Source organism: Haliotis rubra, unplaced genomic scaffold (assembly GCF_003918875.1).
Source record: "Haliotis rubra isolate DU_JTF1 unplaced genomic scaffold, ASM391887v1 Scf676, whole genome shotgun sequence".
Taxonomy (NCBI): Eukaryota; Metazoa; Mollusca; class Gastropoda; order Lepetellida; family Haliotidae; genus Haliotis; species Haliotis rubra.
In genome coordinates, this window is record NW_025767386.1 from 406,056 (window position 1) to 461,001 (window position 54,946).

At 40.9% G+C, this 54,946-nt stretch overlaps 1 protein-coding gene across 10 annotated transcripts; it reads left to right on the plus strand.

Moving 5' to 3' along the window:
- The first annotated feature begins 26,858 nt into the window (after positions 1-26,858).
- Positions 26,859-49,052, plus strand: LOC124257837. 10 transcript variants are annotated; one of them, XM_046691980.1, is made up of 12 exons: positions 26,859-27,022; positions 27,625-27,657; positions 27,974-28,100; positions 30,857-30,970; positions 36,627-36,692; positions 36,870-36,902; positions 37,421-37,871; positions 38,540-38,587; positions 39,920-39,967; positions 40,238-40,285; positions 43,404-43,432; positions 48,373-49,052. In XM_046691980.1, exons 2-12 carry the CDS (start codon positions 27,625-27,627, stop codon positions 48,402-48,404), a joined length of 1,029 nt encoding a protein of 342 aa, XP_046547936.1. In that variant the 5' UTR covers positions 26,859-27,022; the 3' UTR covers positions 48,405-49,052. The 10 variants fall into 10 exon arrangements, with proteins under 10 accessions (XP_046547936.1, XP_046547931.1, XP_046547930.1 ...); XM_046691975.1 differs by lacking the exons at positions 39,920-39,967; positions 48,373-49,052 and adding an exon at positions 45,741-46,215; XM_046691974.1 differs by lacking the exons at positions 38,540-38,587; positions 48,373-49,052 and adding an exon at positions 45,741-46,212.
- The last annotated feature ends 5,894 nt before the right edge of the window (positions 49,053-54,946 follow it).

Here is a 54,946-nt window from a genome sequence, read left to right on the forward strand (position 1 = left end):
TCCCACAGATTAAGCAGTGGGTGTACACGAAGGAACCTGCAACACTGGACGAAGTTCGTCACCAGGCACAGCTGGCCGTACAGTCACAGGCCCCCGGCACAGCAGAGGTCGTCTTGGTCCAACAAGTTGAACAACTAACGAACTTGGTGGCCACGCTGATTACAACAAATAAGGCCTGTGCTGTACAGTCAGCAATCCCTTCAACCAGCCCACAGCAGCAAGAGCCCCGGGACCACCACCAACAGCAACAACAACACCCATACCAACAACCACCACCGCTGCCACCACAACCACAGCAGCAGTACCAACCACCACCTCCACAGCAGTATCAACCAACACCACCACCACAACAGTACCAACCACCACCACTGCCACCACAGCAGTACCACCCAGCGCCACAGCAGTATCCAGCTTCAGCTCCCCCCTCTACAGCCATACAGCACAGCGCAGAAACACCCACAACCCTTCCCTTACCAGCCTGGCTCCAGCAAAAGACGACTGTCAACACCACAGAACCTTCGAGGCAGATGTCGTTGATGTGGTGAGTTTTTTTCGGTTCCCTCACAATTGCCCTCACAGAAACACAATATGCAATTACTGCGGTTAAACAGGTCACCATGCTAAATGTGGTCTGCGTGCATACTATGCTCAAGGTAGGCGGTCACAATAGGGACTCGCGCCTGATTCTCAGCATTCTGGGGTCAGGCAAGAGTCTGATTTTGTATCTCTTGTGGCACCCTTGACAAAGAACACTGTTCATGTCAAGGTGAAACAAGTCAGAACATTAGCTCTTGTTGACACAGGTGCCTCAGTTAGCTGTGTCAGCATGGGTTACTTATGCAAGATAGGTATTAAACCCTTTCATTTAGGCCCACCTCACCTCACTGAAATCATTGGTGTAGGAGGTGAAAAACACTCGGTGCTAGGTTCTATCTCTCTTGACATCAACATAGGTCACATCTATCTCTCTCAAACCTTTCATGTCTTCCATAACCTACATCACTCATTCATCTTAGGCATTGACTTCCTTGAGTCCAACAAAGTCACCATAGACCTGCCCTCAAAGTGCTTACACGTACACGAAGGTCTTGTGTCTGTCTCTCTGGCATCAATCAATGTAGGTTATGTAAGGCCATACAAATCAGTTGTCATTCCTCCACACTCTCAAGCTGACATTCCCATCAAAATTTCTCATTGTCAACAAGGTCAGGTTTTTCTCTTGGAACCCGTCCCAACACTAAATGACATGCAGCTCAAGGTGCCAAATGTCTCATTACAAACCATCCCAAATCAGTTTGCATGAGATTACTTAATGCAAGTGACAGCCATGTCACACTGTTTTCTAAAACTGTCATTGCTGTTGCCTCAGAGATTGACCCTACATCTGTCCTTGACCTCCCTGACACGTCTGATTCTGACTCTCCTTCTACAAGTGCTAACGCAACACATTCACAAGACATTGAAATTGATCTCAGCGATGCTGATCTCACACAGAAACAACAACAACATTTACATGCATTTCTACAATCACAAAGGCCAATTTTTTGCCACAGATTTGTCAGACTTAGGACACACTCACTTACATCATCACAAAATAGATACAGGTGATGCCAGACCCATTAGACTCCTTTTTACAGACAAAATGCAGCCATTAGGAAAGAATGCTCTAGACAAGTACAAGAAATGTTAGAAGCTAATATCATTCAGCCTAGTTCTTCTGAGTGGCAGTCTCCTGTTGTCATGGTTAAAAAACGTGACTCTTCTTACCGTTTTGCCGTAGATTATAGACGCCTCAATGCAGTTACCAAGCCCATATTTTTTCCTCTACCACGTTTCGAAGATGTCGTTGATGCTGTAGGCGATAGCCATGCCAAAATTTTTAGTGTCCTTGACTGTGCTAGTGGCTTTTGGCAAATACCACTTCACCCCAAAACAAAACACAAATCAGCATTCATTACACCTGATGGTGTGTTTGAATGGAATCGCCTCCCCTTTGGTCTCAAAAATGCCCCAATGGCTTTTCAGCAAACAATTTCAGAGGCACTAAAAGAAATGAATTGGCGTTACATATTGATATATGTTGATGACATCATAATATTTTCCAAAACCTTTTCGGAACATCTGAGTCACCTCAAGGCAGTATTTCAAAAGATCAGAGAAGCAGGCCTCACTCTAGAACCCAGCAAGTGTAAATTCGCCACAAAACAAGTCACCTATTTAGGTCATATCTTCAGCAAAGATGGCATCCATGTTGATCCTTCAAAAATAGATTCGGTCACACACATCCCACCTCCTAAAAATGTCCATGATGTGCGCCATTTCTTGGGCTTGGCATCATATTATCGCAAATTTGTGGCCAACTTTTCTGGTATAGCCTCCCCACTGTTTAACCTTCTGAAAAAGGTGTGTCATTTGAATGGTCTGACTATTGTCAGCAGGCATTTGAAAAGCTGAAACATGCTCTTACAACTGCACCTATCCTTGCATACCCTGACCAAACAAAGCCCTTCATACTCACAACTGATGCATCACAAACTGCAATAGGGTACATTTTAGGCCAACTTGATTCACAGGGCAGAGAACGAGTAATCTGTTATGGCGGTCGCTCTCTCCACACTACTGAAAAAAATTGGGGAATCACACATTTAGAATGTCTAGCCGTCCTAGAGGGTATCAAAAATTTCAGGGTGTATCTTGCCAATGGTTCATTCTCTGTCTACACAGACCACAAGGCTCTTACTTGGCTAAAGAAAACGAAACATGACTCTGGTCGGCTTAGTAGATGGTCCCTGATGCTGCAAGAATATGATTTTGAGATTATACACAGACCAGGCAAATCTAACACAAATGCAGATGCCCTATCTCGCATTGCACATGCAGAACAGGTACATGAACCCAACACTGAAGACATACCTTCCCCACTCATTTCAACAAAACCAATCTCTTCACCATGCCAATATGCACAGGTAGCTGCCACTGCTTCCTCCCCACTCTTACCCACTCCAACTTCACATACCACACCCCAGTCAAGCAACCCCATCAAGCAAGTGTCATTTCCAAACCCCGAGAGCAACATGAGGTCTAGGTCTACAACCTCGACTGCCCCTTCTCAACATTATGCTCATTCCAATGCAGGCAACATGAGGTCTACACCCTCGACTGCCTCCACTCACCATTCTACCAATTCCAATGCAGGCAACATGAGGTCTACACCCTTGACTGCCTCCACTCGCCATTCTACCAATTTAAATGCAGGCAACATGAGGCCTACACCCTCGACTGCCTCCACTCGCAGTTCTACAACTTTCAATGCAGGCAACATGAGGTCTACACCCTCGACTGCCTCCACTCGCAATTCTTCCCATTTCAATGCAGGCATCATGAGGTCTACACCCTTGACTGCTTCCAATCGCAATTCTTCCCATTTCAATGCAGGCAACATGAGGTCTACACCCTCGACTGCCTCCACTCGCCATTCTACCAATTTCAATGCAGGCAACATGAGGTCTACACCCTCGACTGCCTCCACTCGCAATTCTTCCCATTTCAATGCAGGCAACATGAGGTCTACACCTTCGACTGCCTCCACTCGCAATTCTTCCCATTTCAATGCAGGCAACATGAGGTCTACACCCTCGACTGCCTCCACTCGCAATTCTTCCCATTTCAATGCAGGCAACATGAGGTCTACACCCTCGACTGCCTCCATTCGTCATTCTACCAATTTCAATGCAGGCAACATGAGATCTACACCCTCGACCGCCTCCACTCGCAATTCTTCCCATTTCAATGCAGGCAACATGAGGTCTTCATCCTCGACTGCCTCCACCCACCATTCTACCAATTCCAATGCAGGCAATATGAGGCCTACACCCTCTACTGCCTCCACGCGCCCATATGCACATTCTACCGCGGGCAACACGAGCTCTACACGCTCAAATGCCCCCTCTCATCCACATGCTCATTCACAACCAGGCAACGTAAGGTCTACACCCTCGATAGCCTTATTCCACAAACATCAACAGGGTCGACAATTCTTGTCTCGTCCCTCCAGTCAACTAGTGTCTACATGTTCAGACAAATCATCTCTTTCCTCTCAAGAGACCATTCTACAGCACACTCATCATGCCAAGTCCAAAACTACTTCACATTCAAATACTGACAATCCACGACTTCATTCACACAATGTTTCTACAGAAGGCACCTGCATAGATGACGTGTCATCCTCTATATCTGTAGACTTTGTCTACAAATCAGGTCCTACCCCCCCCCCTGGTCCTATGGTTTTCACTATAGGCAGTGATCTAGACGATGAAGGCTTGGCAGAAAAACAACGTAAGTCATCGGACCTCCGTCCAATCATTGACTTCATTGAGAAAGGTGAAATTCCTTCCACCTATACAGATGCTCAAGTAAAGGGTCTTGCAGGCCTTTCCCAGGAGTATGACATTCGTGACGGTATTTTGTACCATTTCTATCATGCCAAGCATAGAGGTCAGAAAACAACCGCCCTCCCATGGTCACACAGCTAGTTGTCCCCATTTGCTGTCGCAAAGAGCTTCTTTTGCTTACCATGATTCCAAAGCTGGTGGTTGCCACTTTGGACGAGACGCCACACGTCAAACAATACTCACTAAGTATTATTGGCCAGGCCTATACCAGGATATTGAGAATTATATCAAGTCCTGTGATGACTGTCAACGCTCCAAAAGAAGGACAAATGCCAAGCCAGCACCAATGGTGCCTATGTCTATTGAGGACACATTCTCTCGTGTCCATGTTGACATCCTCGGTCCACTACCTGAGACTAAAGAAGGCTACAAATATGTTTTCCTTGCCGTTGATTCCTTCTCTCGCTGGACTGAAGGTTTCCCAATGCGCACTCAAGAAGCAACTGAGGTTGCATCAATCCTGTTTAATGAGGTGTTTTCACGATTTGGTGCTCCTCGTACACTTCTTACTGACTGAGGTAGGCAGTTCACGTCCATGTTGGTAAATGCCCTCTGTGAACTCTTGGATATCAAACACTATTACACGTCATCCTATCACCCCCAAACCAATGGCATGTGTGAGCGGAGGAATAGTGTAATAGAACAGGCTCTCCGAACATATGCTGACCCTGATCAAACCAACTGGGCCAAACTCATTCCATGTGTAATGATGGCCATGCGCAATGTACCTTGTCAATCTACTGGGTATTCGCCACACTACCTTCTGTTTGGGAAGGAAATGAATCTCCCTTTTGACACTACCTTGCTGCCCAAATCTACTCTTGGCAAGGATGCACAGGGTCATCTGCAAGATCTCTTAACAAACCTAAGTGTGGCTAAATCACTTGCAAAGGACAACATGTCTGCTGCACAGGACAAAAGCAAGGGTCTTCAGGATATCAGAGCCAAGGAACCTTCCTACTCTGTTGGCGATCAGGTTCTAATGACTGATCCCACAGTCAAAACCTGCCTTTCACCCAAACTATCAAAGAAATGGATAGGGCCTTACAGAATCATTCGCATTGGTCTAAACCACACATACAAACTCATGAATGCAAGCACAAACAAGGAACATAAATCATTCATACATGCCAACAGACTCAAGCCTTATACACCTCCCACTCCTCGTATGCAAGTGTCACAACCCACCCAGCATCTGGCAACACCTACTCAGTCAACATCCTCTCAGCCTGACAATGCACATAGACAAGGCTCACAAACAGCTACTCCAACTCCGTCAACATCCTCACAGCAAGACAATCCTATCACAACACAGCACATGTCAGGCAAAGAACCAGATAATTAACCAGACAACACACACCCATCATCTTCCCAACAAGATGATCAACTGTATGCAGTATAACGCATTCACAAAGCCAAAAAGCGATCAGGAGAAACCCATTACTTAATTGAATGGGAAGGTTACCCACAGCGTACCTGGGAACCAGCCTCTAACCTTAGTCCTGAAATGATAAGTGATTACCACACTTACAGAACCCGATCAGGTCACAGACGAAAACGGAAACCCAGATATTTTGCAAAATCACAGGTCATGACCTTCCATGGTATTCCTCCTGACAACATGTCATCTTCGGTCAAGGTAGATGAGCTCTGGCCAACCCTTACAGGTAATCATATGACCTTGTGTTTTATAAGTGCTACGCTGTGAAATGTTGCGGCCACAACTTTCCTGCATTATGGTCATCCCATCTGACTTGCCCCTTGGTTTCTTGTTTTGTCTTAGGTCCCTCATGGGGAGTCACCATCCTTTCGTTACTGCTGATATCTGTGCTTCCTGTCTCGACTGTCCCTTTGCCAGCAATTCTCATCTTTGACTTTTACACACAACATTCTCAACATAACAACTGTCTACCTCGAACTCACTTCTGGTCCTGAGTGTGTCACTATTGCCTATTTCTTTTCGCTCACACCGTGTCTTTCCTACTTGCACATCCAACCGCCTTATGTTCAAAGAAAAGGTTCATCTCTCATGATATCTCTTTCCCACTCTCACACTCCACTCCTGATTTAAATGTCACCAATAAACTTACCGACCGTTCACTCAACATCCCCAGATCAATCTCGGTCTCCTATTTCACTTCCCGCAAATTACGCAAACTCTTTCAGCAACCGTTTACCGCATATATTTTACTAGTCCACCATGGGTATTTTCAAGTTTTGGAACCAACTGGCATGGTCTTTTAAAGGTCTTTTAAAGGGCAAATTGTTAGGGAACGCTAAAAACTCCCTCATCATTCAACCTGTCTCAATTATATATTATGTATCTTTTCACCTTTTTCAGGTTCCTTTTGACTTGTCCATCTTTTTAAATTGTCCCTGATTTCTTCTACTGCAGTGTGTATTTGTATTTCAGGTCAAATAATTGTATTTCAATCCTTGTACCATAATTTTTTTAAACGTACCAACCCTATGTCCATCCTATTTTTTGTTTTGATCATTGTGTATACGTTTGTCAAACGCTATCATGCGCACCTCTTTGATTCTCATTGTACACCTCGGTATTTGTAACCCTTTCCTGTTTTTGTAAAAGCTTTTCAGGACAAAAGCTCCACGACGCATAGGGGTATTATTACAGTGCATATATTTCTTCATACATTTTTATATTTTTCACAAATTAGGCCACTCCTTCGTCGCCTCATACAACAAGCTAACAGCGGATACATTGCCTCTAGTATTGTACATCATTTGCTTGATAACGGTGTTAGTAGCTACACCGAAACGTCGCTCACTTTATATTAAAGAAGTTGTATATCCATAGAACTCTCCTCGTTGTTTAAGCTAACAGCGGTCACATATACCAATTCACACAGCTTTTCTCTTCACATGGAAATTTGCTTAACAGCCAAGGTATCATTTCATGACGGATAAAAATAAAGTATAGGTATTGATCACAACTATTACAGTGCATATATTTCTTCATACATTTTTATATTTTTCACAAATTATTCCTAACAAAGAAAATTCGTATACGTGCAAGTCGCAGTGCATAGTGTGTCTTGTTTATAGCCCCGCATGTCAAGCGCAGTAGTAGGCAATTAGCAAACGCGTCCATGCCAACCTTAAACTAATTAAACAAAGATGAAGCTAGCGAGCTGTTCTTCTCAGGTACATCCCTTGGTCAAGCACAGATAAGTAGTTCCATCCCAGCAGGAGCATATCTACCACCAACTAAGTCGTAATCGAAAATCAACTTTTGTTGAACAAGATCGAGATTACCATCATGCCATCCTCTTTGTCCTGTCGTAAATGCCATGGTCAAGCGCTGACAGATATGTTGTTAAGCAGCTGGCGCAAGCTGACCGTGGCTACACCATAAAGAAAAATCAAACCTTGTTAGGTAATCATCTTCTTACCACCTACCTCGTGTAGTAAACCTTGTCAGCATAGGGTAGATAACGCATATGGAAACTTCAACTTTATAGAAACTTGATAATGACAAACGAGTAGAGCTGTGGGGTATAAAATCCTGGGTTCTTCCATCTCAGGCACACTTGCTTGAATAAACCCAGGATCTCACAGCTCTGCCTCCTTTCTTGTTTCAAGGTAAGAAACATTTAAACTTTATTATTGTTTATGTTTAACTTGTTATTTCTTTGTAATTATCGTCTAGAAAATGTTCGAGTTAGGTTAGAAACATTCCTACAACATTGAAGCACTTTTTCATTGCAAATGCTAGTTCTAGATAACCGATTAATTATTAGGCACTATCCAGGGATATTTATTTATGCACATTGCGTCGTGGGCTCCTCAAGTTTATGTTTTTCATGTACAAACGAATATTTCTTTTCTATGTTTCGACACATATGTGTGTATTCCTAGTCTTTGTCTTGTTTTATTCATTTGCGTGTTAGATCTGTATATGCAGGTTAGATTCCCGTTCAGTAGCCTAGATTCTAGTAGCTTAGTCACAAAAACAGTTCCGAGAGTTTATACAATCATTTCCAGCAAAGACGAAGTTTTATGTATTTTACTGTAGTCCGCCGATCAAATGATAGTCGTGTAGATTTACCTCAGATACGCGCTCACATGATAGGTATAACAGCCAACATTTGTGTTTTGATATTTTACCAACACTATAAGAATTTGAATAATGATGTATTAAACGTTCCGTTCCGCGTGCAGTTGTATACCGCACAGAACAGTTTATACGCGAATCACATTACCGTAATCAGTAGAAAATGGTATTGTCTACTCTTCATATTACCAGAAAATATACATTCGAATCCGTGTAGTTTGCAATTACAGTCTTCGTTCCGTATTGGTTTAGCTCCGTAATTTAAGAAATACGCGTAGCCAATAACAACAGCGCCATCCTGGTACATTATTACATATTCATTTAACTAAGTTACTCTCTTGTTTTGTAAAGCACAAAAATGTAGCACTACAGCATTACATATATTCTATGTCATGGCTTAACTCCGTATATGTCGAAATTACACGTTGCCAATAGCAACATCACCGTCGAAATACATTTACTGTAGTCACCCATATAATTCAGGATGGGACAAAGTAGTAGTACTCTAACTAAACCTAGGCCTTCTGTCTCACATATTTACATCACTTTCTAGTTCCACTTACCGTATCTACCGAAATTATTGTATTGAGAAAATAAATGTTAACATTACAGTTAGAATGCGTACAGTCAATACCGGAGTTAAATGGTATATGTCAAATCTGAGCACTTCGCGCCGTTTACCGTATTTGCTCAAGGCATGTATGTTGATAACGGAAATTACTTACACAAGTCATAAATCGTTACCGTAGCTGATGCATTAAGCGTGACATACCGTAATAACAGTAAATTCCTGCCGTAGTCAATACACTAAGCGCAACATACCGTAATAGTCATAAATTCCTACCGTAGTTAACGCCATAGGCACTACATACCGTAATTGTCATAAATCGGTACCGTAGTTAACGCATTAGGCGCGACATAACATAATAGTCATAAATCCGCACAACAGTTAATGGACTAGGCACTACATGCTGTAATTAAACTGTTGGGCGCTCCACTCAGTACTTGTTCTTTGCAATTGTTGTTGATGATTAATTTATCCGTCACGTTATGTTATTTATCAGTACCGTAGTTACTCAAGAAAATGTTGTATTATTTGTATTATGTTTCTGTAAGCAGTTACCGTACATACCCTGTTGTACCACACATTGCTTATATTACCGGACTTAGATATAAACTGTATTAGGATATCATTGATTTCTATTTCTATTATTGTATGTCATGATTATGTATGAACTGATGTATTTTGAATGTCATGCAAGACACTTGCTTGTATAAACCCTGGATCTCACAGCTCTGCCTCCTTTCTTGTTTCAAGGTTTCAAGGTTTGCTCCCTATAGCTAATTCCCCAAATCGAGGCCTGACAGCACCTTTAGCACACCTAACGTTAAAGGTCTTCCTAACGGACACAAAAAGAAAAGCTGTCTTAATTGGTGGAGACGTTCGATCCTCGATGCCTGGAGCCAACCCTGAAAACTACAAGAGGAGACTGAGAGGCTTCCGCACACCTGAGTCCCCTCTAGCAACACCCCCTCCACAGTTCGACACAACATCACGCCTGACGACACCATCACCCCCTTTATCAACGTACGAGACAAGGTCAGACATCACATCACAGTCCTTTGCCAGCTCGTCTGATAACTCCCGGCAACATCCCACAGCAATAGCTCAAGTACACCTCCCTAAGTACAATTGACAGCAGGATGCTGAAAGTTGGTGGGCAGATTTTGCCAACTTCAACATCCTCCATGGACACTCTGACTACAGATCCTGTAGAATTCTGCCCTTCTACTTGGACGGGGTTGCAAAGGTGTGGTTTCAAGACCTACCTGAAACCACACAACTGGACATGCAGTCGTTGAAGGCAGCCTTCCATCAACGTTTCCGACGATCCTCGGCCTTTGACATGGGCCTTCTACACATGGCACAGAAAGAGCACAAAAAGGTAGAAGATTTCATCACCAGGGTGCAATCATCCACGTTGCACTCCACCTTGCCTCAATCGGTGATAGTGGCCATTGCAATCAATGGGCTACTCCCACAGATTAAGCAGTGGGTGTACACGAAGGAACCTGCAACACTGGACGAGGTTCGTCACCAGGCACAGCTGGCCGTACAGTCACAGGCCCCCAGCACAGCAGAGGTCGTCTTGGTCCAACAAGTTGAACAACTAACGAACTTGGTGGCCACGCTGATTACAACAAATAAGGCCTGTGCTGTACAGTCAGCAATCCCTTCAACCAGCCCACAGCAGCAAGAGCCCCGGGACCACCACCAACAGCAACAACAACACCCATACCAACAACCACCACCGCTGCCACCACAACCACAGCAGCAGTACCAACCACCACCTCCACAGCAGTATCAACCAACACCACCACCACAACAGTACCAACCACCACCACTGCCACCACAGCAGTACCACCCAGCGCCACAGCAGTATCCAGCTTCAGCTCCCCCTCTACAGCCATACAGCACAGCGCAGAAACACCCACAACCCTTCCCTTACCAGCCTGGCTCCAGCAAAAGACGACTGTCAACACCACAGAACCTTCGAGGCAGATGTCGTGGATGTGGTGAGTTTTTTCGGTTCCCTCACAATTGCCCTCACAGAAACACAATATGCAATTACTGCGGTTAAACAGGTCACCATGCTAAATGTGGTCTGCGTGCATACTATGCTCAAGGTAGGCGGTCACAATAGGGACTCGCGCCTGATTCTCAGCATTCTGGGGTCAGGCAAGAGTCTGATTTTGTATCTCTTGTGGCACCCTTGACAAAGAACACTGTTCATGTCAAGGTGAAACAAGTCAGAACATTAGCTCTTGTTGACACAGGTGCCTCAGTTAGCTGTGTCAGCATGGGTTACTTACGCAAGATGGGTATTAAACCCTTTCATTTAGGCCCACCTCACCTCACTGAAATCATTGGTGTAGGAGGTGAAAAACACTCGGTGCTAGGTTCTATCTCTCTTGACATCAACATAGGTCACATCTATCTCTCTCAAACCTTTCATGTCTTCCATAACCTACATCACTCATTCATCTTAGGCATTGACTTCCTTGAGTCCAACAAAGTCACCATAGACCTGCCCTCAAAGTGCTTACACGTACACGAAGGTCTTGTGTCTGTCTCTCTGGCATCAATCAATGTAGGTTATGTAAGGCCATACAAATCAGTTGTCATTCCTCCACACTCTCAAGCTGACATTCCCATCAAAATTTCTCATTGTCAACAAGGTCAGGTTTTTCTCTTGGAACCCGTCCCAACACTAAATGACATGCAGCTCCAAGGTGCCAAATGTCTCATTACAAACCATCCCAAATCAGTTTGCATGAGATTACTTAATGCAAGTGACAGCCATGTCACACTGTTTTCTAAAACTGTCATTGCTGTTGCCTCAGAGATTGACCCTACATCTGTCCTTGACCTCCCTGACACGTCTGATTCTGACTCTCCTTCTACAAGTGCTAACGCAACACATTCACAAGACATTGAAATTGATCTCAGCGATGCTGATCTCACACAGAAACAACAACAACATTTACATGCATTTCTACAATCACAAAGGCCAATTTTTGCCACAGATTTGTCAGACTTAGGACACACTCACTTACATCATCACAAAATAGATACAGGTGATGCCAGACCCATTAGACTCCCTTTTTACAGACAAAATGCAGCCATTAGGAAAGAATGCTCTAGACAAGTACAAGAAATGTTAGAAGCTAATATCATTCAGCCTAGTTCTTCTGAGTGGCAGTCTCCTGTTGTCATGGTTAAAAAAACGTGACTCTTCTTACCGTTTTGCCGTAGATTATAGACGCCTCAATGCAGTTACCAAGCCCATATTTTTTCCTCTACCACGTTTCGAAGATGTCGTTGATGCTGTAGGCGATAGCCATGCCAAAATTTTTAGTGTCCTTGACTGTGCTAGTGGCTTTTGGCAAATACCACTTCACCCCAAAACAAAACACAAATCAGCATTCATTACACCTGATGGTGTGTTTGAATGGAATCGCCTCCCCTTTGGTCTCAAAAAATGCCCCAATGGCTTTTCAGCAAACAATTTCAGAGGCACTAAAAGAAATGAATTGGCGTTACATATTGATATATGTTGATGACATCATAATATTTTCCAAAACCTTTTCGGAACATCTGAGTCACCTCAAGGCAGTATTTCAAAAGATCAGAGAAGCAGGCCTCACTCTAGAACCCAGCAAGTGTAAATTCGCCACAAAACAAGTCACCTATTTAGGTCATATCTTCAGCAAAGATGGCATCCATGTTGATCCTTCAAAAATAGATTCGGTCACACACATCCCACCTCCTAAAAATGTCCATGATGTGCGCCATTTCTTGGGCTTGGCATCATATTATCGCAAATTTGTGGCCAACTTTTCTGGTATAGCCTCCCCACTGACCATTGTCAGCAGGCATTTGAAAAGCTGAAACATGCTCTTACAACTGCATCTATCCTTGCATACCCTGACCAAACAAAGCCCTTCATACTCACAACTGATGCATCACAAACTGCAATAGGGTACATTTTAGGCCAACTTGATTCACAGGGCAGAGAACGAGTAATCTGTTATGGTGGTCGCTCTCTCCACACTACTGAAAAGAATTGGGGAATCACACATTTAGAATGCCTAGCCGTCCTAGAGGGTATCAAACACTTCAGGGTGTATGTTGCCAATGGTTCATTTTCTGTCTACACAGACCACAAGGCTCTTACTTGGCTAAAGAAAACGAAACATGACTCTGGTCGGCTTAGTAGATGGTCCCTGATGCTGCAAGAATATGATTTTGAGATTATACACAGACCAGGCAAATCTAACACAAATGCAGATGCCCTATCTCGCATTGTACATGCAGAACAGGTACATGAACCCAACACTGAAGAAATGCCTTCCCCACCCATTTCAACAAAACCAATCTGTTCACCATGCCAATATGCACAGCTAGCTGCCACTGCTTCCTCCCCACTCTTACCCACTCCAACTTCACATACCACATCCCAGTGAAGCAAACCCATCAAGCAAGTGTCATTTCCACATCCCGAGAGCAACATGAGGTCTACAACCTCGACTGCCTCCTCTCAACATTATGCTCATTCCAATGCAGGCATCATGAGGTCTACACCCTCGACCGCCTCCACTCGCAATTCTTCCCATTTCTATGCAGGCAACATGAAGTCTACACCCTCCACTCGCAATTCTTCACACTGCAATGCAGGCAACATGAAGTCTACACCCTCGACTGCCTCCACCCGCAATTCTACCAATTCCAATGCAGGCAACATGAGGCCTACACCCTCGACTGCCTCCACCCGCCATTCTACCAATTCCAATGCAGGCAACATGAGGTCTACACCCTCGACTGCCTCCACCCGCCATTCTACCAATTCCAATGCAGGCAACATGAGGCCTACACCTTCGACTGCCTCCACGCGCCCATATGCACATTCGGCCTCAGGCAACACGAGCTCTACACGCTCAAATGCCCCCTCTCATCCACATGCTCTTTCAAAACCAGGCAACATGAGGTCTGCACCCTCGAAAGCCATCGTACAAACATCAACAAGGTCGACAATTCATGTCTCGTCCCTCCAGTCAACTAGTGTCTACATGTTCAGACAAATCATCTCTGTCCTCTCAAGACACCATTATACAGCACACTCATCACGCCATCACACTCAAGTCCAAAACTACATCACATTCAAATACTGACAATCCACGACTTCATTCACACAATGTTTCTACAGAAGACACCTGCATAGATGACGTGTCATCCTCTATATCTGTAGACTTTGTCTACAAATCAGGTCCAACCCCCCCTGGTCCTATGGTTTTCACTATAGGCACTAATCTAGACGATGAAGGCTTGGCAGAAAAACAACGTAAGTCTTTGGACCTTCGTGCAATCATTGACTACATTGAGAAAGGTGAAATTCCTTCCACCTATACAGATGCTCAAGTGAAGGGTCTTGCAGGCCTTTCCCAAGAGTATGACATTCGTGACGGTATTTTGTACCATTTCTATCATGTCAAGCATAGAGGTCAGAAAAACAACCGCCCTCCCATGGTCACACAGCTAGCTGTCCCCATTTGCTGTCGCAAAGAGCTTCTTTTTGCTTACCATGATTCCAAAGCTGGTGGTTGCCACTTTGGACGAGACGCCACACGTCAAACAATACTCACTAAGTATTATTGGCCAGGCCTATACCAGGATATTGAGAATTATATCCTGTGATGATTGTCAACGCTCCAAAAGAAGGACAATTGCCAAGCCAGCACCAATGGTGCCTATGCCTATTGAGGACACATTCTCTCGTGTCCATGTTGACATCCTTGGTCCACTACCTGAGACTAAAGAAGGCTACAAATATGTTCTCCTTGCCGTTGATTCCTTCTCTCGCTGGACTGAAGGTTTCCCAATGCGCACCCAAGAAGCAACTGAGGTTGCATCAATCCTGTTTAATGAGGTGTTTTCACGATTTGGTGCCCCTCGTACACTTCTTACTGACTGAGGTAGGCAGTTCACGTCCAAGTTGGTAAATGCCCTCTGTGAACTCTTGGATATCAAGCACTATTACACTTCGTCCTATCACCCCCAAACCAATGGCATGTGTGAGCGGAGGAATAGTGTAATAGAACAGGCTCTCCGAACATATGCTGACCCTGATCAAACCAACTGGGCCAAACTCATTCCATGTGTAATGATGGCCATGCGCAATGTACCTTGTCAATCTACTGGGTATTCGCCACACTACCTTCTGTTTGGGAAGGAAATGAATCTCCCTTTTGACACTACCTTGCTGCCCAAATCTACTCTTGGCAAGGATGCACAGGGTCATCTCCAAGACCTCTTGACAAACCTAAGTGTGGCTAAATCACTTGCAAAGGACAACATGTCTGCTGCACAGGACAAAAGCAAGGGTCTTCAGGATATCAGAGCCAAGGAACCTTCCTACTCTGTTGGCGATCAGGTTCTAATGACTGATCCCACAATCAAAACCGGCCTTTCACCCAAACTATCAAAGAAATGGATAGGGCCTTACAAAATCATTCGCATTGGTCTAAACCACACATACAAACTCATGAATGCAAGCACAAATAAGGAACATAAATCATATATACATGCCAACAGACTCAAGCCTTATACACCTCCCACTCCTCGTATGCAAGTGTCACAACCCACCCAGCATCTGGCAACACCTACTCAGTCAACATCCTCCCAGCCTGACAATGCACATAGACAAGGCTCACTAACAGCTACTCCAACTCCGTCAACATCCTCACAGCAAGACAATCCTATCACAACACAGCACATGTCAAGCCAAGACCCAGATAATGAACCAGACAACACACACTCATCATCTTCCCAACAAGATGATCAACTGTATGCGGTAAAACGCATTCACAAAGCCAAAAAGCGATCAGGAGAAACCCATTACTTAATTGAATGAGAAGGTTACCCACAGCGTACCTGGGAACCAGCCTCTAACCTTAGTCCTGAAATGATAAGTGATTACCACACTTACAGAACCCGATCGGGCAACAGACGAAAACGGAAGCACAAATATTTTGCAAAATCATAGGTCATGACCTTCCATGGTATTCCTCCTGACAACATGTCATCTTCGGTCAAGGTAGATGAGCTCTGACCAACCCTTACAGGTAATCATATGACCTTGTGTTTTATAAGTGCTACGCTGTGAAATGTTGCGGCCACAACTTTCCTGCATTATGGTCATCCCATCTGACTTGTCCCTTGGTTTCTTTTTGTCGTAGGTCCATCATGGGGAGCCACTATCCTATCGTTACTGCTGCTATTTGTGAATCCTGCCCTGGCTGAAAAACCGATCCAGCGACTAAATTATTGGGTACTGTTTAAGCCATCAACCCCTGTCCATTTTGCAACCGAATATTGGCTCCACACATATGAGATTAGGCTACCATCTAACCAAACCATCCCTTCCTTGTCAACATGCCCCATTTCAAATGCTACATGCCTTCTCATCCAACAAATTCAAACACACCTTCTTTCTCTGCAAACCAAATGTATCTCACAGCTCAACACAACGCGTACACAGATCAAACAGTTGATTCCAGAATCAAAATTGAAATCTCCTTCCAGGTCCAAAGGGGCACTTTTAAGCTTTGTTGGGGCCTTTTCTAAGACTCTGTTTGGCACCGCCAGTACAGGCGATGTCAACATCCTTGCACAGCACATTAACACACTCACAAAACATGAAATGAATGTTATCAATACACTTCGACAGCACTCCCAACACCTCTCTTCTTTCATGCAACTCATTGACAAACGGTTCACAAATGCATTGCAAGGTATCAAAGCCAACCATGACACCATGCAATATGTTACACGAACCATTAACAGAAATACCAAATCTCTCCAAGCAACGTTCGTTTTACTTTCTACTCTCCTTTCTGAACAAATACGACATGCTTATGATATTGGGCATCAATTGGATCAACTAAAATCAGGCATTTTAGATTTAGTTCAAGGTCGTCTGTCACCACTTCTTCTTTCCCCTGAAGTCTTAAAACAAACAATCCATCATCTATCGCATCTCCTATCTGAAAAGTACAGAGGATTCCACCTTCTACAAACTGATCCGTCTTTTTATTATGCACATGCCCAATTCTTATATGCTAGAACCAAACTAAACATCTATGTGTTTATCAAATTTCCCATTTCTTTTATCAGCAAGTCTTTTAATCTCTACAAAATTCTTTCACTCCCTGTACCTGTCAATCAAACATCCTCTCGCTCTACTCAGTTTCTGGACCTCCCATCATGTTTTGCTATCTCATTTGATTCTCGGCACTATGCTACCCTTGATACTTCTCAGCTATCATCTTGCACAGGTCGGTCACTTCTTCACTGTCCCTTTCGCTTTCCTCTTCAAGCTTCGAACAATCCATCGTGTGAAATTGCTCTCTTCCAAGATAGCAGAAGTGATATCAAATCCATGTGCAATTTTAGATACATAACCCAGCCACAACCATCGCAACTTATTCCCGTTGATTCTTCCCATGTCCTGGTCTACCAAATACCCTTTCTCTCGCTAACATGCCCAGGTCATCGTCGTATGGTACCTGGCTGCACCTTCTGTGTTCTGGGCACTCCCTGTTCTTGAACGCTTTCCATGGAAACACTCTATTATCCTGCAGCTTTTGGCACCTGTCACAACACATCTGAAAAGCTGACACGTTTGCACCCTGTAAACCTTGCTCTCCTACAACATTTCTTTGATCTTTCAACCCTTGCTACCATTGCAGGTGACACTAATTTCAAGAAGGCAATCCAAATTCAAATTCCGGATTTTCATATCTATTCCCAGAAAATTTCCAAAATACTTGCTCAAGATAAGAATACCCATTTAAGTCTCAGACGAATTGCTGAGCGGGCGAAAAATGATCAGACCATCTTCCAGAATCTAGCGGAACCCCTCCTAGATGGTCAGATTGCTGTCCCTAGCTCCTGGCCCGACATAAATACGACTATTGTCCTCATCGGCACCAGTATATTGGTCCTCTCTATCTGTTTGGTCATCTGGATGTTCTTCAAACTACGCACTCTGTCGGCAGCACTTGTTTTAATGTCCCACGCTGCTCCTGTCAAATCTGCTTTACTTCCAAACTTTAACTACAATGCCTACACATCTACTACCATTAATCCCTCTGATCTTGTAATCACTACTTAAACTGACTACCATGTCTCCATTCTGTTAGGGATCCTGACTGTCCTCCTGACAGCACTTCTCATCTTTGTCTTTTACACACAATATTCTCGACCTAACAACTGTCTATTCCTAGAACTCACTACTGGTCCTGATTGTGTGACTATTCCATGTTTTCCACTCACACTGTGTCCTTCCTACTGGCGCATCCAACCTCCTTCTATAATAGAAAATCTTCAACTCTCAGGATATTTCTTTCCCACTCTCACACTCCACTGGCCAGTTTTCCATGTCACCAATAAACTGACCGACCGTTCACTCAACATCCCCAGATCAATCTCGGTCTCCTATTTCACTTCCCGCAAATTACGCAAACTCTTTCAGCAACCGTTTACCGCATATATTTTACTAGTCCACCATGGGTATTTTCAAGTTTTGGAACCAACTGGCATGGTCTTTTAAAGGTCTTTTAAAGGGCAAATTGTTAGGGAACACTAAAAACTCCCTCATCATTCAATCTGTCTCAATTATATACTATGTATCTTTTCATCTTTTTCAGGTTCATTTTGACTTGTCCATCTTTTTAAATTGTCCCTGATTTCGTCTACTGCAGTGTGCATTTGTATTTCAGGTCAAATAATTGTATTTCAATCCTTGTACCATAATATTTTTAAACGTACCAGCCTTATGTCCATCCCATTTTTTGTTTTGATCATTGTGTATACGTTTGTCAAACGCTATCATGCGCACCTCTTTGATTCTCATTGTACACCCACGATATTTGTAACCCTTTCCTGTTTTTGTAAAAGCTTTTGAGGACAAAAGCTCCACGACCCATAGGGGTATTATTGCAGTGCATATATTTTTTCATACATTTTTATATTTTTCACAAATTATTCATAACAAAGAAAATTCGTATATGTGCAAGTCGCAGTGCATATTGTGTCTTGTTTATAGCCCCGCATGTCAAGCGCAGTAGTAGGCAATTAGCAAACGCATCCACGCCAACCTTAAACTAATTAATCAAAGATGAAGCTAGCGAGCTGTGTCGGCTCCGGCCTTTCTTCTCGGGTACATCCCTTGGTCAAGCACAGATAAGTAGTCCCATCACAGCAGGAGCATGTCTACAACCAACTTAGTCGTAATCGAAAATCAACTTTTGTTGAACAAGATCGAGATTACCATCATGCCATCATCTTTGTCCTGTCGTAAATGCCATGGTCAAGCGCTGACAGATATGTTGTTAAGCAGCTGGTGCCAGCTGACCGTAGCTACACCATAAAGAAAATCAAACCTTGCTAGGTAATCATCTTCTTACCACCTACCTCGTGTAGTAAACCTTGTCAGCATAGGGTAGATAACGCATATGGAAACTTCAACTTTATAGAAACTTGATAATGACAAACGAGTAGAGCTGTGGGGTATAAAATCCTGGGTTCTTCCATCTCAGGCACACTTGCTTGAATAAACCCTGGATCTCACAGCTCTGCCTCCTTTCTTGTTTCAAGGTAAGAAACATTTAAACTTTATTATTGTTTATGTTTAACTTGTTATTTCTTTGTAATTATCGTCTAGAAAATGTTCGAGTTAGGTTAGAAACATTCCTACAACATTGAAGCACTGTTTCATTGCAAATGCTATTTCTAGATAACCGATTAATTATTAGGCACTATCCAGGGATATTTATTTATGCACATTGCGTCGTGGGCTCCTCAAGTTTATGTTTTTCATGTACAAACGGATATTTCTTTTCTATGTTTCGACACATATGTGTGTATTCCTAGTCTTTGTCTTGTTTTATTCATTTGCGTGTTAGATCTGTATATGCAGGTTAGATTCCCGTTCAGTAGCCTAGATTCTAGTAGCTTAGTCACAAAAACAGTTCCGAGAGTTTATACAATCATTTCCAGCAAAGACGAAGTTTTATGTATTTTACTGTAGTCCGCCGATCAAATGATAGTCGTGTAGATTTACCTCAGATACGCGCTCACATGATAGGTATAACAGCCAACATTTGTGTTTTGATATTTCACCAACACTATAAGAATTTGAATAATGATGTATTAAACGTTCCGTTCCGCGTGCAGTTGTATACCGTACAGAACAGTTTATACGCGAATCACATTACCGTAATCAGTAGAAAATGGTATTGTCTACTCTTCATATTACCAGAAAATATACATTCGAATCCGTGTAGTTTGCAATTACAGTCTTCGTTCCGTATTGGTTTAGCTCCGTAATTTAAGAAAATACGCGTAACCAATAACAACAGCGCCGTCCTGGTACATTATTACATATTCATTTAACTAAGTTACTGTCTTGTTTTGTAAAGCACAAAAATGTTGCACTACAGCATTACATATATTTTATGTCATGGCTTAACTCCGTATATGTCGAAATCACACGTTGCCAATAGCAACATCACCGTTGAAATACATTTACTGTAGTCACCCATATAATTCAGGATGGGACAAAGTAGTAGTACTCTAACTAAAACTAGGCCTTCTGTCTCACATATTTACATCACTCTCTAGTTCCACTTACCGTATCTACCGAAATTATTGTATTGAGAAAATAAATGTTAACATTACAGTTAGAATGCGTACAGTCAATACCGGAGTAAAATGGTATATGTCAAATCTGAGCACTTCGCGCCGTTTACCGTATTTGCTCAAGGCATGTATGTTGATAACGGAAATTACTTACACAAGTCATAAATCGTTACCGTAGCTGATGCATTAAGCGCGACATACCGTAATAATAGTAAAGTCCTGCCGTAGTCAATACACTAAGCGCAACATACCGTAATAGTCATAAATTCCTACCGTAGTTAACGCCATAGGCACTACATACCGTAATTGTCATAAATCGGTACCGTAGTTAACGCATTAGGCGCGACATAACATAATAGTCATAAATCCGCACAACAGTTAATGGACTAGGCACTACATGCTGTAATTAAACTGTTGGGCGCTCCACTCAGTACTTGTTCTTTGCAATTGTTGTTGATGATTAATTTATCCGTCACGTTGTGTTATTTATCAGTACCGTAGTTACTCAAGAAAATGTTGTATTATTTAATTATGTTTCTGTAAGCAGTTACCGTACATACCCTGTTGTACCACACATTGCTTATATTACCGGACTTAGATATAAACTGTATTAGGATATCATTGATTACTATTTCTATTATTGTATGTCATTATTATGTATGAACTGATGTATTTTGAATGTCATGCAAGACACTTGCTTGAATAAACCCTGGATCTCACAGCTCGGCCTCCTTTCTTGTTTCAAGGTTTCAAGGCTTGCTCCCTATAGCTAATTCCCCAAATCGAGGCCTGACAGCACCTTTAGCACACCTAGCGCTAAAGGTCGTCCTAACGGACACAAAAAGAAAAGCTGTCTTAATACGTAGATTTCAAACGTTGTTCATTGGGTAATACAGTCATTTTGTGTGGTGCCCCATCCCCTGGGATCCTCTATAAGGTCACACAGTATATCCTGGATTCCCTCGATCCCACTGATGAATGTAAAACCATGAATCGTTTATTGGATTGTCACGAGATGGCATCATTTTAATTCCTGTACAAACTTCACCTGTCCAGTGTGTTCCTTGGTATCATGTACACCGACCTTCTCTGGGGTCGCAGAGTCTGACCACACGTTGAGGTCAGACAGTTCCTCGTGCTGACGACAGAGGATTGGTATCCATTGATGCCATTGTCCAAGTGACATTGTACATACTTCACTAACTGTATACACAGTGTGTTCATGCCTGGAACACGAGTTCTAATGACAAGAGTCTGACGGATTGTTCAATTAAGCTGTTAAATTTTGATACTTGTAATCCTGAATTCCCATTGGTACTTTGATGAAATATATTTATCATTATCTAATAATTCCAAAATTGTCCAAGGTTGCTGCCTGGTCTTAGTGTGAACAAGCAATCAACGACTGACAGAGAAGGAAATTACATACATTGTTACACTGAAACATGTCAGTCTTTTTCGTTAATATATACACAATATATACCCGTGCTTGTCGTAGGAGTCGTCAGACTCGCTGATGCATCTCATGGTATCCAGTTTCGTAGATCGATGCTCATAATATTGGAGTATCTGTTTATTTACAGACCGCCTCCATATAGCTAGGGTATTGCCGAGTGCTGCGCTAAACACCAAGGAAAGAAACAAGCAAGCCTACAGTCAAAGTTTACACAGGAAACCATATTCAAACACGTGAATAATAACATGTTCATTGTAATCATGCATTCTGATTGGTTGAATTGGTCACGTGTTATTGGATTCATTTCCCAAGGAATGTCAAAATCATATGCCACCCCTATCGACGCTACTTCCACCACGTTTCTCGGAGTATCCCATTTACTCTCGCGGGAATAGCCTTCTGTTTACACGTTTCATTCATGCAAAGGACATTTTGGCTATGTTCAAACATGTTTAGGATCGCGCAAACCACCATCGATAACTAAAAGAAGCCGGAAAGGAATGAAATGTTTTTTGTTTCGATCAGCTGGCCAACACAGATTGTGTTTGTTTGTTTGTTTGTTCAGCGTCTCACCCAGCAATACTCAATCAGTATGACAGCGGTCTGTATATAATCGAGTCTAGCCCAGAAAATCCATAGATCAACAGCATGAGCATCGATCTACGAAAATGGGATACGATGACCAAGTCATCGAGAGTGACCACCCATCCTTATAGTCGCCACTTAATTTACGACAAGCATGGTTTGCTATAGACCAATTCTAACCCGAATCTTCACGGGTCCCTACACACATGACATATCTTCGGGTTTTGTCAGTGATTTCGTTCAATCGCTGTGCCCCCCACCCCCAGGGATTTCATTTATTCCCTAAAATTTCAAGAGATTTCATGAAATTTCTGATTTTCATGGTGTTCCATTACATACATTCCTGTTAGGATATCAGTGAATGTGTGAAATTAATGTTTGTAGCTTAAAACGTTTATAAAACTTTACAACAATTTACTGTTGAGTCTCATTTTATCACTCAGTTCTTGGGAGTTATAAACTTTGACAATTTACTGATGCCACTCTTGGTTTATTACTCCCTTCAATTTCAATAAAGGCAGATAGGGGTTTCATGAAATCCCTGAGCCAATATTTCAGTAATTTCATGAAAATCCCTTAGAATTTTAGGGAATACATAAACTACCTGAGGGTCGCAGTAATTTCACGAAATCACTGACTCTTTTAGGGACTACGTGAAATTTCTGTTTTCCCACATTCCATGTAACATGTACAAGTTCTAAGGAAACCAATGCTTAAATCTCATTTAAAGAACCGCCTACTTCCTGACATAATTGCTCCGGTTCGTTACAGTCTGACTGTTGTTCTTTTTCTCGCCCCTTTCCGTGATTGACAAGTCCTGAGAACTTTTGATTTTATATACCTTCCTGTTGTTTGGCTACTGACTTTGTGGGCGTGTCAAGCTATATGCATAAATTAAATCATTATCTATTACGTTACACCACAGTATGTATTCCTTCGCCTGAAATGTTTATCAATCTCGTAATTTCTGTCTGGGTTAATTTATATGGTTGTTTTTAATGAAACTATTGAGGATATCTCATTTGTGCGGATTCATACAGATTACATAATATCGCTTTTTCAGTAAATAAAAAAATTCACCACAGTCAATCCATAAAGTAATTAATCCTAGCATGGACCTTAACACGCTTCAGTCCTCAGGCTCTGTGCTGCTGGTATGTAAGATAGGACATTTTTAACATTCACGTAGTATATTATCTCTTGTCTACAACCACTTACATCCAGTTCGTTGCTGTATCACGTCATGCTTAGGCTGAATATAAAGTCGTTCAGATCTGTCACACCCTGAAAATGAAAACCCATAGTTGTACAGGTATTATCAGCTTCGCTTCCGTCTTAACACAGAACTGTTTTAGGGGAAGTTGTCATTGTCTGAATATCCGGCTAGAAGTGGTCTTCAGCAACCCATGCTTGTCGTAACGGGCAACTAACGGGTGGTCAGACTCGCTGACTTGGTTGACACATGTCATCGTATCACAATTGCGTACTTCGGTGCTCATGATGTTGATCACTGGATTGTCTGGTCCAGACTTGATTACTTATAGCCCGCCACCATAAAGATGGAATTTTGAAATACGGTCTTAAACAACAACCAAACCGAACCAGTATCTGAAATAGCGTTAAACACTAATGAAATAAAACCCAGTTAATGACTGACCTGTCAGGAGATACAAGTGTATGGCGTGGACTCTCGGTCCAGTGTCAAACCGCTCTGATCGCTCGCAACCTTTGAACAAAACATTGCCCCTTATCAGAGTACATAAGAGATGGCCTAACACTGCTCCATCCTAAAGTTTCCTCAGACTTTGCTATTTCTTATGACGCACCTTGGACGGTGCTCTTGCGACAATTTAATCCTTCGGTAAAAGGAAGGTATATTGATCCATCTTTAAAACGAATATATATTGATCAGTCGGTAATGCAAACGTATATCGATCATTCGGTGAAGCAAACGCATATTGATCATTCGGTAAAGAAAACATATCGATCCATCGTTAAAACGAAGGTATTTCGAGACATCGTTAAAACGAAGGCATTCGAGTGGAAATCTCAGTGACACTATGTTCATACATTGTTAAATAAGTCCTTGATTGTAAATTGTGAGATTAATTATCAATCATTACATCATTGATCTGTTCATAATACATTGAATCCTCACTGAGTTTTTCTTATAGATCTCTGATAGTCAGTCGCTTGTTCAGTTACAGTTAATGTAGAACTTTCCCAACCCCACTTGTCTACTTGTTGCCATGTCGTCTCCTGGAATGTTTAAGTATTCATAAGTTAGTAAATCCTAGACTTTCGAATGCATTTAGGCTGAATGCTGGGTGTACCGCCTCTTTGTACCATGGGGCAATGGAGTAGCCTAGTGGTTAAAGCTTTCGTTCGTCACACCGAAAACCCGTGTTCGATTCCCCAGTGTGTGAAGCCCATGCCTGGCGTCCCCTGTCGAGATATTGCTGTAATATTGCTAAGTATAAATTAAATTAATCTCACTCAATCACTCTTTGTCTACCTTTCATGGTGGCGATATTATATTTTGACATTAAAGATAGTTTTCGAACCAAAGCGAGGGAAGTACGCTGCCAGCCTTTCTCGCATATAGGAAGACTGGTAGTTTTTCTCTGCTGTGCAACCTTAGCTGCTCTACAGTTTGCCTGTCTAAACCATACCGCTATGATGGGATACTCCACACCACTGACTTTGACCTTGACATCACAACAACGAATCAATACACTACACCCGAGTGATTACAGGCAACGTACTCATACCTTTTAACACGTGATCCCATTCAGGCCTTTTATGCAGCTGTTAACAAACGTGTTTACGCCGCGGCTGAGACGTTTTGAACGTCGGAATGTGCAATGAGCTGAACTGAATACAATAGGTGACAGAGACCTGGGGATTTGAAAAGGGTCATATTTCCTTTCGTAATATTAGTGGAGTGTAGAGTATTCACACAAAATGCCTTAACGTTTTCTCAGGGTATAACAGCATATTCAAACGGTACCACTTGCGCTTACAATATTAAAACCGCTTGAGATGTATCATGTATGCCTGGTGTGACTTCAATAAGAACGCCATGTACGTGTTCCAAACAAATACCCACGTACCTTCAACCACTGGGTACAGTATGTGAAGCCCATTCCTGCTGTCCAACGCAGGAATGTTACTAACAGCGCCCCAAATCCACCTCATTCAGTACCTTGAAACAACGAATTTAATCTTACCTATGAGAACGTGATCCCAGGTGACCACTGTACTATGTCCTCGACGAACAACCGAGGGTTTCTACAAGTCTACATACCAGTCCCGATCACGGATACAAGTCCTGACCACGAACAATACTGTGACGCTCTTTGTGGTCTAACCATGTATGACAGTAAGCATTAAATTGCAATGTCAAAAGTCATTCTTGCCTTCAGTGCATAAATATGTGCGGAGTGAGCGGTTGAATGTTGTTTTTGTACCTAACAGCACATGTGTTCGTGTCACCCGTTATGTGTTCACGCCCAGTTTCTCCATATTTTCATTCAGTGTTTCACGTCTTGAGGAGCTTGGCATTCTGCATGATTCCAGCCATACATACAGACAGACAGACAGACAGACAGACAGACAGACAGACAGACAGACAGACAGACAGACAGACAGACAGACAGACAGACAGACAGACAGACAGACAGACAGACAGACAGACAGACAGACAGACAGACAGACATGCATGCAGGCAGACAGACACACAGGCATATAGACAGACATGCAGACAGACAGACAGACATGCAGACAGACAGACAGACATGCATGCAGGCAGGCAGACAGACAGACAGGCATATACACAGGCATGCAGTCAGAAAGACAGACAGACAGACAGACAGACAGGGTCACGGTAAAGACTCGACTTCAATTCTCCACATACATACATCCAGTCCCATTCCTAGTGTACCTCGCCGTAGCATATTCTCTCATTTACCCACACAACATGCAAACAGTAATGTTGTGCATATCGATGCAGGGCACGCTTTGTTATACAACACCGGTTGTATGACGTCATCAACATACCCGCAACTGTAGGCGTCTCGGCGAAGAGCGACTCCCACTGTTCATCTCCTACCATGTCTTAATACAGAGTTCTGTATTTGTAGATGTGTTACATGTCCTGGAATGATGTGAGGGAATAATTTTACAACACTTAGGTGAGTAAATCGTCAGGGTTAGGCTTGATCTGCTTTGAAAATAAATAAATAATGGGTATTACACGGAAGTAGATGCATTGCATGTATATTTCTGTCAATCGTGGCCATACAACTCTTACCCTTTAATACCATACTACGGTTCTTGTTCAATATTTCCGGTGACAGTTTCCTCGAGTGTCAGAGTTAATTCTGATCGCTCTGTTATTAGTAAATGTCCAATTATAATAAAAGAGGGGAATCCCCCAGTTTCGATTTCCCCCTACCCGGTGTACCAGTAACATTGTTGACTGTAGATATTGAACCCATATAACACAGTACCCATGCATGAGAGTGAACGATCCAAGCTCAGTTTAGGGATATGATTGTTATCCAAATGTAATATAAATGTGCAGCAAGTTAATATGCAGAGAATCATTAGCTTGACACGTGAGGGCGATAATGACGGCTGCTCTTAAATGGAGACAGAGAACATGCTATTTATAGTATGAATGCATAGTATTTTTAACGTTCAACTGCCCACAAGCGTGTCGGTGTGTATGGATGGATGTGTAGCTGGACCTGACTGAATACATGGCCATTCATTTCTTCTTTTCCACCTCTAGATGCCTGGGATCATGATAAAGTCAATAAAAGAGGTGGGTGAGTGTACCAGAGGGTAACCAGAAGAATTTATGAGTGCACAATATATAGTTTGCATAGAGAGCTGTAGATTTAGAGTTGGCATTTTCAAGAAGATTCATGAGACAATCGTTATTTACATTTTGAGTAAGTACTGGGTAAGTGAGCGAGCAAATTATCAGTCGGTTGGTGTCACATGTTACGAAGGTCTGTAGATTTATTATCATGTAATCATTTTCATTGTGAATTATCAATCAAATACACTTAAAATAACACTTATCTAGTGTCTCCGTATACCTGTGGTGGTCTATATGAGTACCATCGGTCGTCTAGATGCTGTCGCCGACAACGAAGATGGCTGCAGACACGAGTGATGTCAGTACCGACGATCGTGACAACAATGATTGTTCTCAGCGTGACCACACAGAAGAGGCATGCACAGCCCCGGTTGATCAGCAAAGTAAGATATCGCACTGCCAAAAACGACGTGTATATTCCATGTTCTGAGTGTTAAATTATCAAATGTAGTCTTACTGCGAGAACGCTTATAATTCTTTTTATTGAGTTTACTAACTTCAGACACGCAAAAACGAACATTATGTCAGTGGAAAAGACAGTTGGTTTTTGGTCAATAAGATAATTGTAACTCGTACCGACATTGTATTTTAAGTGATCTCTGAGAGGAATTGTTTCGTAAGGATTGTTATGTCGGTCCTACTGTTTCGAAATTAATGGCACACCATATACTTTAACATTAAATTTGGAGAAATATCAGGGTTTTACCAAATTTTGGAAGTTTAGCCAAATATACCTGTTATTTGCACAAACATATGAATAAATATAACACAGCGGCGGATCAATGATTCTGGAGAAGGGGAGATGCACATATATCATGAAGTCCAAAATGTATGGGGAAATGCTACTCAGGGGAAAGAAATCAGAGGAAAATTGGGAGAGCCCTGATGCACCATCACTTGATAACAAAGAAACCTGATATGTCCGTCTCCAAATTTAAAAGGGGTGGTGGTAGCCAACTGGTTAAAGCATTCGCCCGTCACGCCGAAGGTCCAGGTTCTATTTCTCACATGGGTACAATGTATGAATCCCATTTCTGGTGTGCCCGGTCGCAATATTGCTGGTATATTGCTAAATGCCCAGTAAATCAATAGTTACTCACTCCAAATTCATTGGGACCATATATCCCGCTCCTCTTCAAAAGAAGATCCTAGATGGTTGAGTGTTTCTCCAAACAAGATAAGGGATCAGTCTGGGTTTTTGTTTCTGGAAATTATTATATATACTGAGTCAAAAAAGAAATTTCACAAAATGTAATTTGAAAAATAATGAATAATTTTTCTCTGATGATACATCTATGTATCCGAAATGGGATCCCTATCTTTCTACTCTAGAAAACCGTTAGCAAAACCCACTCAAACCAATCCATACGTCGTGCAAATGAAGTTAGTTCCAAATCAGGTTTTGCACGTGCAGTCGATCACGTGATCTTCGCATCGATGTTTTCTTCTTATACACGTGTTTGCATTGGCCGCAAGAATTGGAAAAACACTTTTAAACCACAGTTCTAACGGTACTTGAAATGCCACGATTGTCAAATGTGCAACGTGAACGTGCCGTTGGCATGTTGCAAGCGGTAAGATCAGTTATTGACGTCGCAAGGGCAATGTGATGCAGACGTCGTACTGTGTATGACTTGCGAGGTCGTCTACAACAAACTGGCACCACTTCTGATCGCCCAAGGTCGGGTCGTCCACAGGTGACGTCACGAGCAGAAGACCGTCCAATCGTCCTACGTCACCTACTTGACAGATTTCTGCCGGCTACACGAACCAGAGCTGAGATGTTTAGAGGTCGACTGTCCTCACAGACCATTCGAAATCGGTTGCGGGCTGCCAATCTCCATTCCCGACGTCCATATCGTGGGCCAATATTGACGCCGTTTCACCAGCGTCAACGCCTGCTGTGGGCCCAATGTCACCTCCAATAGTCCAAGAGGGACTGGAATCGAGTCGTCTTTAGCGATGAATCCAGGTTTTACCCTCAGATTCGGGGACGACAGGCGTCGTCAGACGACCTCGTGAACGGTATGCCCAATGTTGTGTACAGGAAGTCGACAGATTCGGGGGCAGAAGTTGCATGGTGTGGGGTGCTTTCCGTGGGAACAACCGTTCCCGACTTCTGGTCATCCGTGGAAACCTCACAGCTGCTGCTTACCTCGACCAGGTTCTCACCCCCTGAACTCGTTCCTTTCATGGTGGCTCATGGCCCAGGTCTACAGTTCCAGCATGATAATGCTCGGCCGCATACCGCGATATTGACACGAAATTTCCTTCAAAACGCTGGAATCAACGTCATGGACTGGCCATCGAGGTCCCCTGACCTTGATCCAATACAGCACGTTTGGGATGCACTTGGGAGAAGGCTTCGTGGTCTTAGGAACCAACCTCAGAATTTGCAGGAACTTGGCGCTGTCTTGCAAGAGCAAAGGCGCAGAATCTCCAACCACGTGTTCACAAGCATCAGGCAGTCGATGAGGAGACTTGTGTTCGGCAGTGGTGAATGCACGGGGCGGCCATACACGAAATTTCGCATTTTTATTCTAGTGACTTGACATTCCGTATACCCATTTTTGGGAACGGCGGTGTAGCCAAATGGAACTGATTATGGCACCGTCAGTGTATCGAGTACATCACACAGATCTCAGCAAGGAAATAATAACAATTTAAAACCATCTTACCCTCTTTTGTTCTTTTATAGTGCCCTGAAGAAAGAATGTGAAGTTTCTTTTTTGACTCAGTATATATTGTGGAAATAATGAGAATAGTTTGTAACAAACTTGCAACGAATTGCACAATCGTCCACTATATTCAGTTTGCAATTTACTACATATGATGAACCTTGTAAATGTAAGCATTATTGTTGAATTTAGTGAGTGAGTAATTACTGTTATTCACAAGCATCATCAAGTTGTTTTACTTGAAATAAGGAGGTAATAACGAAGTCGTTTTAGGCACTTAGAAATTGCAAGAGTGAATAAGTATAGCTTTGCGCCTTTTCACGCAATATTCCAGCAATAACACGGCCTAGGACACCATTGTACCAATTTGGGGAAACGAAAGAATCCCACACTCCAGAGATTGGAAGAACTAGAGTAGATGATAACATTGTGTGTTTTTGTTGTTTCTGTTGTTGTTTTAGACGTTTCGATGTCTTATCACGTATGTGGGTCGAACCAAAGTACTGTCAATGAAAATACAGCGTGTGGTGTTTTGATCAAGGAACAAAACATCCGTGAACAGCATGTGCATAATGGTATGTATTACAAACACGTGGACTGAGAGTGACATGGGCACCATGACACTCTGCAGTTTCATGGAATTCAGTATCCACTGCAATTCTCAGTTTAACACTGTACAGAAAGGCAGTTCACTCAGCACAGTGTAATACAGTACAGAAAGGTAGTTTACACAACACAGTGTAATACAGTACAGAAAGGTAGTTCACACAACACAGTGTAATACAATACAGAAAGGTTCACACTACTAATACCACACTATTGAGTCCATGAAGTAAGGGCACACAATACGGCAGTATAGAGCACAGGAAGGTAGGACACATAGTAAAATATTGTGGAGTACAAGGAGGTAAGACATATTGTAAAATACTGTAGAGTACAAGAAGGTAGGACTCATAGTAAAATACTGCTGAGTACAAGAAGGTAGGACACATAGTAAAATATTGTAGAGTACAAGAAGGTAGGACACATAGTAAAATACTGTAGAGTACAAGAAGGTAGGACACATAGTAAAATATTGTAGAGTACAAGAAGGTAGGACACATAGTAAAATACTGTAGAGTACAAGAAGGTAGGACACATAGTAAAATATTGTAGAGTACAAGAAGGTAGGACACATAGTAAAATACTGTAGAGTACAAGAAGGTAGGATACATGGTAAAGTACTGTAGAGTACAAGAAGGTAGGACACAAAGTAAAATACTGTAGAGTACAAGAAGGTAGACCACATAGTAAAATACTGTAGAGTACAAGAAGGTAGGACACATAGCAAAATATTGTAGAGTACAAGAAGGTAGGACACATAGTAAAATATTGTAGAGTACAAGAAGGTAGGACACATAGTAAAATACTGTAAAGTACAAGAAGGTAGGAAACATGGTAAAGTACTGTAGAGTACAAGAAGGTAGGACACATAGCAAAATATTGTAGAGTACAAGAAGGTAGGACACAAAGTAAAATACTGTAGAGTACAAGAAGGTAGGACACAAAGTAAAATACTGTAGAGTACAAGAAGGTAGGACACATAGTCAAAATATTGTAGAGTACAAGAAGGTAGGACACATAGTAAAATATTGTAGAGTACAAGAAGGTAGGACACAAAGTAAAATACTGTAGAGTACAAGAAGGTAGGATACATGGTAAAATACTGTAGAGTACAAGAAGGTGGGAGTACAAATGTAGAGTACAATAGGTGACACATAGGTAAAATACTGTGGGAGTACAAGAAGGTGAAGACACACACAAAGAAGGTGGGACACATACAAAATACTGTAGGTACACATGGGACACAAATAGTAAAATAGAGCAAGGTAGGTAGGACACATAGACATGGGACACATAAAATAGTGTAGAGTACAAGAAGGTGGGACACATAGTAAAAATACTGTAGAGTACAAGAAGGTAGGACACATAGTAAAATACTGTAGAGTACAAGAAGGTAGGACACAAAGTAAAATACTGTAGAGTACAAGAAGGTAGGACACATAGTAAAATATTGTAGAGTACAAGAAGGTAGGACACATAGTAAAATACTGTAGAGTACAAGAAGGTACAGGACACATACACAAACATGCTGTAGAGTACAAGAAGGTGGGACACATAGTAAAATGTTGTAGAGTACAAGAAGGTGGGACACATAGTAAAAATACTGTAGAGTACAAGAAGGTAGGACACATAGTAAAATACTGTAGAGTACAAGAAGGTAGGACACATAGCAAAATACTGTAGAGTACAAGAAGGTAGGACACATAGTAAAATACTGTAGAGTACAAGAAGGTAGGACACATAGTAAAATACTGTAGAGTACAAGAAGGTAGGACCACATAGTAAAATACTGTAGAGTACAAGAAGGTAGGACACATAGTAAAATATTGTAGAGTACAAGAAAGGTGGGACATAATAGTAAAATACTGTAGAGCACAAGAAGGTAGGACACAAAGTAAAATACTGTGAAGTACAAGAAGGCAAGGAAAGGTAGGGACACATAGTAAAATACTGTGAGTGAACAAGAAGGTGGGACACATAGCAAAAATATTGTAGAGTACAAAGAAGGTAGGACACATAGTAAAATATTGTGAGAGTACAAGAAGGTGGGACACATAGTAAAATACTGTGGGAGTACAAGAAGGTGGGACACATAGTAAAAATACTGTGGGAGTACAAGAAGGTGGGACACATAGTAAAATACTGTGTACAAGGAAGATTGGGACACAAGTAAAAGTACTATGTAGGGTACAGGAGATTGGGATACAAAGTAAAATACTGTAGAGTACAAGAAGGTGGGACACATAGTAAAATACTGTAAGAGTACAAGAAGGTGGGACACATAGTAAAATATTGTAGGGAGTACAAGAAGGTGGGACACATAGTAAAATACTGTAGAGTACAAGAAGGTGGGACACATAGTAAAATGCTATAAGAATTACACAGAAGGTGGGACACATAGCAAAATGTTAGACCATATAGAGATGTACAAAGGAAGGTGGGACACATAGTAAAATATTGTGGGAGTACAAGAAGGTGGGACACATAGTAAAATACTGTAGAGAGTACAAGAGGTGGGACACAGTAAAATACTGTAAAAGACAAGAGAGACTGACCTAAAAAGTGGAAATACTGTGAGGTACAAGAAGGTGGGACACATAGTAAAATGCTGTAGAGTACAGAAGGTGGGACACAAAGTAAAATATTGTAAGAGTACAAGAAGGTGGGACACATAATAAAATACTGTAGAGTACAAAAGAATTACATACTGTAGAGGTACAAGAGGTGGGACATGAGAGTAAAAATACAGTGAAAGTACAAGTACTTGGGGAGTACAAGAAGGTGGGACACATAGTAACATGTAAGAGTACAAGGAAAAATGGGACACATAGTAAAATACAGAGTGCTATGTGAAGTTACAAGAAGGTGGGACACATAGTAAAATACTGTGGAGAGTACAAGAAGGTGGGACACAAAAGTAAAATACTGTAGAGAACACAAGAAGGTGGGACCACAGTAAAATACTGTGAGAGAGTGCAAGGAAGGTGGGACACATAAGTAAAATACTGTAAGAGTACAAGAAGGTGGGACACAAAATTAAACATGTAAGTACAAAATACTGTAGAGTACAAGATTACAAGAAGGTGGGACACAATACTGTGGGAGGTACAAAGTTAAAATACTGTGGAGAGTACAAGAAGAACTAAAAGTAAACCACATGAGTACAAAAATACTGTAAAAGAAAGTACAAGGAAGGTGGGACACATAGCAAAATATTGTAGAGTACAAGAAGATGGGACACATAGTAAAATATTGTAAGAGTACAAAGAAGATGGGACACATAGTAAAATACTGTAGAGTACAAGAAGGTGGGAAACAAAGTAAAATACTGTAGAGTACAAGAAGGTGGGACACAGAGTAAAATACTGTAGAGTACAAGAAGGTGGGACACATAGCAAAATATTGTGTAGAGTACAAGAAGGTGGGATACATAAAGTAAAGTACTGTAAGAGAGTACAAAGAAGGTGGGACACAAAGTAGTAAAATACGGTAGAGTACAAGAAGATTAGACCACATAATAAAATGCTGTAAAGTACAAGAAGGTGGGACACATAGTAAAATACGGTAGAAAGTACAAGCAGGTAGGACACATAGTAAAATACTGTAGGGTACAAATAGGTTGGACACATAGTAAAATCCTGTAGAGTACAAGAAGGTAGGACTTACGACACTATTCTGTAGAGTACAAGATGGTAGGACACATAGTAAAATCCTCCAGAGTACAAGAAGGTAGGACACATAGTTAAATACTGTAGAGTACAAGAAGGTAGGAAACATGGTAAAGTACTGTAGAGTACAAGAAGGTAGGACACATAGCAAAATATTGTAGAGTACAAGAAGGTAGGACACAAAGTAAAATACTGTAGAGTACAAGAAGGTAGGACACAAAGTAAAATACTGTAGAGTACAAGAAGGTAGGACACATAGCAAAATATTGTAGAGTACAAGAAGGTGGGACACATAGTAAAAAAATACTGTGGGGGAGTACAAGAAGGTGGGACACACATAGCAAAATATTGTAGAGTACAAGAAGGTGGGACACATAGTAAAATATTGTAGAGAATTACAAGAAGGTAGGACACATAGTAAAATACTGTAGAGTACAAGAAGGTAGGATACATGGTAAAATACTGTAGAGTACAAGAAGGTAGGACACATAGTAAAATACTGTAGAGTACAGGAAGGTAGGACACATAGTAAAATACTGTAGAGTACAAGAAGGTAGGACACATAGTAAAATACTGTAGAGTACAAGAAGGTAGGACACATAGTAAAATACTGTAGAGTACAAGAAGGTAGGACACATAGTAAAATACTGTAGAGTACAAGATGATAGGACACATAGTAAAGTACGATAGAGTACAAGAAGGTAGGACACATAGTAAAATACTGTAGAGTACAAGAAGGTAGGACACATAGTAAAATACGGTAGAGTACAAGCAGGTAGGACACATAGTAAAATACTGTAGGGTACAAATAGGTTGGACACATAGTAAAATCCTGTAGAGTACAAGAAGGTAGGACTTACGACACTATTCTGTAGAGTACAAGCAGGTAGGACACATAGTAAAATCCTCCAGAGTACAAGAAGGTAGGACACATAGTAAAATACTGTAGAGTACAAAAGGGTAGGACATACGACAATATTCGGTAGAGTACAAGAAGGTAGGACACATAGTAAAATCCTGCAGAGTACAAAAAGGTAGGACATAAACCTCTATTCTGTAGAGTACAAAAAGGTAGGGCATAAACGTCTATTCTGTAGAGTAGAAGAAGGTAGGACCTATACCTCTATTCTGTAGAGTACAAGAAGGTAGGACATAAACCTATATTCTGTAGAGTACAAGGAGGTAGGGCATAAACCTCTATTCTGTAGAATACAAGAAGGTAGGACATAAACCTATATTCCGGAGAGAACAAAAAGTAGGACATAAACCTCTGTTCTGTAGAGAACAAGAAGGTAGGACATAAACCTCTATTCCGTAGAGTACAAGAAAGTAAGACATAAACCTCTATTCCGTAGAGAACAAGAAAGCAGGACATAAGCCCCTATTTTGTAGAGAACTAGAAAGTAGGACATAAACCTCTATTCTGTAGAGAACAAGAAGGTAGGACATAAACCTCTATTCTGTAGAGAACAAGGAGGTAGGAAATACAACACTATTCTGTGTAGAACAAGGAGGTAGGACATAAACCACTTTCTGTAGAGTAGAAGAAGTAGGACATAAACTTCTATTCTGTAGAGAAAAAGAAGGTAGGACATAAACCTCTATTCTGTAGAGAACAAGGAGGTAGGAGATACTACACTATTCTGTAGAATGTAAGAATGAAGGATATAAACCACTTTCTGTAGAATACAAGAAGTAAAGACACACAACACTGTTCAGTAGAGCACAAAAAAGAATACGTCATACGACACATTACTATAGCGTACAAAACAGGGCACGTGGCACATGGAGATAGTGTAAGAAATGAGTGCTAAGCATACAGCACACAAGACAGCCGACAAACCAGCTTGAAAATTGACATATACTGATAAGTTTATTTTAAACAATAACTATCCATCAAGAAATCCATATATACATTTCGTAACATATTTAATTCAGGTTATTTGTTTACCTGTTTCAGCAGAGCCATCCGATGGTGTTACATTCTCTACTGACAAAGGTGTCAAGCCCAAAATACGGATATCGGGTAAGTTACTGTAATCGAACTTAGTGATTCAGAGGTCATTGTGTCATAATTTTCACTATCCACGACATATGTTTTCCCCAAATGTAATTTGCAACAAAACAAATACTGCATATTTTGTCGCTTATTATTTTACGGCTGTAATACGAAATACAATGCAAATGCCATATCTTTCTTCAGTTCCAGCAGAAAATGGTAAAACAATCGTGCAGGGTAAGCATAACCTTTTCTTAGATACATCTAATCTTATCCTTGTTTGGCAAACAACAGAACATTATCTACGAAATGCGCCATGCGATAAGTTATTATCGACCAGTGAGCACGAACGTGAATAAAACGACAGATATTTTCCAGCTTATTGAGGATTTATGTTCCAAAATCAATCATTTGCCTCTTATGCACAACGTTAACGCTTGAAATATCACATGAATATCTAGTAAGTGATAGGATGAACAGTCTAACTACGTTAATGATAAACTGACAGATAAAACAAACTGACATTTTTGCTGCAATATGTAGCTATTATATTTCAAACAAAATGTATATCATGAACAACGGTTGTTTCGAACTAATACTTGTGTTCCTTGTCAGTTTGTTAAAACCGTAAGGACTCTAATGGAGCCAATGCTGAAATTATTTCGATATTGTATCACAAACACTAGAACCAATCAATTCTTTGACTCTCTTTCTTATGTAAAGATATGTGCTATTTTTTTGTTTCATTTTGACAGTTGAATGTGCCAACAACAAGATGACTCGCTGTTGCTATGAACAAGATGACGGTCAGGGACGGTCTCTCGGGTCAACATGGATTTTTGAGAATGTTGTGCACGGACTGATAGAAAGCATTGTGAGCGACGGTGATTTCATTGAGTTCATTGATAAACTGAACGAACTTTATCGTTGTAAATTAAAAAAAATGCACAACCAGTCATGTCTAGTTTTGGAATTCCTACATGATACTGAGGAAGATAGAAGCAGAATGATTCAAGACCAAGAAAAGGTGGAGACAATGTTTAAGAACTTTTTGCAAGGCATTGGAAAGGATGCTCCCAGCTGCAGTTTGCAAGTTTCCACTGAGCCGGCAACTGACAACATCAGTGATGCCAAAGAAAGGGCGGAGGACAAGGAAGATGCGGCCGCCTTGCCTTCACAGTCTTTGAGTGAAGATGCGAAAAAGAGGTTGGTGAAAATCCAGTAAACACTCAACTTACATTAGATTCGTAATCAGGATTCAGTAGTGTGCGTTCAGCAATTCATACTTGCATAACCTAGTTTTTTTCAGTGGATATCGGTGATCATATTGAACAACCTATAAATGAATACACAATGCCATTTAGAAAGTGGTCAAATGTAACTTATAATGTTTGGGATTACACTTTCACAATAAAGTACAGATTCTAGTACTCTTTGCTGGGTTGAGTTCCATCCAGGATTCGAACCGACACCATCAGATTCAGGCAGATTCGCCAAATATAACATGAGAAAGTGTAATTCCAAATGTAACCCATGTTACATTTGACCACATTCTAAAAGGCATTGTGTATTCATAGCTTTCGACCTTGGAAGCTGTGCCAATTTATGCTTAGCAGATGAGCACACTACGTCCGTAGTCCACACTACACGTTGTCGGACTTCCATTGGGTGGAATCTGCGGTAGCTGAGTGGGTTAGGCTTCTCAATTTGTGTACTGACGATTCGCTTATCACACTGTAGAACTTATTTGTATTCACTGGATATCAATCATCTGGTAATCCAATGATTAGTCTAGTTTAGAGACGAAAGTGCTGCTTGGATACAACATATAAATTTACTGTTTTTCTGAAAACACAACGGTAAACTCTTTCCAGAAAGTTACATCCGAGATCATCAGGCGAGAAAAGTGAACTTAAAAAAAGGTAAGCAAATCAAGGTGGTTCTTAACTGTGAGAAAGAGAATGGTATTTTTGTGTCACTGCCTCAGCCTCTTTTTGACGCACGACCAGTGAACAATTATATTTTGTAAACATGAGGCAAAAGTACTTTGGTCACAACGACCGAAAGGCTGTTTCGTCAATTTTCAAAAGGAAAGTAATGCTTGATATAACTTCTATATTTACTATTTCTGAACTTACTGAGGTAAGCCAGTCATGTCTTGTCGTCGTGTGTCGCTGAAGGAGCGGTGGTCATACTGTTGGTCGCCATTCCTGAAGATTGTTCCTCGTCAGTCGGTTCCTGACAGTCTGATCAGATACCAAGGTACCTGTGGCAGCTCTCGGTTGGTCACGAAGTTGTCTGGCAGTTACTCTGCGATGTGGGAGGGCCATATTTGTCAGGTATCGGTCTTCTCTAGGAGTTGTTAATGGAGGCCTGCCAGAACGTGGTCGATTAGTCAGCGTTCCAGTGACACGAAACCGGTGTCATAACCTTCCAATGACACTCTGACTCACATTAAGTCTCTGACGTCTTGCTATTGTTGAATTTCAAGTGACAATAACAATGCGACAATTGCGAGTTTTATAGGGAAAATAAGCATGCACAGCACTAATCCCACAAAGAACATAAGCAAATGTTGTTCATGATGAAACATCATCTTCCACAAGCATAGTGGTGGCGCTTCTGTGAAGCACTCGATGTTTCAATTTGTTCATTTCTTAAAACCCTACCACATGATGACTATTGGCACCACGTTTATCTGCAGCCTTTATCAAGATTCTGCAATGGTTTTGATTAAATTACCACACACAGAATGTAAAATTTTATTCATGTATAATGCAACCAGTCTCATCAATAACATTACATGATGAAATCTCATAACCCTTAATTTGTTTTGAGTAGTATATTACATTTGACCCCATTCTAAACGGCATTGTGTATTCATAGTTTTTTTTACACTTTACAATTTACACATCAGAGGGGTACAGAGAGTCCGTAGTACACACTACCAGTTGTCGGATTTCCATTGTGTGGAATCCGCGGTAGCTGAGTGGGTTAGGCTTCTCACTTTGATGATGAGGGTGCTTGACTTGAGATTGAGGGTATGAATCCCGGATGGGACTCAACCCAACAAAAGTATTAGAATCTGTACTTTAATGAGAAAATGTAATCCAAAATATAACATATGTAACCTATCAATGTCCAGCTGCTATCGGTTAACTGGAAATGAATATTTTCAAGGTCATTTTCGTAGATTTTCGCAATAAAATTGTTGTTTGGATAAAACATACATTCTTACTTTAAACTCTTTCCAGGAAGTTACCTCCGAGATCACCAGACGAGAAGAGTGAACTTAAAAAAAAGTAAGTAAATCAAGGTGGCTCTTAACAGTTAGAAACAGAATGGTATTTTTGTGTCACTGCCTAAACACAAAACCCCTATTTTCGTGGATCAGCAACACTGTTTTTGACGCATGACCAGTAAACAATTATATTTTGTAAATATGAGGCAAAAGTACTTTTGTCACAACGAACGAAAGGCTGTTTCGTCACTTTTAAAAAGGAAAATAATGTTTTGATATAACTTCTATATTTACTATTTCTGAAAGTACTAAGGTACGCCACTCTTTTCAGGAAGTTAACTCAGGGATCATCAAAAGAGAAAAGTCAACACTACAAAAGGTAAGTAAATCTTTTGGATCTTCTCACTTAAAAACAGAATGTGTTTTGGTCATTGTGTTAACAGAAACACCCTAATTTTATATATTCACTCTTTTCTGTAAGAACATGTCACGGCCTCAGCAGAAACACCCTATTTTGATATATTCATCCTTTTCTGTAAGCACTAAAAGTTATGCTGTTTTCATTAGTGGTGCCACAGATGAAATGGCAGCAGATACTGAACATGCTGTCAGCCTGCCTTCAACGTCTGCGGCTGAAATTGTGAAAGAAAGCATTGGTGTAAATCCAGAGGTTATCCCATTTGCATCAAATTTGTAAGATGAACAAGTTGATACTCTACAACCTGTGAATGTTCAATGGATACGGGTTATCACATTGCACACTTTATCCATCGTGAATATATATCAGTTGTCAAACTCTATGCTTTATTCATGTTGAATGGATATCGGTGATCACTGTATACAACTTATCTATGTTCATTGGAAATCAGCCTGGAAAAAAAGTAAAGCACCAAGTATTTTTTAGAAAGTATGTTTCGTCTAACATCAGTGATATGCACGCACAGTACGATGGTAAAAGTTGCATGCGTTTCTGAATGAGCTATTTGCACTCACCACGAGAAGACTGCTTTTCACGAGTGCCTATTGAACATAGAAACACGTGCAAATTAAATACCGACATGTGGCACGTGCACAAAATCAACTTGTGAAAAAAGCTTGGTTTTGCTCCTGGACATTCTCTTTAGTGTGTGTTTGGGAGGCACTTTCCACTTAGTCCACTTGCAATAATTTCTTAAATGAACATAATTATCATGTGTGTATTCATTCACAAGCTGAATATGAACATATTCTGTAAGCGCTCAACATATTTAATGGTACTTAACGTTCATCCGTTTGTACACTGAACGGCAAAAAAGCGTCACTCCCTTTTTTCAAATTGGTAATCAGTTTAATTCAAACACATGTAAATAACATAATAATTGTCAGAAAGATTTCAAAATTGACATGTTTGATAATCAATACTTAAAGACGAATTTCAAACAACGATAAGTCAAACTGATGTCAATAACGTGTATGGCCTCCTTGAGAGTTGACAACAGCGTTGCATCGTCTGCACATGGAGTGGATGATACCATAGGAACTTGCGCCCATACTCGGTGATACGCCGTAGAGAGTTCATCTGCAGTTGTCGGCCTTGGTCGCACATCATTGAGCCTCCTCTGAACTCGCCCCACAAGTGTTCTATCGGGTTTAAGTCTGGACTGAGGGCAGGCCATTGGCGATTTTGTCTGCCATGTTGACGGAGAAAGTCTCTAGTTGCTCTGGCAGTATGGGCATGCGCGTTGTCATGCTGGAAGGCGTGGTTTCCATGACGACCAAAATGTGGCAGGACGAAGGGTCTCAGCGCTTGATTGATGTAGCGGGCAGATGTTACACCATTTCCTCTACAAGGACCAATATTCTGGAACACCATAGGGCCCAGTTTGTGACTGAGAGCAATAGCACCCCACGCCATTATGCTCGGACCTCCCCACGAGTCTCTTTCCAGGACACAAACATCTGCAAAACGTTCCCCCGTCGTCGCCACACTCTCATTCTGCCATCAGCCGTCGAGACGCGATACCGGCTATCGTCGGAGTAGACTACAGTTAGCCACTCCCGGTGACGCCAATCTGATGATGTGTGGCCCACTGGAGACGAGCACGACGATGTCAAACAGTGAGGATTGGACCCCGGTACGGCCTGCGACATCTGACGTTTCTCTGCCTCAAACACCTCCGCACTGTGCCGGCGCTGATTGGTCCGTGTAGTTTCCGTAGCCCTAGCGAAACGATTTTGCAGGTGATGACGGACAATCTGCCGATTTGCTTCAACGTTTTCACAGGTGGTCTTACACTGCGAGGACGGTCGGCTGTGCTTCCAGTGGCTTGGACTCGTTGTTGCAGGTGGTATATTGTTCGAGCTGAACAGAAAAATGATTTGCAACATGTCTTGCAGTCTGGCCAGCATTCAGTCTTCCTAAAGCTTGGCCCCTCTGTTCCCTTGATAATCGTGGCATGTCGCTACTGTCGAACAGTGAATGATTCGGTGCATGTTCGGTGGCTCTTCTTATATTGATGACACCTCGGGATGCACGTGCATTGTCATTTTCATGAAATACGCACAAAACCCTTGTCCCTTCATTACTTTAGTAACTGCGTTTTGAGGACACGTTCTTTGTATCAAATACAGAATCTGAAACCAACTTTTCTTGAACACTGGCTACGAACCATGTCTCGCTTAAATATAAAAAGTGAAAAATTAATTAACATTCAGCTGAAACATATCTGGCAAAATGTTTGGTAGGATGACGTTTCTTTTGCAGTGTAGTATATATTTACTACTTTCTGTAAGCACTGATATAAGCAGTACCTTTTTCAGAAATGTATCTCCATGAACCTCTGAAGAGAAAAGTGCACATTATATATCATGACAAAACAAGACATGCATCACACAATCAAAAGTATATCAAAACTTATTACTTGCATATAGTATTATTTTTAAACCTATGGGTAGGGAGGTTCTGAGGATACCAACAAATAATAAATAATAATAACAATTCTTTTATATAGCTCCTAGTGTCCATCTGACTAGTTATTTGCTGGACGCTGTAATCAGAATCGGATCAACTTGTATTAGCCCGGATAACCCAAGCTGCCTGTGAGGTGCATCGAGGGTTAATGGTGACATGAGTTATCTCACCAGGTACTCATGTTCTGCTGGTTGAACAGAGGCAATTTTGAACTAAGTCACTTGTCTCACCTGTGTTTCGTTGTGGGACAGGACTGACATCCTAGAAACTCTCATGAGTGAAGCTGCCAAACATGGTCACTCACGGACTCTCTCCACGCTCAACGTTGCTTAACGTCAACTGATTAGTGACCTGAGATATATGCACAGGACCACAGACCACCAAATATGTAGGTAGGATGACATGATGCTCAAGGGTTTAGGTCCAGGTAATGGGGATATTTGCCCTTCCTGCCATTGCTTAAACTGAAAGTCATAAACATTTTTCAAAACCCCTGTAAGGTTACTCATGATTCATTAATTTGCTATCATTATGATTCTATTTTCAGTGAACCCACGGAATCCACGTCGCTCACAGGTGAGTAATTGCTAAAAATTACTTTTCTCCTTTACTGTATTGAAATAGGGGAACATGTTATGATGTTTTTCCAGGTATGGAAGTAAAGTGCTAGGAATGCTTGATTGTCTATACACCACCCAACCTAACCTGCAGGATCAATATCAGCATGAGGTGTTGTAAAGATGATTTTAATATATAATATGTGTGTGTGTCCTATATTATGCAACTTTTTCAACAGCATGAGATGTTTCATGAAACCGGAAAGTGGTGGTGATGTGTCAAGTAAATAGGCAAGGTATCCATATTTGTGCAGGAAAAATGGTGTGAAAGTATGTTCTGGTTTCTGCTAAATCGCTCCTGTTACTAGTATATGTGTAGAGTATTAAATGCTAATCATCCGAAATATTGGATATGTCATTTCTGGCTCCAATAATTATACCAGAAGGATTATTATGGTGTTACGAGATCAGATCACGATTCATTCTATCGATGCCGCTATGATTCCAATAGTATTCCTATAGTTTTGGTATTTGAAACCTGAGGAAATTTTTTACCATGGGTGTATCATCCCGGTTCGAAGAATAGGACAAAGCAACCAGCATGAGCGTTCGACCCGGTCTCTTTGTTCAGCGGCAGAACTCCAAAAACATAGAATATTTCTTGTTAATATTTGCTGTATAGATGAGGCCAGTGGCAAACTGGTACATATTTATAGATAGATATTCTGGGAGCAGATGTCATCTCCTGCTTCACTTGCGGATATTCTTATGCGCTATATTACACCGCAATGTTTTCATACTTAGAAAGCTGTACGTTTGTTCAAATCATGCATTGCTGAAATGATGAATAGATTTCAATTCCATGTCTCGTAAAACGGCCCATTAAAAATAGATCGACCACGAATATTGTCAAATTGTGTCCATTTCAAATGAATTATGATGTGCCTAAACCAGCACAACATACATGTACATCATTCTGTAGTTATATTGAATAAAAAGATATTTCCACTAATTAAAGTTACTCCCAGCACATGTCAAACAAATATCCCTCGATATCCGAGTTCCTTCTTAAGCAGCCCGTAGTAGTCTTACCATGTCTTTCATAGACATACAAATGATGGAGTCGTGTTCAATCTTATTCGGAGGCAGTCTCCTCCATAACCTCATTTTCAACGTGGCGATTGTTCTAGGTTGTTGAGGTTAAAATTCATCACAGATTCATTACGATGCGTTTTGTCAATAATTAGAGGTATGGAGTGTATTTATATATAATTCAAGCATTTAATACGTAGTTACTTTTTGGGTTATGCGTTACCCTAAACATCACAAGACATCGCAGAATCATTCAACATTCTATGGAACATGATTGAAGTTATTGACGAGGCAAGAGCATGCCTCAATCTTCTCATATTGCACCAAGACAAGTGGTAATGTAAACAGCCCTCTTGTGCTGGATGCCCATCGCCTTTTCATGAACATCTCTTGCTAAGTAATTATCCCTAGCAGCGATTTTATTGCTATTTTCAATGCCATACACTGCCGTTGAATTTTAGTAATGTTACTCTGTTGTGTATCTGTATGTCATTGTTGCTAAGAGTCTTGTCTTGGGCCGAAACAGACAAATGCAGTCATTTCTGTTGTATAAATATAACACCCCTGTGCATCTTGGACACCCGTTCCTGTTTGACACTGTTATTGATGACACATTGTGGTGGGTGGAGAGAAGGGTTGCTGACACTTTTTCTTTAACCATGTCACTTCAACCAGACAATGGTGAAGATTATAACGAATTATTTTCCTTACATGAGCTACATACTGCCCTTGAGCAAACTCATGATAAAGCAACAGGCGCTGGTGATATCCAGTATCAGCTCCAGAAGCATTTGCCTGATTCATGTCTGGAAACACTTCTAGATATATTTGACAAAATATGGACATCAGGGAATTTTCCACCTTCGTTGCGTAATACCATTGTGCCATTACCAAAACCTGACCGGGATCATACTGATCGTCTAATGACAGACCAATATATTTAGCGAGGTGTGTCTGTCAAACCATGGAACGAATGGTAAATAATGGATTAACTCGGTATATTGAAACCAGTATTCTTATAGTAAATATTCAATGTGGTGTCAGGAAAACTCGAAGTACGATTGATCATTGATCATGATTAGAAGCCCTTGTTAAAATGCTATAGTAACTGACAACATGCAGCATCGATATTCTTTGATCTCGAGAAAGCATAAGATACCACCTGGCACCATGGCATTTTGAAGGATTTACATGATTTTAGTTTAAGGGATGGTTTACCTCTTTTAATGCCACAGGTTTAACAGACAGGCAATTACAAGTTCAAGTGGGTTCAACCCTGGCTTATCATTACAATCACGATCGGCTGTACGGTGTGCAACAAGGCAGTATTTTGTCTGTCACATTGTTTAGCATTACGATCAACAGTTAATCAATGTTTTTAAATGATTCAATCGATGGATCAATTTTTGTGGATGATTTTAATATTTATTATCGCGGTACTAGGCATGCTATAAAACGGCAACTGCAGTTGTGTTTAAACAAAGCAATTAAATGGAGTTTGGAAAACGGCTTCACATTTTCTGAATTAAAAACAAATTGCATACACTTCTACCGTAAATATATACCGCATAAAAACCCAGAACTTTACATGCACTCCCATCAAAGTTGTTAAGGGGGTCAAGTTCTTAGGTCTAATTTTCTACTCCCATTAAACTTTCCTTCCTCAAATCAAATACCTAAAAATAAATGCCAGAAGGTACTCGATTTATTGAAAGTAATCTCTAATTCAAAGTGGGGAAGGGATCAAGCTACCCCCCTACACCTATATAGATCATCGCTCCGCTCGAGCCTTGAGTATGGCTCCATCATATATCGTTGAGCCTGCAAAAGTAACCTGAAACTATTAGATAACAGCTCTAGTATTAAAGGAGAAACAAGTGTCATATTAACGGGTCTTAAATATATGTCAATAAACATCCTAAATATAAACAATATATACTATTTTCAGACTCTCTTTCGTTTCTCCAAGCTATAAGTTTTTTCATCTTTTAATCAATATAATTGAATTGTATAATGATCTTGCTACTGGCCAATATGTCATCGCCCTCTGCTGGTTACCCAGCCAAGTTGGCATTCCAGGGAACAGTATGGCCGATTTTGCTACTAAAGCAGCACTCAACAAATCTGTGAGAGCATTTCTCATTCCATACCCTGATTACAAAACTATTATTAGATCTTTTATTAGTGATCTGATGCCAAAGAAGTGGGACGCCCATGTAGGTATCAATAAATTACATACAAATAAACCAACTATCGGTTACACCTACTTGAGTTGTAAGACCAGATCTGAAGAGGTACGACGATTATACGACGATGTCGTATTGGCCACAACAGATATTCACATGAATATTTATTGAAAGGTGAGGATCCTCCGTTTTGCATCCCTTGTAATTTTAGTGTTGTCATTTTGATTTTGGTCATCTGCTGAATGGTTAAATAAAGTCCGGAAGCAAAAGTATTCTAAGTCCCCATGGTCCCTAGTATGGTGATCGTCCATCAGTCGTTGACCTATAGTCTGCTTTTATATCGCATGGTTTTCGTTAGTAAAATGTTTTTTGAATTACATGCTAGTTTTAACACACTCTGTGATACTCTACTTATTCTACAGCCCTTCGATGACTGGTTGTTTAACATCTCGGATATATTGTGTATATGCTACAAACAAAAAGTATGGGACACCCTAAAATTTGATAGTCATACATGAAATTGAACGTGGTGAGGTCCTTGATACGCTAAGGTCAATGTAACTTTTGTGTGCTTAATGGACACTTTCAACGACATGATGGAACTTGCAGTGAAGCAACTGATTCAGCATACGTTGAGTTTGAGTAAAATGAAACAATGTCATAAACAGTGAAAAACTAGGGTGCTGAAACACACCAGCACCATGTTTGATTTAAACGCCCAATGGGTTGCAATTGACCTTGATGTTCTGAAACGGGAGTAGGCCCCTCTGGCCAAGGTCACTCTAACATACCAAGACTTTCATAGACAAATAGAAAATAGGGTCGTGTTTAATCTTTCTTGGGGAGCTGCCTATCCATGCCCACATTTGCCGATAAGAGGGGGAATATCTCACAGTTTAAGGGATTATCGAACTAAAATCGATCAGCACAGATTCCCATGAAATAGATATTTCAGAAATGAGTCTTAGTCAGCATGTATCTCGTTATGCTGATCACAATTGTGATTATATGTCAACTCCAATTTCTTACTGTTTTACTGAAGGGAGGGTGTTGGATTTCACTTGACGAAACAGGTTGGCTGCATATAGTTAATCTTTTTCATTTCAGCGCAGATCATTTTATTAGACATACAGCACAGAATTGATACTTTACACAAGCATATTAACTGTTCCATACAGAAGTCACAAGGTCTTAAGATTTATCAAACACATGTTGTTTGTGTAGTTCTGATGGCTAAATCACTGTGAGCGATCACTTTCTTTAGAAATCGAGGAAATTGTTAACACTTCTCAAAGTGTGTTGATAGGTTTAATGCAAAGAGTCACGGAGGAGATATTTTGAAAGGGTTTCTGGTGGTTGGGGACATAAGACCTACATGTCAGACAAAATATGTAAAACGTTTAACTGTTAAACCATCATTAAACCACCAGGGAAAGTTATGTCCATTGGAAGTATTAGAATAACTGAATAACTGCCATAGGGCAATTATTTTCATTTAAACAAAATAAAAGTGTACTCATTTTAATAATCTTCTTCATGCCTAATACATTACATGCGTATTAAATAACTATGCCCTCGTGGTGTAAGCCGTTTAATCACCCTCACTACGGTAGTTATTTAATTAAACTGTTTATTTAGATAACTACCTCGTAAGGGTGATTAACCTATACTTACTTTTTAGGAATTTGCATTGGACATTTGACCATTGTATGAACATGATTAATGAAATAGGGGAACAGGTCGCTGCATTTCTCACGTTATATTGGCGAGGTTGTCAAATCATCATTCATGGTAAGTATCAGTTTCCATTTTACGAGTTTGTTGACGTTAAGGATACCTAAAATGTCGTACTTCTTTAGACAGATTAGAACATTCATGTAATATGTATGTGGATAATGAAAACACCATTTACTGTTCTTTTGGGCTTCCAGTTGTCTTCGACCCCCTCTCACTTGAACAGTGGGAAGATGGCAAAATGAGCACATTCAGATATTTGATTTTGATTTCAAGTAGATGTAGGGCAATGAGCAAAATAGGTATTAATCACTCATTGAAACATCTGCTGCATTGCCTGTGGTTGTGACTACTGCCATTTTCATCTGACACTGGCTCAGTGGAATGTTGGCTGTTGTTTTTGTCGTTTGCTCTGTGTTAAGTAAACAAGTTTTTCAAGAGGAAGAATATATCAATGAAACAGTGATAATCGATGTAAGTTCGCCCAGTATTGATTGTCATGAAATAACTATATCTGAAATGGGTCTTACACAGCATGTATCTCGTTAAGCTGATCACAATTCAGAACCACTCGTGTCCCTGTATCTCCAAGTTCTTATTGTTACACTGAAGCTGGAAGTTGAATTTCAAATTTACGTGGCGAAACAGTTTGAAATCTTACAATTTCACCATAGGTAATTTGTTAAGACACTGAAATATATTGAATGAAAAGATCCTTCCACTAACTGAAATTACTCCCTGAGAATTTTCAATGTCTGCATTGTACTAGGTTGTTGCAGTTAATATTCAGCAGGGATTCATCACGTTGGGTTTTGACAATAATGAAAGGTATGGAACGTATTATCATCTAATTCAGGAGCAGTGGAATAGCCTAATGGTTAAAGTGTTCGCTCGTCTCGCCGCTTAGTCTCTTCTTACAGACGAGCATGTGACTCAGGTTCGGTTCCCCACATGGGTACAATGAGTGGAGCCTATTCCTGGTGCCCCCGCCGTGATATTGCTGAAATGTTGCTTAAAGGGGTGTAAAACCATACTTACTCACATGCATCTGATACTTAGTTCCGTTTTGAGTTATGTGTTCTCCTAAATCCCTCAAGACATCACAACATGCTATGGAACATTCTTGAAGTTGTTTACGCGGCAAGAACATGCCTAAGTTATCTCAAATGTGAACAAGACAAATGGTTTGTGTAAACATCTCTCTTGCACTGGATATCCATTGCCTATTTGTGAAGTGCCATTGTTAGATTAATTATAACAAAGGCCATCCACGTTTTTTAATGTTTCTCATCTCAAAACTGGTGCTGATGAGGGGCGGAAAAAAGTGCAGTTTGCCATCTTCTTTTCAAGAAGGTGACAGAAAATGACCCTACTATATACCCTACCAGATCATAAAAAGAGGATTTTGTTATTGTGAGAATCCTTTTTTTCTCAATTCTGACAGTTCATATATCAATTAAATATAAGGAAACTATATGAAATTCTGAGAGAATGCATGTATTGACTTTAGTTATACATTATTGTACAGACTTTTAATAGAGCCTCGTTAATTGCCACATTGTATCACAATACAACAAAGTCACATCTTCAAAACTGCCACTTTTTTTAGAGAGAGTTATTGCTTTTGAAGTTGTTTTTCTTATGCCACGGGTCAAGGCGGTCGTCCACTGGTAGCACACTGGTTGCAGGTCCACAGTTTGTTTAATTTCCAAGTGAAATACCAATTGACAAATAGAAGATAACGGGGAAAACGCCATGGAAATTCCATATATTGTCACGGCATTTCCTACGACAGAACACGAGACAGTGTAAATCTTGGGTGTCGTATCATCTATAAAATAATGAAAACTCACTTTATATGTCAGCAGTTATGTTATTTCCGACGGGATTTCTTCGGCTATTGCCGCAACAACTTTAACAAATAGTTCTCATACTATCACTGACCTCAATGTGAAAAAATCGGAGATGCACCTTCAATCAACGGACCTGTTTCCACTGGAAAGCCTTTATTGCCAATCTGTAATTATTACACATCCCTGAAAATTGAAGAAATTCTGTGTAGACTGTAACATTTAGTAATAAGTGTGAATAGTACGTCTTGGTCAGCAGTTCCTCACACATATGATTTCATTTGTCTTCAAATTCTGACCTTATAAGTAGTCGTTTACAGAGATTTGTCTCAACAAACAACAGATTTTTCTGGCCACCCAAGTGGACGTGTATGATAGAAGAACAAGACATATATATCTCCTTGTTTTGATAACATTATGTTAATAAAATATTTCATATGACAGACTATATACTATCTAGCTAAAGTTTCATATTCTGATCTTCATTCAACAGTTCTCGAAGAAAACTTTGTTAGGAACTAACACAGAAAAAGTGTTTAAAAGTAAACATACTAAGCAGCAAAAAAACCGTCAGTTTGGAATTCTCTTTCGCAGAAACGGATAAATGTAAACTCGTGTATAGAGATTTGTCTCAACAAACAACAGATTTTTCTGACCACCCAAGTGGATGTGTATGATAGAAGTACAAGACATATATATCTTCTTATATACTATATACTAACTAGCAGAAGCTTTATATTCTGATTTTTTAACATTAGGCTAATGAAATATTTCATATGAAATACTATATACTAACTAGCAAAAGCTTTATATTCTGATTTTTATTCAATAGTTCTCGACGAAAACTTAAGCTTTATGTCTGTTTGTTAGGAACTAACACAGAAAATGTGTTTAAAATCAAACATACTAAGCAGCAAAAATTGTAATTCATTTAATGTTTTGATTGAATATTTTTGACAGCATCTCCAACTTTACCTGAGCAAAGACATTCCTTCTCAAACTCAGAATGGAACCCAGGAAATGGCCTCAAAAACGCAAACTGTACTGTGTCAATCTCAGGCAAGATAATATAACAGCAAATTAACCCATATTGCATCGGAATCTTCAAACTTTATTCCTTAGAGCGGGTAAAAAATCTGTGTAAGCCATAAGTTGTGCCTCTTTTACACGTATATGGAAGATTTGCTCCCAAACCGAAACCCGATAAGACCATGCGGTGTAGCCCATCACTTTTTATCTCTCTCCTGGGGAGTTTCAAAACGTAACATATGGAAAAGAAAAGAAACGTAAGTAAAATGTGAAAAAGAACCGAAATTAGAATGAGCAACAGAACTGAATATACCGAATATCATTGCACACACATACATATATACATACACCAAATTAAGATAAAGCCATGAGAACATGACTCTTTAACACTAACTCAAATGTTCTGAAATAAGTTAAATGTACTACACTAATTCTAATCAGATATCAACAATATCAAAGAGTCACTGTTGCTGTACTAGCGATCATACAAACCTCGCCCACAGCTCATGCCGACGTAAATATGACGGATATTGCAGAGCTGTCTTGTTTCCTACCAGCATCTGAGATGGGGGTGAGACAGGTGATTGTGAGGAGTCCTACAAAGTCTTGTTCACTAGACCCTATGCCGACTGAAGGAGTGTCTGTATGACCAACAATAACCAGTGTGATCAATGCTTCATTCAGTCAAGCTTGTGTTCCAAGCACCTTCGACTTAGCATCTATAACACCACAGATCAAGAAACCTCAGCTGGATTCAAACAGCCTAAACAATTACAGACCAGTCTCCAACTTGCCCTTTGCTGCTAAGGTCATGGAGAGAGTGGTAGCGTCAAGGCTTCATGATCATATCATCAGAACTGGGAAAACAGAAACGTTGCAGTTTGCATACCGATGTCATCATAGCACGGAAACGGCTCTTTTTGCGTGTGCAGAGTGAATTGCTGCAGGCAATTGATTCAGATGGTGCGGCAGTGTTGGTGTTGCTCGATTTGTCAGCTGCTTTTGACACAATTGACAAGTCCATTCTTCTCAACATATTGAATGAGAGATTCAATGTCACTGGTGAAGCTTAATTCTGGCTGGAGTCCTATCTGTCAGGACGATTTCAGGCTGTGAGAGTCAGTGGGCAAATGTCAGAGAAAGTTAGCCTCAAGTATGGAGTTCCTTAGGGTTCTGTACTGGGACCAGTGTTGTTCATTATCTACACATCACCTCTCGGAGACATTGCTTGCGCCAATAATCTCTCGTTCCATCTCTACGCTGACGGCACCCACCTGTATCTGGCCTTCAAGCCTTCCAACAGAACACCAGTAGAGGATACATATCGTCGTTTGATAAACTGTATCAAGGACATCGAGGATTGGATAACCCTAAACTTTCTCAAGCTCAACAGTTAGAAGACGGAACTGCTGATTCTCTCTTCAAAGTCAACGAGAGGCAAACGTGCTCTGCCCACCTTTGAAATTGATGGCTGCATCATCGAACCAAGCGCAGAAGCACGAAATTTGGGATTTGTATTTGACTCATTTATGAATGCTGAGTCCCATGTAAACAAAGTATGCAGACATGCATATTTTAACATCCTAAACATTGCCCAAATACTTCGATTTGTAAATCTAACGACCGTAACATCTCTTGTTCAGTGTTGTGCTGTGTCCCATTTTTTAAATTACTGCTATGCTCTTCTAATTGGACTACCAAAGCAATTGATAGCAAAGCTGCAGCACGTTCGGAATTATTGCCGCTAGACTTGTGACAAAGGCAAAGAAAGACAGCAACAGTGCACCAGTGTTAAATAAACTTCATTGGTTGAAGGTAGCGGACAGAAACACTTATAAAGTGCTCCTGTTAACCTTCAAATCAAGGACAGGCCTAGCCTCTGTGTATCTCCAGGCCTAGTGTTGCAGGGAGACGTGCCTTACCTGAAGTTCATAAGAATCAAATGCCTCTACCCGTGGTTACGAATACCTTAAGGATACCTAGAATGCTTAACTTTGTCAGTGGTGTGGTTGATATGTGCCTGGATTAATGCTATGTTTCAAATCACTTAAGATGGCTATGTTATGCATTGTTTAGATTGGATAGTAATTATAGGAATACGTAACGTACCTGTCGGTTTGTAATATGGGTTAAGATGCGGGTTACAATTGATATTCAGTAATCCATGCTTGCCGTAAGAGGCAACAAATGTAGATCGGGTGGTCATGCTCGCTGACTTGGCTGACTCATGTCATCGTATCCCATTTGCATAGATCGATGCTCATGCTGTTGATTACTGGATTGTCTGGTCCAGACTCGATTACTTACAGACCGAGACCATACAGCTGCAAATTGCTGAGTGTGGCGTAAAACTAAACTCACCCACTCACTGAAATTATGGTTTTTCACAACATACATGTTGCAAATGTCCCTGACACCTTAAAAGGGGGTAGGTCACCATTGAACATGGTCACGGTAAAAAGCTGGCAATACCTTCGTAACTGTAAATGGTTTAGATGTGCTGATAAGATTGAGAACATGTCAAAGTATTTGTGATTGAAAAAATAAAATTGAACAATATAGCAAGCCTATAAATACCTATGTCTGATACACGTCATAATCAGATACTATGTCCCTATGCAGATCACATTATTGACCTCATTGTCCCCGTAACTCCGATTACTTACTCTTACACTAAAGGTTGGGAGTAAAAGCTTACCTTTCGAAGCACAGACGGAATATGTTTAAGAGAGTTATGCATGCGTTTGAAACGAAAGAAAAAGAAACGCAAGTGCTGGCTTTTTGTCACGTTTTTGAATAGAATACAACCAAAATCTAATCATTTATTCAATAGAAAACACTGTCAATTTAACAGCTAAAAGTTGCTGTTGACATTGAATTGCAATAAGTTGAAATTGACCACAGTCCGTCAAATGGAGATGCCTGAACGTGAAAAGTGACAGTCTCTTTAGTAGCGCGTATAGACACCTTGTTCTTGCACACAGTCCGTGCAACGTGGCTTCATTAAGTTCATTAGAGTCTGAAAGAATGCCCGAGGCAATTGGTTCCACTCTAACACCAATCTCTATTCCAGTTGCGCAAGTGTGATTGTCTGTCTACCTGCAGCAATCCTCCATCCAATTTGGTCCCAGAATGTTCAATGGGAGCCATATCCGGGGAAAGAGACGGCCATGTTAAAGCGTTAATGTTGTTTTGAGCTAGATAATCCATCGACACCCTGCTGTGTGAGGGCTGCAAACGTCGCTGGCGTTGTTGACGTGCCAAAATTGGCCCCACATGGCCTTCGGCAGTGGAACCCCAGTTTGCTGATGACGTTGAGCAAGTTGTGTAATGGTCGTAAGATGACAGCCCAATTGTCTAGCTACGCCTCCGTGCAACTTTCCAATGGCCATTCCCCTCTGCTCAGTCGTTAGTCTAGGCATCGTTTGTGTGGCGTGTACACCTCCTGTCGTCAATACTGAACTGTTTTTTTGACATAAACCTTTATCAAGGGTACCTCAGAGTGAAATGCATGCTTTCCACCCAGAACAGTCGATTTCGTGCTAAAATTATCGTTTTGCTGCACTGTTGGTGTGTTTGTGCGAATGGTTCGTATGGACGTCAAATTGCAAGACATCACCTCATCTGGGATCATTACGTCAC

Bases quoted from the DNA above. Each gene is read 5' to 3' on its own strand.
- LOC124257837 (XM_046691973.1), top strand. From the start codon at position 27,625: ATGCCTGGGATCATGATAAAGTCAATAAAAGAG. The intron at 27,658-27,973 runs GTGGGTGAGTGT...TCGGTCGTCTAG, and splicing joins TGATAAAGTCAATAAAAGAG to ATGCTGTCGCCGACAACGAA. The intron at 40,286-40,473 runs GTAAGTAAATCT...TGTTTTCATTAG, and splicing joins AAAAGTCAACACTACAAAAG to TGGTGCCACAGATGAAATGG.